This window comes from Primulina tabacum, chromosome 2 (genome assembly GCF_025594145.1).
Source record: "Primulina tabacum isolate GXHZ01 chromosome 2, ASM2559414v2, whole genome shotgun sequence".
Classification (NCBI taxonomy): domain Eukaryota; kingdom Viridiplantae; phylum Streptophyta; class Magnoliopsida; order Lamiales; family Gesneriaceae; genus Primulina; species Primulina tabacum.
Window position 1 is genome coordinate 24,134,185 of NC_134551.1, and position 72,089 is coordinate 24,206,273.

Below are 72,089 nucleotides of genomic sequence, written 5' to 3' on the forward strand. Positions count from 1 at the left end.
TGGATCAATTAATTATTGTGAAGTGTGATATTATGCATGAAGGATGATCAAAAGCCCAAGCCCAATTTGCTAGGTGTATGCTAAGATATTTGTGTTGAATGATTGTAATAATTATCAAATTTAAAGTGGGCTTGGTTTATGGCCCGTTCCCACCCCATGAGATGTATCCCTATTTGTCATGGATATTTATTTGTAAATATTAGAATAGTGGAAGATCAAGATTAGAAGATGGTGGCCTTGATGATTATGAAGATCGAAGACATGTAAATATTGGAAGCTTATGTAATAGTTACATTTGCATCCCTTGCATTTCCCTAGGATTGTACCTAGGCCCGTGCTTAGCTCACACGGGCCATTAGTTTTGGGGCGATTGATCATCCTTGTTTTGTTTACTGTTTATAATATATGCATGATATGTTATAAATAATGAGTATGTGCGTTATTATTATGATAATAACAAAGTTGCATGAATCCGGCAAACATACGATCAAACATGGCGAGCTTTTAAATAAAATTAATGATGAGACCTTTCAAAATAAAAAACCTCATTTTGAATAAGATTCAAAATTAATATCAAGCCCAAAAAGGGGAATTATAAAGTTGTTTATAATTTCCATGTCTTCCATCGACAATGGGTGCATGATGAACGCTACCCGTGGTCGGGGCTCGGCTCTATTATTGGGGGAGCCCTGGGTGCCGGAAATCTGTGACATCTATTGACATGGTGATGTGAACTACGTGGAACTCCCATGATTTCGGCTCATATTATTGAGGAAACTCATGGAGACCGTCCATTAAGGTTCAACATCGATGGGTAAGGCTTGACACGTAAAGATGAACGACGTCATATTATTGGGTCCTAATCAAACGTGAGACAAAATTTTACGTAGAGGGTTGCATGGAGATGCAATTGGAAATTACATTTTGGAATTGTGATTGGCTGATATTATTCAGGATCATAATTCGCTAATTGGACCTTACGTACCTACTGAGGAAAGGAGTTTCCCGTTTTCACTAGAGGGTAGTGAAAGATGTCAAAACAGTGGGAGTAAAAAAATTTATGAAGTAAAAATCGATACTTCATATCTTACTAAATATTTTAAAATAGTCATTAACATTTATCTGTTTTACTTTTGAATACTTTTTGACAACGTCTTCGATTCGCAATTCGCTATCTATAATACTCGACATACATGTATTAACCGGACCTAATTACCTCAATTGGCTAAGAAATCTGAAAATCGTCTTGAATTCGGAAAGGATAGCGTATACACTTACTGAGTCGCCCCCTGTTGAGGCTCCAACTGACTGCACTCCGGAGGAATTTCAGACTTATAAGGAATGATGTGACCATGACTTAAAAGCCAAGTGTTATATGCAGGCTTCTATGAAAGATGAGAAGTCGGTTCTTTATGTGGGCTCTTCATCTGGTACGAAGACTGGTCCACCTGGGAAGGGAAAGAAGCGTTCTTTCCAACTTCCCAAGAAGAACGTGCCATTGAAGAGGCAAGCTCCGAATCCCGTTGTGGCAGCCACACCAGTAAAGGCTGACAAGACTGCTAATATTTGTCATCACTGCAAAAGGCCTGGACATTGGAGGCGTAACTGCAGAGAATATCTTGCCCAGAAGAGTTCTGGAAATGGTATGTTCTATATTGAAGTAAACATTTCAATTAACTCTACATCTTGGGTATTGGATACCGGATGTGGCTCACATCGCTTTAATGATTTACAGAGGATGGGAAAAAGTAGGAGACTTAAGGAAGGTGAGACCTTCTTGAGGTTGGGCAATGAAGCAAGAGTTGCTGCCAAGGCCGTAGGAGATTTTTACTTATTGTTGAACAATGATTTTAAGAGATGTTTTGTTTGTACCTGATTTGGTGAAAACATTGTTTCCATTTCTATGCTTGATAAAGATGGATATTCTTGTTTATTTAGCAAAGGTGTTTGCAACATTTACAAGAATGAATGTTTAAATGGTACTGGAGAATTTGAAAACGATCTCTATAACTTAAAATTGAAAGATATTCCACTAAACAATGTCCAAGAAATAACAACAAAAAACAAGCGAAAGCAAGATACTCTAAATTCGGTACAATTGTGACATGCTCGATTAGGACATATTTCCCTAAAAAGGATGAACAAGCTAGTGGGAGTAGGCATGTTTGATATGTCTGATATTAATGCTCTCACGACTTGTGAATCCTGTCTAAAAGGAAAGATGACCAAAATTCCCTTTAAGGGCCATGTGGAGCGAGCCAAAGGGTTATTGGATTTGATCCATACCGATGTGTGCGTTCCGCTTAGCATCACCACTAAGCATGGAAATGCCTACTTCATCACCTTTACCGATGACTTTTCGAGGTATGGGTTTGTGTATTTGATGAAATACAAGTCTGAAGCCTTTGAAAGGTTAAAAGAATTCAGAAGTGAAGTAGAGAAACAGTTGGGACGAAGCATCAAGACACTTTGATCGGATCGAGGTGGTGAGTACTTGAGTGCCGAGTTCCAAGAGTATCTTAGGGAGAATGGGATTCTCTCGCAGTGGACTCCGCCCGCTACACCACAGTTGAATGGTGTTTCGGAGCGTCGTAACCGGACTTTGATGGACATGGTTCGATCTATGATGGGGTTCACGGAGTTGCCGCCATCCTTTTGGGGATATGCGCTTGAGACAGCGGCACTGTTGTTGAACAATGTCCATTCAAAGGCAGTTGACAAGACACCATATGAGATATGGATGGGTAAGCCTCCCAAGTATTCTTATCTTAGAATATGGGGGTGCCCTGCTTATGTGAAGCAGGTAGTGGGAGATAAATTGGATAGTCGATCCATTTTATGTTACTTTGTGGGATATCCAAGGAATTCAGTTGGATATTATTTCTATCATCCCCAAGAAACAAAGGTGTTTGTTTCTAGGAATGCAACCTTTTTGGAAAAGGAATTTCTATTGGATAGAAAAGGGGAGATGATAGAACTCGAAGAGGTTCGAGAGACACCCACAATTATAGAACCCACACCCGAAGAGCCAAGAGAGGAGATACAAGCTCCTAGAAGATCCAAGAGAGTCTCGAGACCACCTATGAGGTATGGTCTACTACTTGAAGAGGGCCATGATGAGCCTAACCATGGATGTGATCCAAGGACCTTCAAGGAAGCGTTATCTGATGCCGATTCATCCAAGTGGCTTGAAGCAATTGAATCTGAGATGAATTCCATGCATTCGAACCAAGTGTGGAATCTCGTGGATCCACCTGAGGGAATTGTTCCCATAGGGTGTAAATGGATTTATAAGAGGAAACTTGGGGCGGATGGGTTTGAAGCATATGGGTAGTTGGCTCTAGTGCAAGTGGGAGATTGTTAGAGTAGGTGCCCGTCGAGCCAAGTGTTGGCCGAGGGTTCATGTTTAAACTCTATGTATAAACAATCTTTATTTTAATAATATTTGAAATTATTTTTTTGGCACTTTTTTATCTGTATACCCATGCTAATTGCATAGATAAAGTCCTTGAATATACAAATAGTAGAAAGAATATGAGATGCTCATATGATGAGTATCATGAAACTCATATTTGGAATATTGTATATTCTAAACATTTCCTAGTCGATTCAGCCGCCGCTAAGAAGGATATAGGCCGCTCGAGTTTCAGACTAGTATCTGCAATGTGAGTACCATGTTTCATTGGTAGGGGACATTGTGATGTCCGAACATGCAGATAGGTGCTCCTTGTAGAGTGCACTGAACAACCCTCCATAAAGGACTTTCCAAGTGGTTCTCACTTATCGAGTGGAAACGTCCTAGTTTATGGTTGTACACCATTAGTCCTTATGATCCGGGACAACATTGAGACTCTATATGCTAGCATTGAACTTTGACTTGTTTACCGACTCTCATGGGGTCATCAGGTGGCAAGGTTGGGTGTTTTGTCGAAACATATAGGAGTCGATGAATTGTAGTCGGGGATTCACCGCTTACCTTCGGGTATGGATATCCTATGTGATCACATGTATATGTAGTATGAAATCTCTTATCAGAGTATGGTGGTAATTATGAAATGGGTTTCATAGATTACACCATCGATGTAACTACGACATGACACATAGAATCGATTCATTGACAAGTCTCGATATACCAATGGTTGTCGAATCGGTCGGGATATATGAGTTGAAGGGACCGTGCTGTACGCTAACCATAATTGAATGGTTCTTGCAGGCACTATCATCTGATACCTAGGGAATCATGTAAGCGATGCTGCTAGGCGTTTAACATGATTGGTTGGGTACTAACAGACTTGAGTTCTGACGTTCTTATTATCAAGGAGTTGAGAAGTAAGAATAGAGCAATTGGGGTATGCTCGTATAAGGACATGTTTAGTCCGAATCACATGGAGATGTGAACCCACGGCTAGTTGTATCATTGAACCATTGAGGGTCACACAAGTGCTATCTTTTTAGATCTCGTTGAGAAGTAAAATAGTTCAATGTGTTGAACGGCTTATAAAGGAGTTTATAAGCGTAGAGGAAAAATAGAAGTATGACTTCTATAAGGAGAATGTAACTTTTAATTTGAGGAAGTGTTCCTAAATTAAAAGTTGGCCAAATAAACAATGTATTTGAAAATTGTGATTTTCATAAACATTATTATGGACTTAATAAAATTAATTCAAGTGTTGAATTAATTAAACACTAGTGGACCTAGTAGAGTCCAAATAATTAAATTAATTCAAGTGTTAAATTAATTAAATAACATTGGGCCTTGTAGAGCCCAATTAGAAATAATTATTAAACTAGTGGACTTGAGTAATATCAAGTAAAGTTTAAATGGACTCAAATGTGTTTGAGACATTTAAATAAAAGTCCATGGGCCTTGTAATTGTTACAAGCCCAAATAGAATTGCATGCATGGGAGATGAAAGGTTAAGAGACAACTTTTTCAATGTCCAAGGCATGACATGCTTTTAGGACACCACAACCTTTTTGCAAAACCAAGAAAAGTCTCCCCTTCTCTCCTTGGACATGGCTTGGACGAAATTTGAGCTCATTTTCTCCATCATTTTTGCTTCTTCACTTGTTGATGAAAGCACACACTTCTCAAAGAAAAATGCTCTAATTTTTCTAGTGCAAAATTAAAGAGGATCTACCTTGTTAGTGGTAGACCTAATTTGAAAAAAGGAGTCCAAAAGAAAGGTTAAGCTTGTAGATTGTCATCCTTGAAGAGCTTAGTTGTTTATCAACTAAGTTGGAGCCATTACATCAATCTCAAGAGATTGATAGGTAAAAATCTCTAATACCCTATGTATGACATTTCGTGTTTTGTATTTGCTACACACTATAGTTGAGGTGTTCGGTTTTCTTTCAAAATTAAATTTTGAAACTTCCGTTCCGCAACCGGCACCTTAATCGATCCCCTTTCAATAAAAACATAAACATACTCATATTCATATTCGTGTTCATATTCATATGCATATCCATATTCGTATCCGTATTCATATTCGAATTCATGTTCATGTTCATGTTCGTGTTTGTTGAATTCAGATCGTGATTGTGACTCGTATTCTTGATCGCATTGGGGATGGATCCATCTAAAGAAAACCACAGTACTGGGCGGCGGGGACACCAGCGACACTCTCACCCGTCAACTGGCCTATGGCCAACGTATTAACATATTCGTATTCGTATCACGTATTCGTATTCGTATCCGTATCCAAAGAAACACGATCGTTGGGCTCCCACTGGACCATAACCCTCACGATATTTCCAACATGTAGTAGTCACAATCCCTTCACGTCCTTCAACATGTTATCATCACTTAATAAAAACATGCATAATATCATTTTTATTTTGAAACCAAGCATGCAACATATCTTTTAATTGTCCAATTTAATCCTTGATAATCCACGACATTTAAAAATCATATTTCAACATGTAAAAATTCATAAAAATCTTACATAAACATATTAGCATATAAAACAGCAAATAGGGCACTGCCATGACGTTTACTAATTCCTAGGTGTAAAAAGACTGTTTTACCCCTAGACGTAAAATTTCATGTTTTTGACTTTTTCTTAATTCCATTGACTCTAACATGTCCCGAATAATTATTTAAGCTTACGTGAATTTTCTCATATTTTTATTTAGCATAATTCGATGACTTTTAATTTAATCTTTAAATATAACGTATTAATGCGTTTTAATCCCGAATTAAACCAAGCCTTAATATAAAATTCCCAAATTAAAAACTTAGACTTCTAATAATTATTTGAGCTTAAATATAATTTTCCATAATTTTATTAGGCATAAATCTAGGCGTTTCAATTAATTCGTTAATTAACGTTCCGCGCGGCGAAAAAATCCCTGATAAATCCAAAACTCATAATTTTGATCCCAAACATTAAACATAGCATTTTTATTATTTATTCTACCCTTCCAAGTCATGAGCCACACCCGTGGAACCATGGATTCAATTTTAGTTCTTAAAATCTCGTTTTTGACCCTTAACCGATCAACCCGAGCCATCTCCCGATTTACTCGAGCCACGCCCAAGCCACCTTGAGCCAAACCCTAGCCAACCCATATAGGCACCCTCCTGACCAAGCCCAACTCAAGGAACCAGCCCCTATCTCGCTCAAACCCACCTGAAATGTGATCCAAATTCTGCATGTTTTGTGTGTGAGTCTCCTAGGATATTTAGGACTCCTAGCCCAACTAGGACACTCCCAGCCCCTAACCACTTGACCACCCTTGACTCTTACTGTCCCTAGACCAGCCCCAGACCCGAGCCACCCCCAGCCCGAGCCCCTGAGCCACGCACGGGACACTGAAAATACACAGCAGCTTGTACGCCTATGGCCTCCCTCACGCTCTCCTGCTTCTACTCGGCCCTGCCTGAACCAAACCATACCAGACCTTGAACCAGCCCCTTGTGCCCCTTATTAGGACCCTAAGGACCTAACCTAGCTCAGCCCCAAAGCCCTTGGACGAACCACAGCCCCTGCACCAATTGTTGTACCCTGCGCTACCTTCACAGCTTGTTCTCGGGTGGAGTCCTTGTTGGCAAAGACTCCTCCCAGCCCCTGGTTTTCGAGTCCTAGCATGGCTAGGACTCTTCCCTTGACTCAACCACGCCCCTAGCAAAGCCCAACCAAGGCCCTACACTCAGCATGACCCCCGATGGTTTCCAACTTTGTGTTTCTTGTATTGTGCAGTGTTATTGTTGCTTCTAATGACTCTAAAACTTGTGTAAAACCTGTTCCATAACATCCTAATACATGGCAGCCCCTTCTTAATATAATAAACATGTTTTTGAATCAATTAACAAGCTTTCAAATTCATGATGAAGCACAAAAACGAAAATAAGAAAAGTGCATCTTTTTTTTCCATGCAATACATATTTAAACCAATACTATGGTGTGATGGATGAGTAGAAAGGAGAATATGGCATGCCATTACGTTTTAAACGCACGATTTTTCGTTGACGATTGCGAAGAACGGGGCAATAACCTTGGCTTGAATTCTCCTTAAGCTTTCTTGATTATTTCTTCTTCAAATTGTGGTGTTATGTGCCGTGTATTTGAGTGTATTTGTGTGCAAAAATTCTGAAATTTGAGGCGTGTGTTTTGTGTTGTAAATTGGGGAGGGTTTAATATATTATATACTAATTAATTTACTAATCAAGGCTTAGGCCCAACAAGCCTACCAATTAGGTCCATTAGTCTTAATTAGAATTTAATTAAAATATTAAAATAGTTTTGGTAAAATAAATTTGTGAATTTATTAGCCGGGTTGTCAAAAAAGTCTGTATTTTGTTGAAAATCTAACACTGATAAAAAAATTACGTCCCGGCGTACAAAATCACCTCAAAACCCCTTATTTTCAAAAATAAAAAAAATCATCACACATTTAAAATAATTAAAAACAATTAACCAATAAAAAATTTTATATTTTTCAGACATCGGTCTCCGTTCCTCGATCGCAACTCGAATAACCTTTAAAAATATATTTTAATGCAACCATGTAGAAAAATATATTTTAAACATGTAAATATGCACAACATAATTAATTTATGCAATTAAAATATTTAATTAAAATACACAAAGAATTTTAATAATTGCATGCATGTGGTTCGCGTGGACTCTTAAATTTCCGGGACGTTACAATCTTCCCCCCTTAAATTGAATTTCGTCCTCGAAATTCGTTTATCCTAAATATTCCAATGTTTAGATTTTGTACTAGTATCCCAAAATTCCACGCTTCCGCTGCACTACTCTGATAAAACTTAAATTCTTGAATGTCCTTACGTCTCCTTGATCCCAATTAATTTTACCTTCTAAATCCTTATTTTCAAATCGCAACTTAAAAAGACCCAAATGACTTAGTGATATTAATATTATAACCTCGAATTTCAATTTTTCTTACAATTCCCAATATTAAAATATGGATGACCATATCTATCGCATATTATTTTTCTTATTTTATACCCAAAATATTTATCAACTTATCATATTTCAACCTTAAAATCCCAAACACATCCGCTAACGCTTAGAAATCATATAATTTTTTATTTCATATCGTATTACGTATAAAAATTCTAAGGCATATAAATCATATATCATCATAGATCTATTAAACATATGACGTAAACATATAATTCATATAATTATACAGGTAACATCACAAAATCATATAAAGCATTTAAACTTACAAGTTGAGGCTTGACGACTGATCTTTCCGGCGCTGATGGTGACACAACCCTTTACAGGACCTTTGCTCTGATACCAACTGAAACGTCTGCTTATTCGTTTTCTTAAAAAGTGCTAGAATTTTTTTTTTTTAAACCTCACTTAGCATCGGCCGAACCATAAAATATTTTTGACATCATTTTAAAAATAAACATCCAACTGCCATTTAAAAATCCAAAGGAAAATATTTTAAAGCATAAAATCGTCAAACATTTTACCAACCTAAAAACATTATTTGAAAAGTATAGCTCATACTATAACCTCTCAAAAATCTCTCATAACATAATAAAAGTCATAAAAATATCTTTAACATAACTTAAAATCATAAATCATGAACTAGTGCGGAAAAGAAGCGTTTGTCCTCGGGTTATGTGCACCTCCAGTCCAGTCAGATCAACCATCAAGACCTCCCTAAACATTATTATCATAATCACCTGCATCAATCACACCTAGTGAGTCTAAAGACTCATCACGTCATATCCTTGATAACAAGTAATACGTAATACAGTTAACATATAACAGTGAAAAATACTTGTACTTAAAGTATCATTTTCATGAAGATGCATAAACTTAAAACATAACATTTTCATAAACATTTTCATGATGCATAAAAACATTTTCATAAAAACATAAACATACTCATATTCATATTCGTATCCATATTCATATGCATATCCATATTCGTATCCGTATTCATATTCCTATTCATGTTCATGTTCGTGTTTGTTGAATTCAGATCGTGATTGTGACTCGTATTCTTGATCGTATTGGGGGATGGATCCATCTAAAGAAAACCACAGTACAGAGAGGCGGGGACACCAGCGACACTCTCACCCGTCAACTGGGCCTTGGCCAACGTATTAACATATTCGTATTCGTATTCGTATCCGTATCCAAGTAAACACGATCGTCGGGCTCCCACTGGGACCATAACCCTCACGATATTTCCAACATGTAGTAGTCACAATCCCTTCACGTCCTTCAACATGTTATCATCACTAAATAAAAACATGCATAATATCATTTTATTTTGAAACCAAGCATGCAACATATCTTTTAATTGTCCAATTTAATCCTTGATAATCCACGACATTTAAAAATCATATTTCAACATATAAAAATTTATAAACATGTTACATAAACATATTAGCATATAATACAGCAAATAGGGCACTGCCATGACGTTTACTAATTCCTAGGTGTAAAAAGACTGTTTTACCCCTAGACGTAAAATTTCATGTTTTTGACTTTTTCTTAGTTCCATTGACTCTAACATGTCCCAAATAATTATTTAAGCTTACATGAATTTTCTCATATTTTTATTTAGCTTAATTCGATGACTGTTAAATTAATCTTTAAATATAACGTATTAATGAGTTTTAATCCCGAATTAAACCAAGCCTTAATATAAAATTCCCAAATTAAAAACTTAGACTTCTAATAATTATTTGAGCTTAAATATAATTTTTCATAATTTTATTAGGCATAAATCTAGGCGTTTCAATTAATTCGTTAATTAACGTTTCGTGCGGCGAAAAAATCCCGGATAAATCCAAAACTCTTTATTTTGATCCCAAACTTTAAACATAGCATTTTTATTATTTATTCTTCCCTTCCAAGTCATAAGCCACACCCATGGATCCATGGATTCAATTTTAGTTCTTAAAATCTCGTTTTTGACCCTTAACCGATCAACCCAAGCCATCTCCAGATTTACTCGAGCCACGCCCGAGCCGCCTAGAGCCAAACCCTAGCCAACCCATATAGGCACCCTCCTGACAAAGCCCAACCCAAGGAACCAGCACTTAGCTCGCTCAAACCCACCTGAAACGTGACCCAAATTCTGCATGTTTTGTGTGTGAGTCTCCTAGGATATTTAGGACTCCTAGCCCAACTAGGACACTCCCAGCCCCTAACCACTTGACCACCCTTGACCCTTACTGTCCCTAGACCAGTCCCAGACCCGAGCCACCCCCAGCCCGAGCCCTAAGCCACGCACGGGACACTAAAAATACACAGCAGCTTGCACGCCTATGGCCTCCCTCACGCTCTCCTGCTTCTACTCGGCCCTGCTGGAACCAAACCATACCAGACCTTGAACCAGCCCCTTGTGCCCCTTCTTAGAACCCTAAGGACCTAACCTAGCCCAGCCCCATAGCCCTTGGACGAACCACAGCCCCTGCACCAATTGCTGTACCCTGCGCTACCTTCACAGCTTGTTCTCGGGTGGAGTCCTTGTTGGCAAGGACTCCTCCCAGCCCCTGGTTTTCGTGTCCTAGAAAGGATAATATGGCGTGCCTTTGCACAAAAACGAAAATAAGAAAAGTGCATCTTGTTTTTCCATGCAATACATATTTAAACCAATACTATGGTGTGATGGATGAGTAGAAAGGAGAATATGGCGTGCCTTTGCGTTTTAAACGCACGATTTTTCGTTGACGATTGCGAAGAACGGGGCAATAACCTTGGCTTGAATTCTCCTTAAGCTTTCTTGATTATTTCTTCTTCAAATTGTGGTGTTGTGTGCCGTGTATTTGAGTGTATTGGTGTGCAAAAATTCTGAAATTTGAGGCGTGAGTTTTGTGTTGTAAATTGGGGAGGGTTTAATATATTATATACTAATTAATTTACTAATCAAGGCTTGGGCCAAACAAGCCTACCAATTAGGCCCATTAGTCTTAATTAGAATTTAATTAAAATATTAAAATATTTTTGGTAAAATAAGTTTGTGAATTTATTAGCCGGGTTGTCACGCCCCGAAACTCGGGATTGACACCGACGTTGTTTAACAATCACACAATCGAAACAACAAGCCTTTCGTAGCACAGTATAAACCGAACCAGTTTATATATCATAATTTCCACGAAATAAACATTGTCTTTACAATAACGAAATAGTAAATAATGCGGAAGCGTCTTACAATTATTAAATCATAAATTCGAACATAACTACTACTGGTCTCATGAATCACCATCCCCAGAACTGTTCGGACTCCTCTTCCTCAACCTGTTCTTCGGACTTATCTGGGAAGGGTTGTAAGGGGGGTGATTATTTTGGAAATACTCAGTAAATGGGGGACTTTGAACACAACATAACCAATTTAATAACATTTTCAAAACATATCATAAACGTACATCATGCTTTTCATAAACGTAACGTAAATTTCATAACATAATAACACTGCGATTTTTCACCTTTAACGGTTTACTGACGTCAGTCCCTAAGTTTTAATCCTCTAAGGGGGTGAGGCCATAAAACAGTTCTATCCCACTGTTAAGGGCCATATGTTGGAATTCCACCCATTTGCAGGGAATCCTCATAGTGTCAAACATAAACGTAATAACTTTCGTAAAAATGTATAGACAAAACGACGGTACTCGACCGTATTTTTAAACCACAAAACCGAAATTTTCATGTGCATAAAACAAAATATAAAACAGCCCACTTACAGTGTTTGGATGTACTTAAAAAAACGTGGAGTGAACGGCTTGGTTTGGATCACTTCGCGCTCCTCGTCGGGGTAGCGCTCCGGCTCGATTTCTTTGACGATTTTCGGGACGATTTTTTGTGCAGTATTTTGGCTAGGGAGAGTTGCTGAATTTTCGAGTTTTTCAGCTCTAGGATTTCGAAATTATGTGTGTTGAATGAGTGGGGTTGATGCACTATTTATAGGGGATGAGATTGGAGCTAAATTTGGCACTAAAATCATACAAAAATTCATGTCAAATCTCCTAATATTGACTCCAAATATCATTGTCATTGCTGATGATTTCTCTTCTTAATTCGTGAGATATAAATCCTTGATTTATATGAATATCCGAGATTTTCTTTATCTTGTTTCCTTGCATCTTGTATGATATACTAATTTGTAATATTTCCTACCCCAAATTTCGAAATTTGCTTGGAAATAAAGATTTCAACATGGCCATCTTATTCTAATACAATAAAAAAAATCTTATGCTAATAAAATTTCCTTCCAAATTTTAATTACATTATTGCAAGATTTTCGGTTCTCACATCCCTCCCTCCTTATGAGAAGTTTCGTCCTCGAAACTGGAGTTGGCCTGGTCTCCAAATAGGTAGGGATATTCCTTTCCCTTACAATCTACTACCGCATTGTTTCTTGCTAACCAATCCATTCCTAAGATGATATCGAAATCGACCATGATCAACTGTATCAGGTCGGCTCTAAAAATCTAATTACCAATACTGATTTTTCAATCTCTGTAAATTTCGTCAGTTTCAATGGCTCTACTAGTAGGCATGGCTAGTTGGAAAGGTTCGGTTAGCTTAACGGGCCTACGTTTTAGCTTCTTAGCAAATCTCTTAGATATACAAGAATGTGTAGCGCCACAGTCAAATAACACATAAGCAGGCACTTGCTGAAAAATATGGTACCTGACACAACATCGCTTGCATCATCTGCCTCCTCCTACGTCATGGCAAACACCCTGGCATTCGGTTTGTTTTCCCGTGGTTTATTGGTATTCGCCCCTGAGCTTGACCCGTCTCCTTTACCTGGTCCAGTTGTTTTGTTGCTGGCGGCTGGACAATCTGTCATACGGTGTCCTGGTTTTCCGCATCCAAAGCAGACGCCGCTGGCTCTACGACATTCTCCCAGGTGTCGTAAGTGGCAAGTTGGGCAAGGCTTAATGGCTTGGTAGTTGGTGGCGGGTGAAGGCCCCTTAGATGGTCCACCAGACTGGTTAGGCCTTTTGAAAGTCTGACTATTCATAGGCCTTTTGTTCCTAATCTCCTTCTCTCTGCGCTGGATATCAGTTTCAGCTCGGATGGCTGCGCCCATCAAGTCTGAGAAGTTCGCAGGTTGGTAGACTGCCAAAGCCAACTGTATTCAAACCCTTTTTGAAGCGGTGTAATTTCAGAACTTCGTCCGCCATGATTGCCGGAGCATAAGATCCTAAGGCGTTGAACTGAGAGGTGTATTCTACAACTGACATGTCGGGAGCTTGACTGAAATTCTCAAACTCACTTAGTTTCTGCATTCTGAACTCGGCGGGATAATACTGTTTCAGGAAAGCTTCCTTAAAACGTTGCCACGTGATTGGTCCTGCAGCTGTCACGGCTGGCGAGATTGCTTCCCACCACTTGCCTGCTCGATCTTCCAGGAAAGGCACTATCACGTCCACTTTCAGTGCATCCGTGACTTCCAACAGTCGCAACTGAGTCTCCACGCTTTTTAGCCAGCTTTGGCTAATTTCGGGGTCGGCATCTCCACTGAAGGTTGGACACCTGTTTTTGCTGGAGGGATTCATAATGGAACTTGACTCCATGCTGTGGTGGAGGTGGTGGTGGTTGATTGGCATTCAGGGTTCACTAACCCTTGCAGTGTTGTCGCCACAATAGTGGCTATGGCCATAAGATCAGCTTGGCTTAAGTTGACTGCCGGCGGGGGTCCATTTCCTTGCTCGTTCTCCTGTCCACCTTCACGGTTGATATTAGCATAATGCGGGTTGCGGTTCTGTCTTGGGGGTCTGCCGGCCATTTCCTACAGATTGCAAGTTCTAAGAATTTGTTGTACGAGTAAAGTTCATACAATAGGTTGTGCTGAAATAAATTTAAATCAATGAACCAAATAGAACAAATTTTTATTGATTTCTAAAAGAAAGAACATGACCAATCTAAAGGAAATAAAAGTCGTACTGAATAAAATAGCAACAACGGAAAAAGAAAGGTAAAATAAAACTCCTAGAACAAAATCACTAAGACAGAATAAAATATCAGGATAGAGTAAGATACTGAAAATTAAAATTTTTTGAAAATTTCGAAAAATGGAAAGTTTTGAGATAGGCATATGGATTCGAAGAGTATGTCGAGAGGATTTCAGATCAGTTGACGGAACCGAATTCGGAGTTTCCTACGAAAAATCGAAAGACACATGCTGGCGGGTTGAATCGTTGACTCGGCCGAGTTGACTCGCCGGGTTGACTCGCCGGAGTATGGTCGGAGCAAGGTGTGCGTCGGCGAAGGGCTCAGCATCACGGAACCGGTGGTGGCAGGGCCAGAATCGGTCGGAAAACTACCTAATTGGCCGGAACTCGCTCAAACTCGGTTAACTCACTTGAAATTGGACGTTTTCGATTAGTTGATCCGATTTCAAAATTGATTGTTGGGAAACGTTACCCATTGATAGTAAAATATTTGGGTAAAAGGAATTGAAAATCGGAGTAGGATTGATAGGGTAATTGGACGAAATAAGATTCGGCGTTAGGGTTCGTACGCCAAATCCGTAGATCCGAAATTCCGGTTGCACCCGAGCACGAAATCTGAAATTGTTTGAGGGCTTTTGTTCGTCTCGTCTAGGCGGTCCTAGATCTGGTCTCCGATCAAAGAAATACTACCAGAAGCGGCCTGAATCGGCGAAAAATGCGGCGGATCGCGCTAAGGGCCTATTTGGCCGGAATTCCAGAATTTTTTTTTTTTTTTTTTGAAAATCGATTTTTTTCCCACTCGGATTATGAACCTGGCGGCTCTGATACAACTTAAATGTCACGCCCCGAAACTCGGGATTGACATCGGCGTTGTTTAACAATCACACAATCGAAACAACAAGCCTTTCGTAGCAAAGTATAAACCGAACCAGTTTATATATCATAATTTCCACGAAATAAACATTGTCTTTACAATAACGAAATCCAACGAAATAGTAAATAATGCGGAAGCGTCTTACAATTATTAAATCATAAATTCGAACATAACTACTACTGGTCTCGTGAATCACCATCCCCAGAACTGTTCGGACTCCACTTCCTCAACCTGTTCTTCTTATCTGGGAAGGGTTGTAAGGGGGTGAATATTTTGGGAATACTCAGTAAATGGGGGACTTTGAACAAAACATAACCAATTTAATAACATTTTCAAAACATATCATAAACGTACATCATGCTTTTCATAAACGTAACGTAAATTTCATAACATAATAACACTGCGATTTTCACCTTTAACGGTTTACTGACGTCAGTCCCTAAGTTTTAATCCTCTAAGGGGGCGAGGCCATAAAACAGTTCTATCCCACTGTTAAGGGCCATATGTTGGAATTCCACCCATTTGCAGGGAATCCTCATAGTGTCAAACATAAACGTAATAGCTTTCGTAAAAACGTATAGACAAAACGACGGTACTCGACTGTATTTTTAAACCACAAAACCGAAATTTTCATGTGCATAAAACAAAATTTAAAACAGCCCACTTACAGTGTTTGGATGTACTTAAAAAACGTGGAGTGAACGGCTTGGTTTGGATCACTTCGCGCTCCTCGTCCGGGTAGCGCTCCGGCTCGATTTCTTTGACGATTTTCGGGACGATTTTTTGTGCAGTATTATGGCTAGGGAGAGTTGCTGAATTTTCGAGTTTTTCAGCTCTAGGATTTCGAAATTATGTGTGTTGAATGAGTGGGGTTGATGCACTATTTATAGGGCATGAGGGTAGAGCTAAATTTGGCACTAAAATCATACTAAAAATTCATGTCAAATCTCCTAATATTGACTCCAAATATCCTTGCCATTGCTGATGATTTCTCTTCCTAATTCAGTGAGATATAAATCCTTGATTATATGAATATCCGAGATTTTCTTTATCTTGTTTCCTTGCATCTTGTATGATATACTAATTTGTAATATTTCCTACCCCAAAATTCGAAATTTGCTTGGCAATAAAGATTTCAACATGGCCATCTTATTCTAATACAATAAAAAGAATCCTATGCTAATAAAATTTCCTTCCAAATTTTAATTACATTATTGCAAGATTTTCGGTTCTCACACGGGTTGTCAAAAAAGTCCGTATTTTGTTGAAAATCAAACACCGATAAAAATTACGTCCCGGCGTATAAAATCACTTCAAAACCCCTTATTTTCAAAAATAAGAAAAAGCATCCCACATTTAAAATAATTAAAAACAATTAACCAATAAAAACATTTTCTATTTTTCAGTCATCGGTCTCCGTTCCTCGATCGCAACTCGAATAACCTTTAAAAATACATTTTAATGCAACCATGTAGAAAAATATATTTTAAACATGTAAATATGCAAAACATAATTAATTTATGTAATTAAAATATTTAATAAAATACACAAAGAATTTTAATAATTGCATGCATGTGGTTCGCGTGGACTCTTAAATTTCTGGGGCGTTACAATACCTGCCCAAATCATAGTCAAATCTCGACTTTTAATACATATATCTTTTCAAGAATATCATGCATTAATTTATTTTGTTTTATGCGCAAGTTACTAAAATTATGGTATAATGAATATTTTCATATCAATACCATATTTTATAAAAACTTAATGGGCTATATTTTAACTCAATTAAAATATTATTTAATTATTAAAACTAATTTAAACTTTAATAAACTAGCATGATGGACTTATACTCTTACAAGACCATGATCCATACTCCTATTACATTAATCTCATCATAATCCGATCGATGATCAAATATCATCGATGTGAAAATTTCAACATGTTCGTTATTATGATGCACATTTTAATTTTGAGATCACCAACGTCTAAATAAGACAGGTACACTCCCTTTGACTGTTTTAGTAGTCATGCTCTTAAAATTTCTGTAGCCTTTTATAAACTTTATTTATAAGCTTATCGATTGATAATATCAAACATATTTCTTGTAAATTCAACTCATTGAATTTATTATCTCAACGTATTCGAGTAAACCAGTGCTTGTGTGATCCTTAATGGCTCAGGGATACATCTAGCCGTAGGTTCACAACTCTTTGTGATTTAGGACAATTTCCTTTATTCGGAGTTACCCTAATTTTCCCACATTCAATGCACCAACATTGGATCATGATAATGTCAAAAACCATTTTCTGATTAAACCTGAATCATGGTAAGAGCGTCTAGTAGGATCGCCCCATGATTCCCTGGGTATAACTGATAGTGCCTGCAAAAGCCAGTCGATTATGATTAACGTACAGTACGGTCCTTTCATCTCATATATCCTGATAGAATCTGCAACCATTGGTTCATTGATGGGTTGCATATTAATTCGATAGTTATGTGATATAATAATGAAATATTCATAGTGTTATCACATGCACAAGTAGTGAACTCTTTCCCTAATGTAAATCTCACACTCTGACCAGAGATTTCATGCACTATTATTTCGTTATATTACATAGGATATCCACACCCGTAGGTGAGCGGTGAATTCTAGTGAACTCTTTCCCTAATTGCATCCAACATCGCTACCTTGTGACCCCCACATAGTCGGTAAACGAGTCAAAACATAATCCTAGTATGTAAAGCCTTAGTGTTGTCCCGAGTCGTAAACATTAATCATCTACAATCACAACCACATACTTTTTTCTCTCGATAAATGATAACCACTAAGCAAGTCTAAGGGAGGGTTGTTAAGTACAATCATCATATGATTACCCATCTGCATGATTGAACATCTCTATGCCCTTATCATGAAACACGGTACACAACATCACATTTTAAAGCTCAGGTGCGTTCTTCTGTTCATACGCCTTCAGCATTTAAACTTCCGGCTAATGTGGAACTTGTTGGTACTGTCTTGCATAATGGGATCGAAATACCATTTGGTTTCCCTAAGGTGCGTCAATTACCTCTGTTACCGGCCGATTCTTCCCCTTTGGTCACCGGTCCTGTGCTCCCATTGTCGTCGCAGGTCAGTAGTGGTGTTCCGGTTGTCATCTTACAGTCTTTGTCCGGTGGTGGTCAACCAGAGGTCCACCCTTCGGGTTTTTCTACCCCTGCTATTACTGCCACTGTTTCGGCCTCCCCAGTCCCTCCTTCGACTACTTTTCGAGATATTATTGCAACAGAGCTTTGCAGAGTTTGGTGACTTGCTGTGTGGGCCTGCTGAGCCGACTCTTGTTGATGGCATCCCGGGTATTCTTTTCCCGGATCAGGTTATTTCTTCCCTGTCACTGCCTTTTAAATTTGCGTTGATTGGCCGTGTTATAGGGAACCGGGGTGTTACATCCAATAGTGTTATCATTTCTGCTTTTTCCCATTATGGTTTCATGGGCTCGTTTACTGTGAAATTTCTTCCTTGGGGCTTTTTGGTTATTAATTTCTCTGTTGAGGGAGATTATCTGAAATTATGGTCTCAGAAGTTGGTCTCTATTGGGATAGTTTCGATTCGTTTTTTCAAATGAACACCGGAGTTTAAGTTTGAGGCTGAGTCTTCGATTACTCCGGTTTGGGTTCGTATTCCTGATTTACCTCTGCATTTATATGATAAGCAGTGTCTTTTTCAGATAGGTAAGCTTTTAGGGAACCCTGTTATGGTGGATGAGATTACAGCGGATGGTTCTCGTGGTTCTTTTGCCTGCATTTGCGTTGAGATTGATGTTTTGCAACCTCGTCCGGATCAGATCTGGGTGGGATGGGGCAGTCACAGACAGATTTTAGGGGTAGTTTATGAAAAAGTCCCCTACTTTTGCACGGAGTGTCAGGTGTTAGGTCATTCTGTGCAGCGCTGCTCTCGTTCTGGTTACAGGTGTGAAGGGGCCTAAAACTCCTTTCTTGAAAATTTGCGGAAAATTAAAAATTTTCTTTTTAAAAGAACTTAAATGGCCTCATTCATAAAATCACTGGTGAATCAAGTTCAATATTTCAAAATATTGCAGCGGAAGAAAATTAAAGTTTTGCCAACAACAACGATTTAAAAATATCCAACGACTGATAAAATTGTTTGCGGAAAAAAAATAACAACTGTTGCTCTGAGGTCCTCGGGTGCCACTACTGCCGACCCAAGCTGGCTCACTGGTCCCCGCCCTCGGCCCTGGCCTCATCAGTACCTACAACAATCAAGTCTAGTGAGCCTAAAGACTCAGCATGCATATATCACAGGTAACGAGTAAAAATCTGAATTAAAATATGCATGAGTTAACATATCCTGTCCTGAGGCATACTGAAAATAATCTGTACTGAGCAATTATAATACGTGCATAACTGAACTGGAAATTACTGTAAAAATATTTGCTCCTTGGAGCCTGTACTGAAATATCTGATAAAATTTTCTGTTGAGATTATGTTTTACGCCTGTGGCCACTGCACTAAGCTGAACTGATCGGTAACTGGCTACCGGGGAGGCTGAAACTGAACTGAGCTGGCCGGTCACTGGCGACCGGGTGGTACCATACTGAACTGATCGGTCACTGGCGACCGTATAAAATAACACTCCCACATAGTGAATGAACCACAAGCCATATCGCATAAATCTCAAAAAATAATCATTTTCTATTTAATGCACGTAAAATAATTAACTGGCGTTATGAAAATTCCTGTAATTTTACCAACTATATTGGATTGGATCGTTCCCAGGCTCGCTGCAACCTAACTGTGCCATGAAAAATATGCAATAGCTTAAACTTGACCAACTACGCAATTTACGTTCAAAAGATGCGACTATGACGCCTAATGACTTCGCATTTAATCATGACTCCGAGCCAACCTGAACCGACACTGAACCGACGTATAGTCATGATTAAAATACGCTGAAAAATCATAAAATAATGTTCCTAAAATGATAGGGTCGAAATCTAGGTGGAATGGAGGCCAAAACACGAAACGCTCTTTCGAGAGTCAATTTGGCACATTGCACCGTAAATTCTCGTACGACCTCAAAAATGATCCAAATGACGAACGGTCAAAAACATGACCTTCCTAACTCAATGAGGCACTGTCCAGTCCAAGTCCATGGGCTAAAAGCCAACCAAGAACTCGAACGAGCCTCTGAACCAACACAGCAACTTGCTGTAATTTCCAGCAGCTGCGCAACTACAAGACTTGCGTTGGTTTCGAGACTATAGGCCATTAGGGGCGTGAACCACCAACCAGAGACTCTTACCAACATCCCAAGGAATGATTTGAACCATGGCTAAGGGCCCTAGGCCAGCCACAATCCGCATCACACCATAACTCAACCGAAGGGTCCAACCGAGAGCAACGTGCATGCGTGTGTAGTGTTTATGCTATGATCGATGTCTCGTGTCGTTCCAATGGCCATTTGATTGACCATGGCACGATCTAGACATCTAGGAGCATGATATGAACCGTGGCTAAGGGCCATAGGCCAACCAAGATCCACACCAAGCAAACACAAACCGAAACCAAAAGCTGTCCAACCGAAGTAGCCGAAGGGGTATAGGGGCTGTTTTGACGTTTTTATTAAAAACCGATGAACCATGGACCAAGCCACCAAAAGGGCAACTTAGTCACGTCTTAGAAATGCTAGGGGAGTGATCCAACCATGGCTATAGGCCCTTGGGGCAGCCAAGATCAGATCCTTCCTCCATGACAAGAAACTGAATTTTTCGAACAACATTTCTGCACCTATGGGGAGGTTGCTGTCATTCTGAATTTCCAGCAAGCATGGGGCTGGTTTGAATGGACCAACATGGTCCTAATGCATCCTACTACATGTATACAAGCTGCCTTGGGAGCCTGGAGTCGATCCAATACCTGAAACTCACAAACCAAAAGAAACCGTGAAGCTTGCCAAGGAATTCGAAAATTCTGCATGTGTGGTTTCAAAATGTTTTGACATGGATCTCGATTTTTTCTTGAATAAACATGATCATGTACTGAAAAATAAATGATAATATGACTTGATTGAGGTTTGAAAGAAATCTAGACATGCCTGGTTTCGTTTCGAAAGAAAACGAACGAAACAACGACGACGCGGCAAGGAGGAGGTGGAGCGCTTCTCTTTTCTACCTTACCTTGCTCTCGATTTTTCTCTCTTCTTTTTGGCTAGGCACCTCACGATTTTTCTACTGAAAATGAGTGTGAATTCACTCTGAATTTTCGAAAAGGAGAGGGGGGGAAAAATGGTTATGAGGGGTGAGGAGAAGGGTGCACAATATAAGGAAGAATCAAGACCAAGTCCACTCCCCTTTGAATTTTAAATTTTGAATTGATATCAAATGAGTTGGTGGATGCTTCTAGGAGGTAGTGGCCGAAATTTTGCTTATTTTCTAGTCTAGGATATGTCCATTAATTAATTAAATTGTGCTCCCAAAAATCCTAGAATTATCCTACTAATTACATGCAAAGAATTGGTCAAAGTTGATGAGTTGGAAAATGAATCTTTTAGCACTAAGGGTGGCCGAAAAAATGCATGATAAAATAAAGGGAAATGTTGATTATCTAGTCAACTAATAATCCTTGAAAGCCTTACTAATCCTTTAAATAATTTAGTGAGCTAACCCCTTAATTAAATAACTTAAATGAGTTCATTTCTTAATCACCTCAAATAATTAAATTAAATCCTCAAACATCCCTTACTAGCTTAAATGAACTTGGTTGCTAGCTAAATTAACTTATGGAAATATTTCTCGAATCTTAAATTCTATCTCAAAACTCCAACTCCGGTCCGGCCTCACTGAAATAACTGAAATGCTAAAGATCAAACTACTGAACTGAAATAATAAAATAATTAACTTCAAACAAATGCATTTAAAATAATCATGCAATGAAGTCAATTAAATTTAAAAATCTAGAATTATGCATGGCTTATACGTCTACTGATTTACGGGTTCTACAACAGGCCTTTTGGTGGACATTCCAGGGCTCAGGGGAAGCGGCCTCAGACTTTTTCGGCTACTGATCCAGGGTCTTCGGGTCAGCCTCAGGGTGTTCCACATGGCTCGGTTCCTCCCAGTGGTCCTTGTTCTGGGAGTGCTGAGCCAGGATGGAAATAAGCAGCGACGTAGGCGTCGCCCGATTTTTAGTCAGGTTACTCCCCAGGATCCTCCTTCGAGTAATCCTTTTGAGGTTCTGCTCTCTATTCCAGGAGATTCCTTTCAGGGTGGAGATTCCGGTGGCTGATCCCCGTCATGCCCTCCGTCTTGTTCTTCTCCTACTTTTGAGGCTATAGTAGAGGATGTCATTATTGAGCCTGAGGTTGTGGTGGCTCCGATGCCTACTCCTCTGGCCATCTCTATGGTGGTTTCACCTACTCTTTCTGATGATACTCCTGGCGCTAGTGCTGAGATGGGCTCTCCTCTAGTTGATGTGGTTCCAGTTGCTCTAGATCCGATGATTGTTTCCACCGTTCCGATGCAGATGGTTGATCCTACAACATCTCTTTACATTCCTCCTTTAGAGATCGATCTTGGGCCTGGTTCTCGAGTGGCTGATTTGGCTCTTCCTCCTACTGCCTGTCAGTCTTTGCCACTACCAAGTCGCACGCGCTCTCAAAAGCGTAGGTTTTACATGAAACAGAAGAGTTAAGAGGGTTTACTTTATGGGCGACCACCTGATTCCGGTTGAATCTGATGGGTGATTACTGTAGGGTTCTCCTTGCCCCTCGCTGTGTTTTTATATTTTGGTGCGGATGTTCCACTTCCTTATCAGTGTTAGGTGGCGGGCGTTCACTGCAGAGTTCTCTTTGCCGAGCCTTTTGTCTTATTTTGCTTGATGTATTCTGGGGCAACCTCTAATTTGTTGGCTTTTTGTTCTGTTGTATTTCGAGTTGCCCTGTTGTAGTATGTCGTTATTTATGTTTTGATGTTGTCATTTTATAACCTTTTGTGGAGGTCTTGGCACAATCTTCCTCCCATTAGGTTTTATTTATACTGTTCTTTTGTTGTATATAAATAAATTTAACCAAAAAAAAAACAATACGAATATGAAATATTTAGAAGTGTTGTAATATAAATTTTTTCTTATTCATTTCTAAAAAAAAAATTGATGTTTTCATAGGTCTCTATCTTTGCTTAATGCTCTTATTCTATGAATGAACTGGAAGTAGAAACTAAGAATCCAAGATGGGGTCAAACCATCAATGTCAATAATCACACAACAATTAACTAAATGATTCCGAACCCATTGACAACTCGAATTATCGCACAACAAACTTGAGAAACAAACCCACAGAATTTACTTCACCATAAATTCAAGATCAAGATAATATTCATTCCCCATACAACCACCGAACAGCAAAATCACATTTTAACACAGAAAACGATATAAACCCAACACAAAAAGTCGAATAAAACGGACAAGAGTTCTGTAGTCAGATGAAAATAGAGTAGTACGTTAGCTTATGTGTACAAAACCAACAGAAACCCTAACAAAAAACTACAACTAAAAAATACAAAATCACAATTAAAACGAAAACACCTTCTAGCGTTACCAAAAACTAAACTTATCATCATTCTAAAAAACCAGGTTGTGGTCTCAAAAGACTTTTTATGTTGGAAAAAAAAAATCTATCTAATCTTCATCAGCAGAGGGCTTCGATGATCCACCAGTCTTCTTCGGAAGCAAAAGGTTGTGAATGTTGGGCATCACTCCACCATTGGCAATAGTCACATCCCCAAGGAGTTTGCTCAGCTCTTCATCATTCCTCACAGCCAGCTGAATGTGCCTCGGCACAATTCTTGTCTTCTTGTTATCCCTTGCGGCGTTTCCAGCCAATTCCAGCACCTGATATTCGACGTATAGGTCAGTATCCGTTAATTTCAATATCGGAACTGAGAGTACTTACCATACAAAAATGGTGGTAATTTAATAAAAAAAAACAGACATTCGAGAACAAATTAATATCAAAACATTTGAAATTTTACTCAAAAAGTAGGTAAAAAAAACTATAATGCATTCGAAATTCAAAATCGAGATCTAGCCATAAAATAACTATATCTATATACATAGGCCATCAGTGAGAAAGCCTGTCTTCCGAGTTTACCTCCGCAGCGAGGTATTCAAGGACCGCGGCGAGGTACACCGGAGCCCCAGCTCCGACACGTTCGGCGTACTTTCCGGCCTTGAGGAAACGGGCGATACGACCGACTGGAAACTGGAGCCCCGCTTTGCTGCTTCTCGACTGGGATTTCTTCGCAGACCCGGATCCGAGTGTCTTACCCCGACCAACCATTTCTAAATTCCAATTCCAAAATATTTAAGTAAAAAGGAAAAATTGGTTCTAAGCAAACCGGAGAACCACCTTGAGCGAGGATAGGCATTGGCAATTGAGGGATTATATAGTGGTGGGGACAATGAATTTCTGCACGCGGATCTTAGATTTCAGCCGTTGATTAGAGGATGAATGGACGGCAAGATTGAAAATATATGATCGCCTACTAACCTTCTTTTGTTTGTGTGCTCTCCATAAAAATTAAAATATAAATTTTTGTTTCTTGTTTTTCGTGTTAGCATGAATGGAAGGAGTGAGAAATGTGTGACGTCTATTATTAAAATTGAGTAGATTTTTTGCTAGATGATTTCGCGAATATTTATATGTGAGATCGGTCATTCTTAGATATATTTATAATAAAAAATAATATTTTTAGTATAAAAAATAATTTTTTCATAGATGATACAAATAATAGATCTGACTCACAAAATACGACCCGTGAGATCTTGTCACATAAATTTTTGGCATTAAAATATTATTAGAAAAAAAAAGTTGTAACTTAATTTCGAAAAATACATTTAAATGCACTCATACATGCAATAACTGCCGACAATCACATATTTTAAAAAGTACTCAACCACTGGATAAAAATATTGCAGTTTAAAATTTAAATTGATAACATGCAAAGTCCTGTCAGGTCATCAACATATAAAAGATAAAAATGTATAAAAATAGCCATGTTTTACTCCTAACTTATAAACGTATAATGCAGAGAAGTATGGTCCTCGGGATAGCATGCGCACATCTAGTTCCGCCTACTCAGTCTTCGACGCCTCCTGTAACGTCCGAAAAATCAACCTACGTAAACCGCATGCATGAAAAATTACATGAATTACTTAACTGTTTATTTAATTGATTTTAAATGTTTACTTGATGTTTATTAAACAATTAAAGGTATGATTGTATGATTAAATGATTATATAACATGATTTCATGAAATTGAAGGATTTTACCCGAATATTCGATAATAAGCAGGGAAAAAAAGATCGTAGACGACCAAGACAAAAAAATTTATTTTTCATTAAATGTTTGCAAGACTTCATAATATGATTAAAAATGATTTAATTTTTCTAAAAATGGTAGAGTTCGAATTATTTTACTTGTCGAGCTCGATTTTTCCCATGAGGCTGGTTTTTGGCAAACAATGAGTTTTTAAAAGATCAAAATTATTATTTTTGAAAACTAAATTTTATAAAATTTTATGTTTTAGTTAATTAAGAGTTATTGGATCCAATTTAATTAAATTAAGTAGGCTCAGTTGCTCCTATACTTGGAGGTCCAAAACCAAAGCCCATTAGCATGTAAAATTATATCTATAAATATGTTACCTAGGCTTTTGAGAGCACCATATCAGCCGAAAAACACACACTTGCACACACTAATTTTCGAAAATAAGAGAAGGAGGAAAAGCTAGGATTCTTTCTCGTCCGGTCGTCCAATTTCGCACCATCGCCAACGATTGAATATTTGAGCTTATTAAACGCAAATGCACATTTTCTAAAATATTTTACGAATCATTCAAATCATAATATGCATGTTTCAATTGTTTTTGCATGAAAAATATTTATGTTCGATGGTTTAAATGTTTTGTCAAATATTTTCAAAATTTTTGAACGTCTTACGTATATATGAACGTAGTATGATTTTCAACGAGTATGCTGCCAATGCAAGTTGAAATAGGGTTAAAAACATGATTAATTTAAAGGGAAAAGAGGGCTGGAACGAGGCATGGCAAGAATAGAGGGACCAAGGGTTTTTCTAGGACAACTCACATGCATGGCTTTAAGGAAGTGGCTCGGTTTGTGCATGGGGAATCACGGCTTGGCCAGGGCTTGGGTTGGGGCCTGGGCTGGACGTGGGCCAGAGTTAGGAGGAGTCCTAGCATGGCTAAGTGTTAGGATCGGTTGATTGTGTAAGGCCCGAGAATCGGATTATCATAATCAGACTTGTTTTGTTGATAATTAAGGGGATTGTAGATTGTATCGGACCGGAAGAGACAGAAAAGTAGATGCAATTTTTGGTGTGAGATGAGCTCGGCGCATATGCGCCACCAGTCCGGCGCATATGCGCGACATTTCCAGAAACATTGGTGCACATGCGCGAGTAGATACGCGCATATGCGTGACACGTCCAGAATCTTTGGCGCATATGCGCGAGATGAAGCGCGCATATGCGCGAGGAGTTAAGATTGACATTGCCGAGACCAGTAGGTCTCGCGCATATGCGCGGGTGATGTCGCGCATATGCGCGAGACCTACTGGTCTCGGCAATGTCAATCTTAAGCATATGCGCGAGACGTGTAATCTAAAGAATGAGCCATGTGTTCTTGGCCATGCAATATATATGTTGTCTCTTTCATTCCTCCAGACTGCAGCAAGAAAACCGAGAGAGAGATTTCAGAGCAAAGGCATGGTACCTTCCATTCTATAATTGAGCTTGTGCAACATCTAGCAATCCAAACTTCAATCCAAACATAGATTTGTGCTCCTTACATCAAGGTCTACAAGAGGATGTAAGTATTGTTCACTTTCAACATGTTTTGATATATATGTGTTGGGAGAATGATGAATTGAGCTCCATAATATGTTCTTGAGATTTTAAGCAACGTATATTCGCAACCGGATCGAAGAACGGACATTGTATGCTATTGTTACTGTTTCCAACATGTTTAGTGTTAAGTTATGCAGATTTTGAGTACTATCATGTGTTTATGATGAGGATTATGAGTTATGGTTACTGATTATTGAAGTTTGAGTTGACCGGTATCGAGAAACTACGCCGTTATGCCGTCGAAATGTACCGAGATTGAATATTGCTCCGTTTGTGTATCCTTTTGAGTTAGAGTTGATATGGTGCATTGTATACATGTCATTTCAGATTTGGTTTGACAGATTCGATATCAAGAATACGAGACTTCGACTTCTACGAACGACAAGAAGGTATAATTCATGTTTGTTTGGGGAAGACACAACTCAAATGAGATTCAATTTGAGTTTCCCAACAAAATCACATACTTGTTCTATTTGTACTTTATATTGATTTACATATATGTACTGAGATAGGAGTGTCATTGGTAGATACGCCAATTTTCTAAACGTTCGGTGATATCGATGCTTCGGATCAGATTCACTCCGATTGTAGATTTCGATACAGACCAGACCGAAGTTTAGGAATAAGATGTAACGCCACCACGATTGGGAGAGTAGGTGGGAGACCTATTACATCTTATTCACACCGGGATCCCTAGACTTAGATACGAGTCAAGTTAAAGAGTAAGAGTCAGATTGTTTTATCTGTATTCACTAATGTGTCATAACTACTGATTATGTGTTATGATTTGTATGAAACTGCATGACATGCATGTACACATGTTTTATACTGGGATTTATTCTCACCGGAGTTTCCGACTGTTGTTGTGTCTGTATGTGTGCATAACAACAGGTAGGGCAGGATCTGGGTCGCAGCAGAGATGAGAATGGATATAGCGTGGTGATCACGGGCATAGCAGATGTACTAGTAGTTGTACTTTTGTCATGTACTGTATTTGAATACTGGTTTGTTGAATATGTACTGGACAAGACATGTATATTATGTTTGTAGAAATAAAATAAATGAAGACCTTGTGCATGTTTATATACATTTGAATTAATGTTAAAAGCAAAAATTTGACCCACATTTTCTAGCAAAGATCCAACTAATCCCCCAAAAAGAATCGAGTTAGAGCCCGGGTCCCCACAATAGGTGGTATCAGAGCAGTAAGTTCTGTAGACAGAGATAGAATAGAATGAGCGGGGTAGATCGAGTCTTCTTCCTTGCTTTTGATGTGCTAGCATGATTTATTGCTTTCCCTATTACATGTTGTATTGTTATCTGAATTGATTTACAGCATGTGCTTGTAAAGACAGAATCAGAACCGATTCAGGATCAGAGGTATATGATCAGAGGAGGGCTGAGACAGATTGTATATATTGTGTACTAATTTTTTGATAATCAGATATACCGCCTAGAAGAATACCACAACCAGCTGCAGGTCAAGTGCCAGAACAGGGTAGTACGTCAGGTACTCAGATGGATGTGACAGCTACACCTATGGAGACGTTATTAAAGAGATTTCAGTCATTCCATCCACCTACCTTGAAGGGCACGGAGACTGCAGTGGATTGTGAGAGCTGGCTAGACGATATAGAGATGTTGTTTGAATCTCTTGCCTATACAGATGAACAGAGAGTGAAGTTGATTGGGCATCAGTTGCAGGAAGTGGCAAAGAGTTGGTGGCTTACAACGAAACGAGCCTTGGAGCATAGAGGTGTCGATATTACTTGGAAGGTATTCAAGGATGAATTTTATCAACGTTTCTTTCCAGTCTCCTATCGAAAAGACAAAGGAGCCGAATTTGCCAACTTGAGACAAGGGCAGTGGAACATAGAAGAGTATGTTGCCAAGTTTTATTCTTTGCTTCGATTTGCGCCACACGTGGCAGGAAATGATGAAGCGGCCGCCGATCAATTCATCAATGGTTTAAACCCTGATATTTTTACTTTGGTGAACACGGGACGACCCAATACCTTTTCTGATGCACTGAACAGAGCAAAAAGAGTAGAAGCTGGCTTGATCAGGCAGCGAGGAGCTTCCTATAGTGCTCAGAGTCAGAGACCGCCACAGCCCGCCGCACAGTTTCCACCACCTCCTCCTCGATTTGATAGTGGAAGCAGTAGTAGTGGCAAGAAAGATTCGTTGAAAGCTAAAGGCAAGCACTTCAAGAGAGCAGGGAGTAGTTCCTCGAGCTCCAGCGGGTCACGACAGAGAGGTCCTGGACAGAGTACGGATTTTTCAGCTGTGTATTGTAGTTCTTGCGGAGGCCGACATGCAACAGAGCAGTGTCAGGGAGTGATGGGCAGATGCAACATATGTAGGCAACAGGGACATTTTGCCAAAGTCTGTCCACAGAGAGGTGCACAGAAATTCCAAGGTGCAGGGTCATCTGCATCAGTGACTCAGCCTGAGAGGAAAGCTTCGTCTGTCCATTCCTTCCAGCCCACTCATACGCAGTCCCAGCCTAGAGCCAGAGGTGGCCAGACAGTGAGCCAACCTCCCAGACAACAGGCTCAGGTGTTTGCATTAACGGAGGAGCAAGCCCAAGATGCGCCAGACGATGTGATTGCAGGTAACTGTTTTCTTTGCGGTTATCCTGCATATGTGTTGATAGACACAGGTGCATCACATACATTCATATCAGAACGTTTTGCATTGACACATGCATTTCCTGTCGAGTCATTGTCTACTGTAGTGTCTATTTTTTCTCCATTGGGAAGTGGTTTGATATCTGTGACTTCAGTTAGACAGTGTATACTACAGTTTGAGGGACATGAGATTGATTTAGACTGTGTTGTACTTGGCTTATCTGATTTTGATTGTATTGTCGGGATTGACATGTTAACCAAGTACAGAGCCACCGTAGACTGTTTTCATAAGATTGTCAGATTCAGACCTGAAATGACAGAAGAATGGAAATTCTACGGTAAAGGTTCCAGATCTCGGATTCCCTTAGTGTCTGCTCTGACTATGAGTAGATTGCTGCAGAAAGGAGCAGAGGGGTTCCTTATTTATTCTATAGACCTACAGAAATCGAGCCCGGCATTGGCAGATTAGTACGGGAGTTTGCAGATGTATTTCCAGATGATATCCCAGGGTTACCCCCAGCCCGAGAAGTAGATTTCAGTATTGATCTTATTCCAGGTACCGTTCCTATATCTCGAGCTCCGTATAGGATGGCGCCGATAGAGTTGAAAGAATTGAAAGCACAGTTAGAAGATCTTCTAGCCAAGGGATATATCAGACCAGTGTATCTCCTTGGAATGCTCCAGTGCTATTCGTGCGCAAGAAAGATGGTTCCATGAGATTATGCATCGATTACCGGCAACTGAATAAAGCAACGGTGAAGAATAAATATCCATTGCCGCGTATTGATGACTTATTTGATCAGTTGCAGGGATCATCTGCCTATTCCAAGATTGATTTGCAATCGGGATATCACCAATTGAGAGTTAGAGATGTTGACATACCGAATACAGCATTCCGAACCAGGTATGGACATTATGAGTTTGTTGTCATGCCTTTCGGTTTAACGAATGCTCCAGCGGTGTTTATGGGATTGATGAACCGTGTCTTTCAGAGGTATTTGGATGAGTTTGTGATTGTTTTTATTGATGATATCTTGATTTATTCTAAGAATCTGAATGAACATGCCAATCATTTGAGAATTGTGTTGCAAACGTTGAGAAATGAAAGATTAATTGCTAAACTGTCAAAGTGTGAGTTTTGGCTGAGACAGGATGTCTTCTTGGGTCATATCATATCTGGAGACGTTATTTCTGTGGATCCGAGTAAAGTTGAAGCTGTGATCAGTTGGCCGAGACCGACTTCTGTGCCTGAGATACGCAGTTTCATGGGTCTGGCAGGGTACTATCGACGATTCATCAAAGATTTCTCCAGCATTGCAAAGCCGATTACCCAGTTGACACAGAAGAATGCTCCGTTTGTATGGTCTAAGGAGTGTGAGTCTAGCTTTCTAGAGTTGAAGAAGACGCTGACCAGTGCACCTGTCTTGATAATTCCTTCAGGTACTGGCGATTTTGTTGTATATTGTGATGCATCTCACAGAGGGCTAGATGTGTTCTTATGCAGCGAGGTCATGTGATTGCGTATGCCTCAAGACAACTGAAGCCACACGAGATTCGATACCCAATTAATGATCTTGAATTGGCTGCTATTGTTTTTGCATTGAAGATTTGGCGTCATTATCTTTATGGCGAGAAATTTGAGATCTACTCTTATCACAAGAGCCTAAAATATTTGTTTTCTCAGTCAGAATTGAACATGAGACAGCGTAGATGGCTCGTTGTTGAAAGATTTTGATTGCAAGATCAAATACTATCCAGGGAAGTCAAATGCAGCAGCGGATGCCTTGAGTCGAAAGGTATGTGCTCTATCCTTATCGATGATAGGTGTTTTGAATTTAGTTGAAGATTGTTGTTTGTCTGGTTTAGTATTTGACACAGATAGTAGACCATTGAGACTTGCTACGATTCAAGTTGAGCCAGATTTGATTATGAGGATTAATGAAGCTCAAAGAACTGATCAGAATGTGCAGAAATCGATTGATATGGTCAGATCAGGACATCAGTCTGAGTATCAGGTACATGATTTTGTTCTGTATGTGAATAACCGTATTGTAGTGCCAGATGTTCCAGAATTGAAACAACAGATTATGTCAGAAGCGCACTGTAGTCGTTTTAGTATTCATCCTGGTGGCAGGAAAATGTACAATGATTTGAAGACACAATTCTGGTGGAAACAGATGAAGTCAGATATTGCAGAATTTGTGTCTAAGTGCTTGAATTGCCAACAGGTAAAGGCCGAGAGAAAGAAGCCCGGAGGTTTACTTCAGAGTTTATCTATTCCTGAGTGGAAATGGGATCACATTTTCATGGATTTCGTGACGAAGTTACCTCGATCATCCCGGGGTTGTGATGCGATTTGGGTCATTATTGACAGATTAACCAAATCAGCTTGTTTTATTCCATACAGAATGACATATCGACACGATCAGATGGCCGAGTTGTATGTCAGAGAAGTAGTCAGATTGCATGGTGTGCCGAAGTCTATCGTATCAGATCGTGATCCACGATTCACTACACACTTTTGGCACAGTTTGCAGCAGGCTTTAGGTACGACATTGCACCTGAGTACTGCCTATCATCCCCAGACAGATGGACAGTCAGAGCGAACTATCCAGACTTTAGAGAACATGTTGAGAGCTGTAGTGCTAGATTTCGGCACTAGTTGGCAAGATTCACTGCCACTTTGTGAATTCTCGTACAACAACAGCTATCAGACGAGCATTGGGATGGCTCCGTTTGAAGCCTTGTATGGAAAGAAGTGCAGATCTCCGTTGTACTGGGATGATATATCTGAGGTACCAGAACTTGGGCCTGATATGATTCGTGAAATGACTGAGAAGGTAAGGATAATCCAGAATAGAATGAAGACGACACAGGATAGACAAGCCAAGTATGCCAATATCAGACGTAGACCGTTAGTATTTGAACAAGGAGACAATGTTTTTGAAGATTTCTCCTTTCAAAGGCATTGTCAGATTTGGCAAGTGTGGAAAGTTGTCTCCTAGATACATCGGTCCTTACGAGATTCTTGAGAAGATTGGCGATCGAGCATATCGACTGGCTCTTCCTCCTTCTTTATCTGGGATACATGACGTTTTTCATGTATCGATGTTGCGTAGATATATGCCAGATATTTCTCATATCATTCAGCCTAACGAAGCCGAGCTTGATCAGACTTTGAGTTATATTGAGCAACCGATACAGATTCTTGATCGGAAAGAGAAGCAGCTCAGGACAAAGACTATTCCACTTGTGAAAGTCCAGTGGAGTCGCCATGGCATCGAGGAAGCGACTTGGGAGACAGAAGCAGATATTAGACAGAGATATCCCGAGCTATTTCTATGACGTGAGTATTTATTCAGTTTTGATTATATTGCATCTTGCCTATACTTCGATTGATTGAAGTCGATTTCGAGGACGAAATCATTTCTTAGAGGGGGAGAAATGTAAGGCTCGAGAATTGGATTATCATAATCAGACTTGTTTTGTTGATAATTAAGGGGATTGTAGACGCATTGTATCGGACCGGAAGAGACGGAAAAGTAGATGCAATTTTTGGTGTGAGATGAGCTCGGCGCATATGCGCCACCAGTCCGGCACATATGCGCGACATTTCCAGAAACATTGGCGCACATGCGCGAGTAGAAACGCGCATATGCGCGACACGTCCAGAATCTTTGGCGCATATGCGCGAGATGAAGAGCACATATGCGCGAGGAGTTAAGATTGACATTGCCGAGACCAGTAGGTCTCGCGCATATGCGCGGGTGATGTCGCGCATATGCGCGAGACGTGTAATCTAAAGAATGAGCCATGTGTTCTTTGCCATGCAATATATATGTTGTCTCTTTCATTCCTCCAGATTGCAGCAAGAAAACCGAGAGAGAGATTTCAGAGCAAAGGCATGGTACCTTCCATTCTATAATTGAGCTTGTGCAACATCTAGCAATCCAAACTTCAATCCAAACATAGATTTGTGCTCCTTACATCAAGGGCTACAAGAGGATGTAAGTATTGTTCACTTTCAACATGTTTTGATAAATATGTGTTGGGAGAATGATGAATTGAGCTCCATAATATGTTCTTGAGATTTTAAGCAACGTATATTCGCAACCGGATCGAAGAACGGACATTGTATGCTATTGTTACTGTTTCCAGCATGTTTAGTGTTAAGTTATGTAGATTTTGAGTACTATCATGTGTTTATGATGATGATTATGAGTTATGGTTATTGATTATTGAAGTTTGAGTTGACCGGTATCGAGAAACTACGCCGTTATGCCGTCGAAATGTACCGAGATTGAATATTGCTCCGTATGTGTATCCTTTTGAGTTAGAAGTTGATATGGTGCATTGTATATATGTCATTTCAGATTTGGTTTGACAGATTCGATATCAAGAATACGAGACTTCGACTTCTACGAACGACAAGAAGGTATAATTCATGTTTGTTTGGGGAAGACACAACTCAAATGAGATTCAATTTGAGTTTCCCAACAAAATCACATACTTGTTCTATTTGTACTTTATATTGATTTACATATATGTACTGAGATAGGAGTGTCATTGGTAGATACGCCAATTTTCTAGACGTTCGATGATATCGATGCTTCGGATCAGATTCACTCCGATTGTAGATTTCGATACATACCAGACCGAAGTTTAGGAATAAGATGTAACGCCACCACGATTGGGAGAGTAGGTGGGAGACCTGTTACATCTTATTCACACCGGGATCCCTAGACTTAGATACGAGTCAAGTTAAAGAGTAAGAGTCAGATTGTTTTATCTGTATTCACTAATGTGTCATAATTACTGATTATGTGTTATGATTTGTATGAAACTGCATGACATGCATGTACACATGTTTTATACTGGGATTTATTCTCACCGGAGTTTCCGGCTGTTGTTGTGTCTGTATGTGTGCATAACAACAGGTAGGGCAGGATCTGGGTCGCAGCAGAGATGAGAATGGATATAGCGTGGTGATCACAGGCATAGCAGATGTACTAGTAGTTGTACTTTTTTCATGTACTGTATTTGAATACTGGTTTGTTGAATATGTACTGGACAAGACATGTATATTATGTTTGTAGAAATAAAATAAATGAAGACCTTGTGCATGTTTATATACATTTGAATTAATGTTAAAAGCAAAAATTTGACCCACATTTTCTAGCAAAGATCCAACTAATCCCAAAAAGAATCGAGTTAGAGCCCGGGGTCCCCACAGATTGGTTGAGACGTGTTTAGAAGGGGGGGTTGAATAAACACTCACGATTTTAGAATATTTTCGAATGAAGTGTCAATTTTGTGACAAACTGAAATTAGGAATCTTGTCAGTCAATAACAATCAGTTTAACTCATAACAGTTGCGGAAATAAATTGACTGAATGATAGAATAAATAACTGAAATAATAAGTGTAATGCCCAAGAATTTTGTTATTGTAATCTGAAATGATTTATTGATAATTGAGGTGATTATAAACGGAAAGGATCGGACCGGAAAAGACCAGGGAAGACCGGAGAAGATTTGAATTATGTGCGAGGACTGAGCCTCGCGTATATGCGCGACCCAGCAGGATGCATATGCACGAGGCAGGCAGAGAACCTCGCGCATATGCGCGAGTATGGCAGAGAACCTCGCGCATATGCGCCGGGAGAGGACCCGCATATGCGCGAGTGTGGAGGGAAAAAATGCCGAGACCAGTAGGCCTCGCGCATATGCGCCGATGAAGGTCGCGCATATGCGCGAGACGTGCAGCAAGAAGATGAAGCCACCCGTACATTCTCATGCAAGATATATATAAAACTTTGATTCATTCCTTCAGAATCAGCAAGGAAAAACGTAGAAAGCTTCAGAGAAACTGTCGTGGAAATCCTTACGCATTTGCACTTCTTAGAATTGTGATTACACAAGATCCGTCCGGTAGAATTTCAATCCGACTTCAGTACCGTGTTTATATTGACGAGAGCTTCAACTGGACGTAAGTTTTCTTATGTTCTGATATGATTTGAAATTATGATATGGAAGAAATCTTGATATGACTGATATACGGTGTTCTTGAGATATTAGACATCGTATAATTGAAATCAGATCGAAGAACGGATACCATATGAAATTGTTATGATTTTCAGAATTGATTTGATTGAGATTATACATATTTGATATCCGAATTGTGTTGTTATCGATTTTGGGATGTTGGAATTGATATCTGATTGATATTGTATTGCTGGTGTGAGGCCCGGGACCGAAGAGGGCGGGGGGGTGATCGCCGATGCCATCAGTTGCACGGACAATGAGCGGCTCCTGACAGGCTTCTAGGTGGAGGGAACATGAATGAACCGACCCACACGGGAATGAGAGGGATTCCGAGACTGTTCAATGTAATGGACTGTACAGTTGAAGAGGGCTTAAAAGATTTGATTTGTACTACTCATATCACGAAGGTGCATCTTCTTTTTGGTAGCTCATCATATAAGAACTCCAAAGTTAAGCGTGCTTGACTTGGTGGGGCAATTTTGGGATGGGTGACCTCCTGGGAAGTTTCCCAGGGTGCGTGTGAGTGAGGACATAAGCACGCTGGAAAGACTCGTCTTGATACAGTGAGGACAGTCGTCGAATCTGGGGCGTTACAGTTTGTATCAGAGCCGACCTCTCTTAGTACGGTGTGGTTCGGGGACAAACCAAGCGGAAGCTGGTGGGCATGTGAGGCCCGGGGCCGAAGAGGGCGGGGGGTGATCGCCGGTGCCATCAGTTGCACGGACAATGAGCGGCTCCTGGCAGGCTTCTATGTGGAGGGAACATGAATGAACCGACCCACACGGGAATGAGAGGGATTCCGAGACTGTTCAATGTAATGGACTGTACAGTTGAAGAGGGCTTAAAAGATTTGATTTGTACTACTCATATCACGAAAGTGCATCTTCTTTTTGGTAGCTCATCATATAAGAACTCCAAAGTTAAGCGTGCTTGACTTGGGGCAATTTTTGGATGGGTGACCTCCTGGGAAGTTTCACAGGGTGCGTGTGAGTGAGGACATAAGCACGCTGGAAAGACTCGTCTTGATACAGTGAGGACAGTCGTTGAATCTGGGGCGTTACAGCTGGGTATATTGAGGTTGTGCCGTTATACCGTTGAAACAGAATTATATTGAATTCTGATTATATCTAGTATTGATTGAGATTGTATATTGATATTGTGCCTATTGGGAATGTCATTTCAGATTTTTGATATTGGCAGATTCGAATTCGAGACTTCGACTTCGTCAATCCAACAAAAGAAAGGTAATAAATCAATGTTGAACCGGGAAGATATGACTCGAGTTTGATTTGACTTGAGTTTCCCAAAAACCATATACTTTACTTTATTGCATTGATATTTGCAATTCATGAGATTGATATGCTTAGTCTATTGATTTATAGCAAAGCATGTGTCGAGTCATGGGCGGATATGCCTAGTCATTGGCGGAGGTGCCTAGTCTTTTGCAGATAGGCCATCAACAACATCTGCATCAATCAATTATAGTGAGTCTAAAGACTCAACATGCATATACGTGGATAACAAATAATACGTAATAAAAATCATGTGATTTTAACATATCTGATTACATGGTAACTTGAACATGAATAAATAAATATGTATGACTTGGCTTCTATATATGAAAATAATTTCCTGATAACAAACTGTAGTCTCAACATAAATATGACGAGAACATAACTGGCATGAAACTGTGTGAGACTGAAATATACTGTTCATAATATTGAGATCTACTTTTCGAATCATGGCACACATGAATCGTTTGATCAAACTATACCATAGTACTAGGCCTGCAAGGATCATTCAAGTTCTGGGTCTGAATGTCCAATCATAACATATATAACTGAATCTGTTGGATAGTTCGCCAGATACGTGTACTCTGGGTTCCTAACCCGTATTTTGGAGTGTTCACCGATCACGATACCCGGATTCCAAACCCGTAAAATAAGTGGCCACAAGACAATTCAATATCTCAAAAATATACTTTTAAGACACGTAATACCTGATATCATACTTACAAACTTTGTAGACTTCGTTGGATTGTTCTCGGGTTCGCTGCAGTTGAACTTGACATACAACTCAAAACTAGTCCCAAATCGTATACGTGTAACTCCCAAAATTCATTCGTCGACTTAGGATCTATTGATTGACTCGATACTCGAATCAACCTTAAACAACATGTTAACTTACTGCCCAAAAACCCAAACCATGACCAAAACACTTTCGAAAAACCAAAAATAAAATAAGAAAACTTACAACTCTAGCCAATCCAAAGAAATGACACTTTACAGCTTACCGGAACAATAAAATTTCTAAACACCAACCGACTCGAATCAACCTCGAACAAAAACTTAGAATCGACCCTAAGACACTTATTAAGACCATGACAGTGCTCAAAACCACTCAGGAAATGATCTCAAACCCGAACACACACCAAAAACTTGAACAAAGATATTCTCGCACAATTAAGACAGCTTGACCGGTTTTACGAGAAAAATCATAACTCTTTCGTTTCTTATCGAAAAATTACGAATTTTATATCGAATCGAAGATAACACAATAAACTACAGTTTTTGTGTTGAAAGCATTTTCAGAAAATGGACGGATAGATACCAGAATTTAAAAATACGAAAGATCAGATTTCAAGAGCTTGCTGTCAAAAATATTCTTTGGACAGATTGTGCGGTTTTGCAAGAAAAATCATATCTCCCTCATTTCTTATTCAAAAATTATGAATTTTATATTGAATCGAAGATAACATGACGAACTACAACTTTTATGTTGAAAAGTTTTTCAGAAAATAAAACGATTGATACCAGTTTTCGAAACAATGAAAGTAAAATACACACCCATAATTTTACTGCACAATGAACTCATGCTATCAACTCTTACCACCCAAGTGCTACAAATCCTCAACCAACATACCAATATGGTTCTAAAACATATATGAACATGATCATAAGCAGCCATGTTAGCCCAGAACCATCCAACGTCGCCTACAACATGAAAACGTGAGAAACAAGTGTATAATCTTGACATGAACATAAATATTGAACATACTTGCATGAAAATGTTTCTCACAAACATGAATGCTTGAAAATCCATACTATTACTTGATTGATGAGAAAAGAAACGTAATATACATGCCTTTGGTCTTGAAACGTAGAGAATCTCGCAAATCTCGATGATCCGGACACGAGGAAGAAATTTGGAGCTTCTTGCTATTCTCAAATGGTAGAACCTATGGAAATGGAGCTCAAGAACACTTGAGGAGATAAGGGTATTAATGAGGGGAAAATGGAGGAGAATTGATGGGCATGTGAAGTTTCTTCCGGAGAAGACTTGGCCAAAGTCTTGAAATTTGAGGCAAGTGGGGTGGATTTAGGGTATTTTAGGGATAATTTAAATATATTGATTAGGTTTAAGCTAATTAATTAATATATGGTGTAGTCCAAATAAAATTATAGACTACTCAAGGCTTGAAAAATGATACATAAAATATTCCTAAATTTACAAATTTTTCACAACAATTAAGGGAAAATAAAATACTAATTAATTGTCAGAAAATAAAATACTCCATAACTTAAAATATTTTTTGGGCATTGAATTTGTCTCAAAAATAAATATTTCAAATATCCTATCCCCGGTCCGATCTCGTGTATTTGCCTGAAAAACTGGAACTCAAATAATACAATTAAATATATACATGAATAAAATAATATGTAATTACATAAATATATTTATAACAATTAAAATATGGTGCATGCATAATCTAAAATAATATAAATACATCATGTTTGATTTTACGTGTACTATTAAATTTTCGGGGCGTTACAATCTATCCTCTTAAATTGAATTTCGTCCCCGAAATTAGAACTTACCAAATAACTCTGGGTAACGAGCTATCATCTCGACTTCTGACTCCCAGGTAGCTTCTTCATCTGAATGATGCAGCCACTTGACTTTGATCAGACTGATAACTTTGTTCCGTAGTTTCCTTTCCTGTCTGCCTAAGATCTGAATAGGTCTTTCCTCATAAGACAGGTTAGGAGTAAGCTGCAACGGTTCAAAGTTCAAAACATGCGAAGGATTCGCCATGTATTTTCTTAACATAGAAACGTGAAACACATTGTGCACTCCAGCAAGATTCGCGGTAGAGCTACACGATAAGCTAGTGTCCCCACCCGGTTGAGTATCTCGAATAACCCTATGAATCTCGGGCTCAACTTGTTTTTCTTTCCAAATCTCATAACACCTTTCATAGGTGCTATCTTTACAAACACATGATCTCTTACAGCAAATTCAATATCTCTACGCCTTCTGTTAGCATAACTCTTCTGTCTACTGTGAGCAGTCTTCATCCTGTCTCGGATTTGTACTACCATGTCTGCAGTCTGCTGAACAATATCTGGCCCAATCTTTGACCTCTCGCCAACTTCATCCCAATGAATTGGTGATCTGCATTTTCTTCCACACAAAGCTTCATACGGAGCCATACCTATCGATGATTGGAAACTGTTGTTGTAGGTGAACTTCACTAGAGGCAGCTTTGATTCCCAACTCCCATGGAAATTGATCACACAACCACGCAATAAGTCCTCCAAAATTTGAATCACCCTCTCTGATTGTCCATCTGTCTGAGGGTGGAAAGCTGTACTGAAGAGTAGCTTGGTTCCCATGGCTGTATGCAAACTCTTCCAAAAATATGATGTAAACCTTGGGTCTCTGTCAGACACAATCGAAACTGGGATCCCATGAAGTCTGACTATCTCTCGGATATATAACTCTGCATATTGTGTCATGGTAAAAGTCATCTTAATCGGTAGAAAACGAGCAGACTTCGTAAGTCGATCGACTATCACCCAAATGGCATTCGATCCCCTCATTGATCTAGGCAATCCCACTATAAAATCCATGGTAATGTTCTCCCACTTTCACTCAGGAATGGGAACTGGCTTGAGAGGTCCTGCTGGTCTTTGATGCTCTGCTTTAACCTGTTGACAAGTTAGACATTCAGATACAAATCTTCGACTGTCTCTTTTCATACCTGGCCACCAATAGAGCAATTTCATATCCTTATACATCTTTGTACGCCCTGGATGAATGGAGTACGGAGACATATGTGCCTCAAACAAAATATCACTCCTGATCAAATCAACATTAGGCACCCACATTCTACCTCTGTATCTAATAATCCCATCAACCATTGTATAGATCATTCTGCCCTTGGATTCATCTCTCACTTTCCATTTTTGCAACTGATCATCAGAAGACTGAATGATCAGTGTGGATAATCTAGGAATTGTGTCACTAGAACAAACCTCCAGGTTCAACCTCTGCATCTCCAAATAAAGAGGTCTCTGTACTGTCAAATGTGCTACGACTACTATTTTTCGGCTCAAAGCATCTGCAACTACATTAGCTTTCCCCGGATGGTAGCTAATGTCACAATCGTAGTTTTTTACCAACTCTAGCCACCGTCTCTGACGCATATTCAATTCCTTTTGAGTGAAGAAATACTTGAGGCTCTTGTGATCTGTAAATATCTTAAATTTCTCACCATACAAGTAATGCCTCCAAATTTTTAAAGCAAAGACAACGGCGGCTAACTCAAGAGTACGGTAGTTTTTCTCATGTACTTTCAATTGTCCAGAAGCATATGCAATTACCCTGTCATGCTGCATCAGAACTGCACCCAACCCGAGCTTGGAAGCATCGGTATACAACACAAAATTTCCTTGCCCTGATGGCATGAGTAACACTGGTGCTGTAATAAGAGCTTGCTTCAAAGTATTGAAGCTCTTCTGACATTCGGTGCTCCACAAAAACTTGGCATTTTTCTTAGTCAAGTAAGTAAGAGGTACTGCAATCGAAGAAAAACCCTGAATGAACTTCCTGTAATAACCTGCCAAGCCAAGAAAACAACGAATCTCTGACGCGTTCTTAGGCACAACCCATTGTTTCACTGCTTCTAATTTAGACGGGTCAACTTCAATGCCACTACTTGAGATAATATGACCCAAAAATGCCACTCTGTCCAACCAGAATTCGCACTTGCTAAACTTTGCATAAAATTTATGGCTTTGAAAAGTTTGCAACACTGTACGCAAATGCTGATTATGTTCCTCACGGATTTTTGAATAGATAATAATGTCATCAATGAATACTATGACAAACTTATCTAAATACGGATGAAACACGCGATTCATGAGATCCATGAAGATCGCTGGAGCATTAGTCACTCCAAATGGCATTACTAAGAACTCGTAATGCCCATACCGAGTCCTAAAAGCTGTCTTGAAGATATCAGAATCCTTTACCCTCAACTGATGATATCCAGAACGAAGATCTATCTTGGAAAACACTGATGCTCCCTGAAGTTGATCAAAAAGATCTTCAATCCTTGGTAATGGATACTTGTTCTTCACCGTCACTTTGTTCAACTCTCGGTAATCAATACACAACCTTAAACTCCCATCTTTCTTCTTTACAAAAAAAACTGGTGCTCCCCATGGTGAGAAACTAGGGCGAATGAAATCTTTGCTCAACAACTCTTGTATTTGTTGCTTGAGTAACATTTCCTTGGGAGCTATTTGATACAGTGGCTTGGAAATTGGCACAGTACCTGGAAACAGATCAATAGAAAATTCCATCTCTCTCTTCGGTGGAATACCAGCAATGTCATCTGGAAACACGTCAGTAAAATCCCTGACCACTGGAACATCTGATAAAGACTGGCTGGGTACTTCAGGAGTTGAAATAATACTGGCCAAGAAAGCTTGAAACCCCTTGAAAATGAGTTTCCTCGCTTTAATACATGAAATAATTCGAGGTAGATTCCTGAACCTATCAGGCTCAAACACAAACGGTTCCCTGTCTATAGGTCTTACCAAGACTGTTCTCCGCCGAAAATCAATTGAACTCTGTTCCTTGTCAACCAATCCATCCCTAAAATTACATCGAATTTTGGCATTGGTAGCAAAATCAAATCAGCATAAACTAGATGACCTTGCATTTCAAGATCTATGTCTTTGACCATACTATTAGCCGATATTTCTTCTCCGGATGGAATTAACACAGAGTAATTCACTTCAATTCTAGTGGAATTAACATTCAGCTGACTTGCAAACACATCTGATATAAAAGAGTGAGTAGCTCCAGAATCTATCAGAATCTTCGAGGCTACCCCAGATATAAATATCTTTTCTGTAATAATAGTAGCATTGCACTAGATATATTTAATATCCTAAAATTCCCATAAATTGAAATTTTCATCCAGATAATTACCCAATTAATCAGCATACTAATATAACTAAAAATTCAATCAAGCAAGAAAATCCCAATACTGATAAATTACTTAAATAAACTGTTACCTGTGAGAAGGGTAGTGTCTAGGTTTGCCTCCTCGGCAACCATAGTAAACACCCTGCCCTGAATCGGCTGACCTCTCCGTGGGCATTCCTTGAACATGTGGTTGGTAGAACCACATCTGTAACATTTTCCTGATCCCCATCGGCACTCTCCAGTATGCCTGCGCTTGCAATTCGGACATTGAGGAATATCATAGGGCTGCTGGTTATTTGTCCTTTGCTGCTGTGGTCCTGGACCCTTAGATGTCCCCAAAAATTGCCTTTTGTTTTGTTGCTGGCCTCGAGGAACCTGAAATGTCTTCCTGTGCTGCTGTTGCGACTGCGTCGCCTGGAAGGGTCGTTTCCCATGTCGATCATTCTCAATGTCCCTCAAATCCTGCTGTGAGGACCCGGACGCTAATCATATTCTTAATCATCATTGGGAAAATTTAATCAATTAAAGTAAATAGGGTCTAAATTTTTTTTCTTTTTTTTAAATGCGGAATGTAATGGAATTCAATCTAATATACATATCAGTATAAAGTTACAAGTCTTGTACAACAAGCATCAAACTAAGGTTTAACGACTACAAATCAAGTGTTCAAACCCTATCTCAATCAAGTCCGTAGTCTCCACTCTAATCACGATCTCTCTTCATCTCCTCGACCCTGAACCTGTCCCACCTGTTGCCATGTACACATACAAACACGACAATAGCCGGATAACTCCGGTGAGATATATATCCCAGTATAAATCAACGAAACATGCAATCATATAATCAATATAAAAGCATACACAAATATCAGGAATATGTATCAATATCTGAAAACATAATCAATATAAGACTGTCAATCAGACTCGTGACTCCACGTCTCAGACTAGACTCAATCCTAGTCTAGGGATCCCGGTTTCCAGACGTTGGCATTCCTATATCGAACATCAGTAATAGAAGAAATTCCAATTCTATCCACTTCGATATAACCAAACATCCGGTGTCTTGACCTATCCGTCACAGACTTTGGCACTATCGCCAATTCACTATCTTGTGACAAGGTGCAATGTGTCAGTGACGATTCCATCACTATCGGCACTTATGTCACAAGATCACTCGTCTAATATTCGTCTAATACATGCTTCTATAAATCAATAGAACAAGCATATCAATTCAAATCAATGTACATAATAATAATAAGTATGTGATTTAGGGAAACTCAAGTATATCCTACTCGAGTCGATCTCCCAATACCACATTGACTTATACCTCTCTTATATTGCAGTTCTGACGGCGTCCTTGTCTAGAATTCAAAGTCTGTCAACCCTCAATCTGGCAATGACAATATCAATAATACCATATCAATATACTGCTCAAATCAATACCAATCTGATCAATCTGGATTCAACCCAAAATCAATGGCATAACGGCATAATCTCGATATTCTCGTCAATACAATCTCAACCGATATTAATTACAATCTATAACCAATATCCAATACAATCGATAGTCAATCAACAATCCAAATCTGTCCAATATCAATCGATATATTCTGAAAAATCATAACAATTCCATAATCAATCTGTTCCTCAATCTGACTTCGATTCTACGATGTCTAACATGCCAAGAACATCATATATGAGTCATATTTGATTCTAACAATATCATAATTTCAAGACCTATCAAAACTTAATAAAGCTTACGTCCAGTTGTAGCCTGCGTCGATAGGAACACAGTACTGAAGTCGGATTGAAATTCTGACGAACAAATCTTTCACAAAAAGGCGTAAGGATTTTCAACACATTCACCGAAACTTTTCTCTATTCTTTTCTGATGGTTTCTGAGGAATTAAACTTGATACATATATATATATCATGCATGTACGGGGCAAGTGGCTTCATGTTTGTCTAACACGTCTCGCGCATATGCGCGACATCAACCGGCGCATATGCGTGAGACCTACTGGTCTTCGCGTTTCACTTCTCAGCAGCTCGCGCATATGCGCGCCTCATCTCCGCGCATATGCGCGAGGTTCTCTGGAATTGTTCATTACTTCTCGCACAGCTCGCGCATATGCGCGAGGCCCTCTGCCCATCCCGCGCATATGCGCGCATACTGATCGCGCATATGCGCGAGGTGTACTGTCCTCGCACATTCTATATCTCACGTTACTTCGAATCGTGTCTCGGTTGGCCATTCATAATCATATCAAATAATAATAAATCATTTCGCAGATTAACAGATAAAAATCTCGGGCATTACACCTGCTCTGCAGATAGAGCTCGGGACACAACAACTTCATAGGTAGTGGGGCCAGCAACCCTAACATCTTTGTGCAAGATAGGTCACAGACCATCTAGGAAATTCCGCATCTTGGCATTTGCATCATTAGCGATCAGGGGCACAAAATTACACCCCCGCTCAAATCTTCGAACAAATTCAGCAACTGTAAGGTCTCCCTATCTCAGAACCATGAACTTCCTTGTTAACCTGGAATGTACATCTTCCGTGAAGTATTTGGAGAAAAGTATTTCCTTGAATCCTTCCCAATTCAGAGTAGCCAAATCCAAGGCTACAGATGCGCTCTCCCACCAAAGACGGGCATCACCAGAAAATAAGAAAGTTGCACATCGGACTTTATCAGCATCCTCCATCATCATAAAAGCAAATATCACTTCGATGGATTTAATCCATCCCTCAGCAATCATGGGATCGGTCGTCCCAGAAAATTCTTTTGGTTTCATCCTCCTGAACCTCTCATAGACAGCCTCGGGCCTAGCTTGCCTGGCTGCAACATCATTCCCCGCAAACTGTGCAAAGAACCTATTCATCCCAAGCTAACATCTCAGTATTCGCATCTGGAGGTGGAGGTGGTGGTGGATCTCTTCCCTTAGGAATTTCACGATCCCCATTGCGTCTAGGAGGCATACTGTTCCACAATTATTCAACACGTAAATATCATGCATGAAAGAATTTAAATAGCATGCTAGTATTGGTTAAAACATGAGCGTGCATGAAATAAATGTCGTAAACTTACAGACTTGAGGCGTGATTTCCTGAGTTTCTCGTGACTGGCAGTAGACAAAACCCTAAGAAAGAACCTCGCTCTGATACCAACTATAACAACCCATACTTTTATATATATATATATATTTGGGGAAGAAATAAAAAATTTCTTATTAATACAAACTCGAGTCGCTACTACAAATAAAATACAATCATGCAACATAAATAAGTATTTTTTTACAATACACAACCCGATTTAATAATATCAGAATATTGCAAATTCAAGTTTATAAAATATATAAATAAATACAACACTTGTGGCCCTTGGGTTTTCAACAGCCACAGTCCGAGACCACTCACTGATCATCGTCCCTAGCCCCTCATCAACAACATCTGCATCAATCAATTATATTGAGTCTAAAGACTCAACATGCATATACGTGGATAACAAATAATACGTAATAAAAATCATGTGATTTTAACATATCTGATACATGGTAACTTGAACATGAATAAATAAATATGTATGATTTGGCTTCTATATATGAAAATAATTTCCTGATAACAAACTGTAGTCTCAACATAAATATGACATAATATGACGAGAACATAACTGGCATGAAACTGTGTGAGACTGAAATATACTGTTCATAATATTGAGATATACTTTTCGAATCATGGCACACATGAATCGTTTGATCAAACTATACCATAGTACTAGGCCTGCAAGGATCATTCAAGTTCTGGGTCTGAATGTCCAATCATAACATATATAACTGAATCTGTTGGATAGTTCGCCAGATACGTGTACTCTGGGTTCCTAACCCGTATTGTGGAGTGTTCACCGGTCACGAAACCCGGATTCCAAACCCGTAAAATAAGTGGCCACAAGACAATTCAATATCTCAAAAATATACTTTTAAGACACGTAATACCTGATATCATACTTACAAACTTTGTAGACTTCGTTGGATTGTTCTCGGGTTCGCTGCAGTTGAACTTGACATACAACTCAAAACTAGTCCCAAATCGTATACGTGTAACTCCCAAAATTCATTCGTCGACTTAGGATCTATTGATTGACTCGATACTCGAATCAACCTTAAACAACATGTTAACTTACTGCCCAAAAACCCAAACCATGACCAAAACACTTTCGAAAAACCAAAAATAAAATAAGAAAGCTTACAACTCTAGCCAATCCAAAGAAATGACACTTTACAGCTTACAGAAACAATAAAATTTCTAAACACCAACCGACTCGAATCAACCTCGAACAAAAACTTAGAATTGACCCTAAGACACTTATTAAGACCATGACAGTGCTCAAAACCACTCAGGAAATGATCTCAAACCCGAACACACACCAAAAACTTGAACAAAGATATTCTCGCACAATTAAGACAGCTTGAGCGGTTTTACGTGAAAAATCATAACTCTTTCGTTTCTTATCGAAAAATTAAGAATTTTATATCGAATCGAAGATAACACAATAAATTACAGTTTTTGTGTTGAAAGCATTTTCAGAAAATGGACGGATAGATACCAGAATTTAAAAATACGAAAGATCAGATTTCAAGAGCTTGCTGTCAAAAATATTATTTGGATAGATTGTGCGGTTTTGCAAGAAAAATCATATCTCCCTCATTTCTTATTCAAAAATTATGAATTTTATATTGAATCGAAGATAACATGACGAACTACAACTTTTATGTTGAAAAGTTTTTCAGAAAATAAAACGATTGATACCAGTTTTCGAAACAATGAAAGTAAAATACACACCCAGAATTTTACTGCACAATGAACTCATGCTATCAACTCTTACCACCCAAGTGCTACAAATCCTCAACCAACATACCAATATGGTTCTAAAACATATATGAACATGATCATAAGCAGCCATGTTAGCCCAGAACCATCCAACGTCGCCTACAACATGAAAACGTGAGAAACAAGTGTATAATCTTGATATGAACATAAATCTTGAACATACTTGCATGAAAATGTTTCTCACAAACATTAATGCTTGAAAATCCATACTATTACTTGATTGATGAGAAAAGAAACGTAATATACATGCCTTTGGTCTTGAAACGTAGAGAATCTCGCAAATCTCGACGATCCGGACACGAGGAAGAAATTTGGAGCTTCTTGCTATTCTCAAATGGTAGAACCTATGGAAATGGAGCTCAAGAACACTTGAGGAGAGAAGGGTATTAATGAGGGGAAATGGAGGAGAATTGATGGGCATGTGAAGTTTCTTCCGGAGAAGAATTGGCCAAAGTCTTGAAATTTGAGGCAAGTGGGGTGGATTTAGGGTATTTTAGGGATAATTTAAATATATTGATTAGGTTTAAACTAATTAATAAATATATGGTGTAGTCCAAATAAAATTTTAGACTACTCGAGGCTTGAAAAATGATATATAAAATATTCCTAAATTTACAAATTTTGCACAACAATTAAGGGAAAAAAAAATACTAATTGTCAGAAAATAAAATACTCCATAACTTAAAATAATTTTTGGGCTATTGAATTTGGCTCAAAAATAAATATCTCAAAAATCTTATCTCCGGTCCGATCTCGTGTATTTTCCTGAAAAACTGGAACTCAAATAATACAATTAAATATATACATGAATAAAATAATATGTAATTACATAAATATATTTATAACAATTAAAATATGGTGCATGCATAATTTAAAATAATATAAATACATCATGTTTGATTTTACGTGTACTATTAAATTTTCGGGGCGTTACACGGTTGGTCAAGCCCCAAGGAAAGCATGAGACCCTTTAGAGTTGCCGGAGGGACCAATCACGATAGGACGACTGAAGTGGTTCAAAGAAGCATTGCATGAGCTTATGAGCAAAGAAGAAGGATGTACAAGCGAGGTACAGAGTGCTGAAGGGTTCGTGATGCACGTTAGTAAGTTTGGGAGTCATGTGAACATTATTCAAGCATCCATGCTGTGGGGACCCGGACGCTAATCATCTTCTTAATCGTCATTGGGATAATTGGATCAATGTAATTAATCTGGGTCTAATTTTTTTTTTAATATAGTGCGGAACATAATAGAATCAATCTAATATACATATCTGTATAAAAGTATAAGTCTTGTACAAAATACATTCATCTAAATCTAAGGTTCAACAACTAATTATCAAGTGTTCAAACCCTATTTACATCGAAGTCCGTAGTCTCCACTCTAACCACGATCTCTCCTCATCTCCCTGAACCTGATCCTGTCCCACCTGTTGCCATGCACACATTACAAACACGACAACAGCCGGATAACTCCGGTGAGATATATATATCCCAGTATAAACAATGTAAACATGCATTCATATAAAATCATATATAAAAGCATAACACATAACATGTATCAAATTTGCAAAATATGTATCAATAAAATCTCTGAATCACACTCTGTGACTAACAGACTTTGACTCGACTCATCCTAATCTAGGGATCCCGATCTGAATAAGAACGCAACGTTCTCCCATCTACTTTACCCCAGCTAGATGGTGGTACGTTCTTAATCCCAGACTTTGGCGGTCTATACCGAAGATCTGCAATAGGAGTCGGTCTTCTCCTCAGTCTATCGATATATATCCAAAAGTCCAGTGACTTGGCGGTTCTCCCATGGTGGTTCTACCAAAGACTAGGCTGATCTGCCCAACTCTAACTCATGCTTTGCTATAATCAATAGAATAAGCATATCAATATCAAGCATTGCAAATATCAAATGCAATAATCATACAGTATGTGATTTTGGGAAACTCAAGTCAAATCTAACTCGAGTTGTGCAATCCCGCATCAACATTTATTTATACCTTTCTTTCTGTCAATCTGACTCTGTCGAAGTCCCGAACTCAAATCTGTCAATACTCAATCTGACAATGAAAATAACGAGGAATATAATATCAATATCCCTATCAATCGATACTGGATATAATCAGAACTAAATCGAATTCTGTTTCAACGGATATCAATTCCCACAACTCATACTCAATAACGATAAAAATCTGATATCAAATCTCTGTCAAATCAACTCTGAAAATCATAACAATTCTATACAGTATCCGTTCTTCAATACAGTTTCGATTATACGATGTCTAACATATCAGAAACACCATATATGAATCATATCTGATTCCTTCAACATCATATTTTCAAATCATATTAGAACATAAGAAAACTTAAGTCCAGTTGAAGCCTGCGTCGATAGGAACTCAATATTGAAGGATTCAAAATCAGACAGACGGATCGAAATATAAAGGCGTAAGGATTTTTATCAATCTTTCTCGTTCCTTTCCTTTGTTCTTCTGAAGAAAATGAAGGTTATAAGTATATATATATCCACCTTGCATGTCTATGAAACGTGGCTCATTTTTCTTCAATTCTGGTTGGCGCTCGGGCGGTTATAAATTCCCACCCGGGCGCTTGCTCGGCGCTCGGGCGATTAATCTTTATCGCTCGGGCGCGGAAGTTTCTGTCGAGATACTCAACTGATCATCTCCTGGCGCTCGGGCGATAATATTCTACCGCTCGGGTACCAAACATTCTATCCAAGAAGTAAACTCATGGTGCATTGGCGCTCGGGCGGTTCTTTTCTACCACTCGGGCGTCAGATGTTCGGTCCAACATCTTGGCGCCAGATGTTCGGTCCAATATCTTTGCTTATACTGTAACGATGCCCTGCTTCTTCATTTGAGTTCCTATAACCTAAATTTTGTCAATTAATCAACATCTGATTACAGTAATTAAATCTCGGGTATTACATTTCTCACCCCCTTAGATATGATTTCGTCCCCGAAATCACAGGCAATCAATCATATCAATAAGAAGGTATATAACAGAAACTGAATAGAAAACTCACATCAGTTAAATAATGCTGGGAATTCCTGTCTCATATCTGATATAGTCTCCCAAGTAGCTTCTTCAGTGCCATGGCGAGTCCATTGAACTTTCACAAGAGGAATAGTCTTCGTTCTAAGTTGCTTTTCCTTACGATCGATAATCTGGATCGGTTTTTCAACATAACTTAGACTTTCATCTAGTTCTGTCTCGTCCGGCTGAATAATGTGAGAATCATCAGGGAGATATTTCCGCAATGAAGGCGGTAATGCGAGTCGATAGGCACGATCTCCTATCTTTTCGAGAATCTCATATGGACCAACGTATCGTGGAGACAACTTTCCCTTTCTGCCGAATCTGACAACTCCTCTGAAAGGTGAAATCTTCAAAAATACTCTGTCTCCTGCCTCAAATACCAACGGTCTACGTCGAATGTTGGCATATTTGGCTTGTCTGTCTTGAGCTGCCTTCATTCTTTTCTGAATTACTTTCACTTTCTCTGTCATATTTCTAATCATATCAGGTCCAATCTCAGGAATCTCAGAGATATCATCACAATACAAAGGGGATTGACACTTCTTTCCGTACAACGCTTCAAATGGTGCCATCTCAATACTCGTCTGATAGCTGTTGTTGTACGAAAACTCACAAAGTGGCAATGCATCTTTCCAATTAGTGCTAAAATCAAGCACTACGGCTCTCAGCATATCCTCCAGTATCTGGATAGTCCGCTCTGATTGTCCATCGGTCTGTGGATGATATGCTGTACTCAGATGTAACTTCGTACCTAGAGCCTGCAGCAAACTCTGCCAGAAGTGCGAAGTAAACCGAGGATCACGGTCTGAAACAATCGACTTGGGCACTCCGTGCAATCTGACCACCTCTCTGACATAAATATCGGCCATCTGGTCATATCTGTATGTCATTTTGTATGGAATAAAGCATGCAGATTTGGTCAATCGATCAATCACAACCCAAATCGCATCGCAACCTCTGGAGGAATGTGGTAACTGCGTCACAAAATCCATGAAATGTGATCCCATTTCCATTCAGGAATGGACAAACTCTGTAACAATCCTCCTGGTTTATTTCTTTCTGCTTTCACCCGTTGACAATTCAGACACTTGGCTACAAAGTTAGTAACATCAGATTTCATCTGTTTCAACCAATATTGTGTCTTCAAATCATTATACATTTTCCTGCCACCAGGATGAATGCTAAAACGACTGTTGTGCGCTTCTGCTAGTATTCGCTGTCTCAAATCTGAAACATTTGGCACAACAATACGGTTATTCACATACAAAACACCATCACAAACCTGATACTCCGATTGATGTCCAGCTCTGACCATAGCAATCGAATTCTGTACATTCTGATAAACTTTCTGTGCATCTTTGATTCTCAATATCAATTCTGGTTCAGCTCGAATTGCACACAATCTCAGAGGCTGACGACCTGTTTCAAAAGCTAATCCAGACAAGCAGCAATCTTCTATCAAATTCGAAACACCAATCGTCGATAAGGATAAAGAACATACCTTTCGACTTAGTGCATCTGCTGCTGCATTGGATTTCCCCGGATAGTACTTGATTTCACAATCAAAGTCTTTCAATAAGTCAAGCCATCTTCGCTGCCTCATATTCAATTAGGACTGTGAAAACAGATACTTCAGGCTCTTGTGATCAGAATAAATTTCAAACTTTTCACCGTATAGATAATGTCGCCATATCTTCAACACAAAGACGATGGCTGCCAATTCAAGATCATGAATTGGGTAGCGAGTCTCGTGTGGTTTCAGCTGTCTCGAGGCATACGCAATAACATGCCCTCGCTGCATCAGAATACAACCCAATCCTCGGTGAGATGCATCACAATAAACCACAAAGTCACCAGTACCTGATGGAATCGTCAAGATCGGAGCACTGGTCAATCTTTTCTTCAATTCAAGAAAACTGGTATCACAGTCTTCAGACCATACAAATGGAGCATTTTTCTGAGTCAACTGCGTAATCAGTTTGGCAATACTTGAAAAATCTTTAATAAATCGTCGGTAATATCCTGCCAGACCCATAAAATTGCGAATCTTGGGCACTGATGTCGGTCTCGGCCAAGAAATCACTGCCTCAACTTTACTGGGATCAACTGATATACCATCTCCGGATATAATATGCCCCAGAAATACAACATGTCTCAACCAGAACTCACATTTCGACAGTTTGGCATACAATTTCTCAGCCCTCAAAATTTTCAACACAGTTCTCAGATGATCAGCATGCTCAATCATATTCTTCGAATATATCAAAATTTCATCAATGAATATAATAACAAAATCGTCAAGATACCTCTGAAAAACACGGTTCATTAATCCCATAAATACAGCCGGTGTATTCATCAACCCAAACGGCATGACAATAAACTCATAATGTCCATACCTGGTTCTGAATGCAGTCTTCGAGATATCAGAATCCCTGACTCTCAGCTGATGGTATCCAGATCTCAGATCGATCTTGGAATATACAGATGAACTCTGCAACTGATCAAACAAATCATCAATGCGAGGCAAGGGATATTTATTTTTTACCGTTGCTTTGTTCAGTTGCCGGTAATCGATACAGAGTCTCATAGAACCGTCTTTCTTCCTCACAAATAGTACTGGAGCACCCCAAGGAGAAACACTCGGTCTAATGTATCCCTTGGCCAGTAGATCTTCCAACTGCTCTTTCAATTCTTTCAATTCAATTGGTGCCATTCTATACGGGGCTCTAGAAATCGGAACTGTACCAGGCATCAATTAAATGCTGAAGTCGATCTCTCGAATCGGAGACAAACCTGGAATCTCGTCTGAGAAGACGTCAGCAAACTCACATACCACTGGCAAATCCGCCAATAATGGACTCGATTTCAGTAAATCAACTGAATAGACAAGGAATCCTTCTGCTCCTTTCTGTAACAATCGAGTCATAGACAATACGGATATCAAAGGAATTCTAGATCGAGAACCCTTACCGTAAAATTTCCACTTGTCAGTCATATCTGGTCTGAATCTCACAATCTTGTGGAAACAATCAACAGTAGCTCTGTACTTGGTCAGCATATCAATACCGATAATACAGTCAAAATCAGACAATCCAAGTATGATGCAATCTAACTCAATCTCATGCCCGTCATACTGTAGTATACAATGTTTCACAGAATTTACTGATATCAAACCTGTCCCCAACGGAGAAGAGACAGACACTACAGCAGATAAAGACTCTACAGGCAATGCATGACTCAATGCAAATTTCTCAGAAATAAATGTATGAGAAGCACCGGTATCAATCAATACATAAGCAGGGTAACCAAAAATAAAACAGTTACCTGCAACAACATCATCTGGTGCCTCCTGAGCCAGCTCCTCTGTCAAAGCGAATACTCTGGCCTGCTGTCTAGGAGGCTGGCTCACTGTCTGGCTACCTCCGGGCCTCTGCTGTGACTGAGCTGGGGCTGACTGAAATGAATGAACAGTAGCGGATCGTCTATCAGTCTGCGCCGCTGATCCAGATGATTCGGCTCCCTGGGATCTTTGGGAACCTCTCTGTGGACACACCCTAGCAAAGTGTCCCTGTTGTTTGCAGATGTTGCAATTACCAGTCACTCCCTGGCATTGCTCGGTCGGATGTCTCCCTCCGCAAGTTCTGCAATACACTCCAGTATAGCTCTGGTTCTGTCGAGAACCACCCGAGCTAGATGAACTGCTCCTTGATTTCTTGAACTGCTTTCCTCGGGCTTTCAAGAAATCTTTCTTTCCACTACTGCTACTGCCACCCTCAAATCTGGGAGGTGGTTGCTGTGGTCTTGGTGCTGGAGGAACATAGGAAGCTCCTTTCTGTCTAATCAGACCAGCTTCGGCTCCTTTTGCTCTATTCAGGGCATCAGTGAAATTATTCGGTCGCCCAGTGTTCACCAATGTAAAGATCTCGGGGTTCAAACCATTGATGAACTGATCAGCAATAGCTTCTTAATTCTCGGCCACATGTGGAGAAAATCTCAACATGGTAGAGAACTTGGTCACATACTCTTCAACGTTCAACTGCCCCTGTCTCAGATTGGCAAATTCTGCCCCCTTGTCTTTCCTGTACGACACTGGGAAGAATCTCTGATAAAACTCAGTTCTAAAAACATGTCAGGTAATAGTCGTACCTCGGTGCTCCAATGCCCGCTACGTTGTAATCCACCAGTTCTTGGCAACATCATGAAACTGGTGCCCAATCAGTCGAACTCTACGCTCATCAGTGTAATCTAACGAATCAAACAACATTTCTATGTCATCTAACCAGCTCTCACAATCAACAGAAGTCTCTGTCCCTTTAAGGGTTGGCGGTTTAAATGACTGAAACCTCTTCAACAGTGTTTCCATTGGAGTTGCTGTCACATCCATTGGAGGATTCGAAGTACTACCCTGTTTTGGTACTCTTCGAGGAAGCATATCTGATTATCAAAAGGGTTAGCACCCAAATACAACAAATTTGTTTCAGTCCTCCTCCGGATCATCTTACTGCTGATCAAGAATCGGTGCTGATTCATTCTCAATAACACATGTTTTCAAATCAAGTCAGATAACCAGATAAACATGTATTATAAAGCAGTAACACATGCTAGCAATCACAAGCAAGGAAAGAAAACTCAATCTACCCCGTTCACTAGCTCCTATCTCAGTCTAAAAGATCTATCGCTCTGATACCACCTGTTATGGGGACCCGGACGCTAATCATCTTCTTAATCGTCATTGGGATAATTGGATCAATGTAATTAATCTGGGTCTAAATTTTTTTTTTAATATAGTGCGGAACATAATGGAATCAATCTAATATATATATCAGTATAAAAGTATAAGTCTTGTACAAAATACATTCATCTAAATCAAAGGTTCAACAACTAATTATCAAGTGTTCAAACCCTATTTACATCGAAGTCCGTAGTCTCCACTCTAATCACGATCTCTCCTCATCTCCCTGACCCTGATTCTGTCCCACCTATTGCCATGCACACATACAAACACGACAACAGCCGGATAACTCCGGTGAGATGTATATATCCCAGTATAAACAATGTAAACATGCATTCATATAAAAGCATATATAAAAGCATGAAACACATATCGATAACATGTATCAAATTTGCAAAATATGCATCAATAAAATCTCTGAATCACACTCCGTGACTACCAGACTTTGACTCGACACATCCTAATCTAGGGATCCCGATCTGAATAAGAACGCAACGTTCTCCCATCTACTTTACCCCAGCTAGATGGTGGTACGTTCTTAGTCCCAGACTTTGGCGGTCTATATCGAAGATCTGCAATAGGAGTCGGTTTTCTTCTCAGTCTATCGATATATATCCAAAAGTCCAGTGACTTGGCGGTTCTGCCATGGTGGTTCTACCAAAGATTAGGCTGATCTGCCCAATTCTAACTCATGCTTTGCTATAATCAATAGAATAAGCATATCAATATCAAGCATTGCAAATATCAAATGCAATAATTATACAGTATGTGATTTTCGGAAACTCAAGTCAAATCTAACTCGAGTTGGGCAATCCCGCATCAACATTTATTTATACCTTTCTTTCTGTCAATCTGACTCTGTCGAAGTCCCAAACTCAAATCTATCAATACTGAATCTGACAATGACAATAACGAGGAATATAATATCAATATCCCAATCAATCGATACTGGATATAATCAGAACTAAATCGAATTCTGTTTCAACGGCATAATTGCATAATCTCAGTATACCCAGTAATACAAATAAACAGATATCAATTCCCACAACTCATACTCAATAACGATACAAATCTGATATCACATCTCGATCAAATCAACTCTGAAAATCATAACAATTCTATACAGTATCCGTTCTTCAATCCGGTTTCGATTATACGATGTCTAACATATCAGAAACACCATATATGAATCATATCTGATTCCTTCAACATCATATTTTCAAATCATATCAGAACATAAGAAAACTTACGTCCAGTTGAAGCTTGCGTTGATAGGAACTCAGTATTGAAGTCGGATTCAAAATCAGACAGACGTATCGAAATATAAAGGCGTAAGGATTTTTATCAATCTTTCTCATTCCTTTCCTTTGTTCTTCTGAAGGAAATGAAGGTTATAAGTGTATATATATCCACCTTGCATGTCTATGAAACGTGGCTCATTTTTCTTCAATTTCGGTTGGCGCTCGGGCGGTTATAAATTCTCGCCCAGGCGCTTGCTCGGCTCTCGGGCGGTTAATCTTTACCGCTCAGGCGTGGAAGTTTCTGTCGAGATACTCAACTGATCATCTCCTGGCGCTCGGGCGGTAATATTCTACCGCTCGGGCGCCAAACATTCTGTCCAAGAAGTAAATTCATGGTGCATTGGCGCTCGGGCAGGTTCTTTTCTACCGCTCGGGCGCCAGATGTTCGGTCCAACATCTTGGCTTATACTGTAACGATGCCCTGCTTCTTCATTTGAGTTCCTATAACCTCAATTATGTCAATTAATCAACGTCTGATTACAGTAATTAAATCTCGGGCATTACACACGCAAAGCAAATCACAAAACTGGACAGAAGACCTCACGCACATGCACGAAGACAAGGCACGCATATGCGCGAGCCTCGCGCACATGCGCCAAGACGAGGTGCGCATATGAGCGAGAAAGACTACCACCGAAGTGTTGAACAGAGAACTTCGCGCATATGCGTGGAACTAGGGCGCATATGCGCGCGAGGGAAAATTATGCAACGTACAGGCAGAGACATTCGTGCATATGCGCGAACTCAGGGCGTGCATATGCGCGCGGCGCATATTTTTTTCCTAGTTTAGTGTTTTTATTGTTTTGGCAACTAGATTTGGTATCTTTGATTATGTAAACATATTGGACGAAAATTTTGGGGACAATTCAGATTATTATTGATAGTTTATCAAACTTGAGTTTTCTCTCAAAACTTTTCAATTGCTTTAGCTTTGTTTCAAAATCAAACTTATCAAAGTTTTAACTTTGTGGCGTTTGTCGATCTTGTCTTACGTGGATTGTCAAAGACAAGTACTTTGAAGGTTCGATTGAGTTGCGATTGTTTCTTTTGTGATTTTTTATTACTAAACCACATAGTTTAGGGGTGAAGGTCACGTAATACTTGATTCAAAAAGGTCGGGACAACAACAACGATTACTTGTTCGTTATTGATTGAGGGCGCGATTCTAAATCAATAGGGTTTGCTATTCTTACGTTCGTGGATTAATATCATTTGGTATCATAGCTTTGGCTCATTGAATTCAAGTAAGTTTATCTTGTTCTTAAATTTTCAGATCTGTGTTATTTCTTCGTTCGTTTCCAGATCTGTTTTTGTTCTATCGTTCTTCGTCTTTTCGTGAATCTGTGATTCTAGAAATTTTGTGATTATTTTTCTTGGTGATTTTCGAGTGCACAATCATTGTGCAAGAGAAAAAAAAATAGTACAAAAATTCCGAAAATTCACCATTATTTTTTTGATATTTTTTTCTATTTTCTTTGGAGATTCATATTCAATTTCTCTCACAGTAAAAAAAAAATTCATATATATTCAAATTTCTTGTCTACGCTATCCAAGTGAGTCGATCACATTTGTTCACAAGTTGAACTTGATTATTTGAAATGTACAAATACAAAGCTTGAGCACACTTTCGAGAGAACTATCAAATTCGAGTGAAAACACTTGAGTGCGAGCGTTATTTCTTTGGACTGACTGGTGAGTATTTGTTCTGAGCAAAAAAAATAAGAGAGGAGAGGTGAGTGAATTTTCTTTGGAGTGACCGTGAGAATTTGGGTGAGGAATATTTTTTATTTCTACTAACGTTTCCTTGCAGGTACAAGTCCAAAAGTAAAATGGAGAGGGAGGTAGGAGATAGTTCGAACCAGGGATTATCTAAGACTCAAATGGAGGCGTTGTTTGGGCATTTCAATAGAATGATGAGGACAGAGTTGAAGCCCTTACATGAGAGGTTGGATAAGCTTGAAGTTAGTGCTAGTGGGAGTAAGTATAAGCCTAAAGATGTGGGTAGAGGAGGAGAAGATGAGGAATATGGTGTGGGATGAGACGAGGAGAGCCTAAATGAGAATTGGGGTAGGAACGGACGAGGTAGAGGATTTGAGAGAGGAAAAAAGGAAGCCGAACAAGGTAGATACAGTGATGGGAATAGGGAGAATAGTAATATGGGTAGTATTAAGATGAAAGTTCCATTGTTCCATGGGAAATCTGACCCGGAGGCATACTTAGAATGAGAAAAGATGGTAGAGTTCGTGTTTGAATGTCACCACTACTCCGAACAAAAGAAGGTTAGGTTGGTGGTGGTTGAATTTCTAGACTATGCTCTCATTTGGTGGGATCAACTAGTGACCACTAGGAGGAGATATAATGAGAGACCCATTGAAACTTGGGATGAGATGAAGAGGGTCGCGAGGAAGAGTTTTTTGCCCAATCACTACTATAGGGAGATATTTAAGAGGCTACAAACTTTGAGGTAAGGAGTAAAGAGTGTTGATGACTACTATAAGGATATGGAAGTAGTCATGATTAGGGCAAATATCGAGAAGAATAGTGAGGCGACAAGGGCACATTTCCTTTGTGGTTTGAACGGGGAGATTCAAGATCAAGTGGAGTTTAGGCACTACTTGGACCTAGATGAGATGGTGCAAATGGCCATAAAGGTGGAGCAACAACTCAAGAGGAGAGAAGTTGGCCGCACCAATCAAACTGAGAGTTCGTCATCTACTTGACGACCAAATGTGGCAAAACGTGATGAAAGTAAAGTGGTGACCAAGCCCAAGATTGAGAACAAGCAAGAGACGCCTAAGCAAGGAGTGCAAGGTAAATCTGAAACTCCTCTTAATCGTTCTAGGGATATTAAATGTTTTAGGTGTCAAGGGGTGGGTCATATTGCTAGCCAATGTCCAAATAAGAGGGTGATGATTTTGAATGGTTATGGTGAGTATGAGTCCCAAAGTGAGGGTGATGACGAGGGTGATGATGATGAGATGCCTGCATTAGAGGATCCTGATGAGGGATATGAGGCAGGTTGTAGGTGAAGCACTAGTGACTAGGCGGATCATGAGTACCCAAGTCAAGGAGGAGGAGACTAACCAAAGGGAAAACTTGTTCTATACTAGATATTTTGTGAATAGCAAGGTTTGCAATCTTATCATAGATGGGGGAAGTTGCACCAATGTGTCAGTAGTGAGATGGTAGAAAAATTGGGTTTGCCTACGTTAAAGCACCCTCAACCATATAAATGGTTGAATGATTGTGCGGAGGTGAAGGTGAACAAACAAGTATTGGTTTCTTTTTTGATTGGACAGTATATTGATGAGGTCTTATGTGATGTAGTGCCAATGCATGCTTTTCATATCTTGTTGGGGAGGCTGTGGCAATATGATAGGCGAGTGACACATGATGGGTTCAAGAATAAGTATTCGTATTGAAGAAGGAATCTATTGTATTACTTCCTTTGTCCACAAAGCAAGTGTTGGGGGACCAATTGAAAAAAAAGAAGAGAGATGAGGCCGAATAAAAAGAGTGAACAAAAAAGTGAGATGGCCTTTGAAAGAAAGGATGAGATGGCTAAAAAAAAGAGTGATCAAAAGAGTGAGACGACCATACAAAAGAAAAAAGAGAGGAAAGAAAATGAGGGGAAAGAAAATGAGAGGAAAGAGGCCAAGAAAAAAACATATATGACCCAAAAGATTGAGTTGAAACATTTGTTGCACACACATGAACCACTTGTGTTGATTCTTTACAAGGAGATCCTCCTTAACACAAGTGATATAGCCGGGTCCCTTCCGAGCATTGTTGTTTAACTTTTGCAGGAGTTTGATGATATATTTCCGGGGGAGCTACCGCAAAGACTACCACAATTGAGGAGGATTGAGCATCAAATTGCCTTTGTGGCCGGAAGTGCATTACCAAATCGTCCAGCTTATAGAAGCAATCCGGAGGAGACTAAGAAGCTTCAACGGTAGGTAAGTGAGTTGTTAGATAGGGGTTTTGTGCGTGAGTCCATGTCTCCTTGTGTTGTTCCTGTTTTGTTAGTTCCTAAGAAAGATGGCTCATAGCGTATGTGTGTAGATTGTAGAGCAATCAATAACATAACCATTAAGTATAGGCATTCCATACCTAGACTAGATGATATGTTAGATGAATTGCATTGTGCTTGTGTATTTAGCAAAATTGATTTGAAGAGTGGTTATCATCAAATTAGAATGAGAGAAGGTGATGAGTGGAAAAATGCTTTTAAAACCAAATACGGGTTATATAAGTGGATGGTCATGCCTTTTGGCTTAATTAACGCTCCTAGCACCTTTGTGAGGCTAAAGAACTATGTCTTGCGTGCATACATATGAAAATTTGTTGTGGTTTACTTTGATGATATCCTAGTGTATAGCAAAAACTTGGATGAGCATGTTAATCACTTGAGACTTGTGCTAATCACTCTAAGGGCTGAAAATTTATATACTAACTTAAAGAAATGTGATTTTTTTACAAGCAAACTTGTCTTTCTTTGTTTTGTGGTGAGTTCACAGGGGATTCAAGTGGATGATGACAAGGTAAGTGCTATTCGAGATTGGCCAGCGCCTACTACTGTTGGTCAAGTTCGAAGCTTTCATTGTCTTGCAAGCTTCTATAGGAGGTTTGTAAAGGATTTTAGCACACTGGCAGCACCGATGACGGCGGTAATCAAGAAGAACGTTCCATTTCATTGGGACGAGGAGCAAGAAAAGTACTTTAATACTATTAACCAAATATTTATTTATGCCCCTTTACTTGTTTTACCTGATTTTTCTAATACTTTTGAGATTGAATGTAATGCTTCAGGTATAGGTATTGGTGGAGTGTTGATGCAAGGAGGACGGCCTATGGCCAAGTTTAGTGAGAAGCTTAATGGAGCAGCGTTGAATTACCTTACATATGACAAGGAGCTCTATGCACTTGTGAGGACTCTTGAGACGTGGCAACACTACTTGAAGCCTAGGGAGTTTGTGATTCATACGGATCATGAATCCTTAAAGCATCTTAAGGGGCAACAGAAGTTGAACAAGAGACATGCCAAGTGGTTGGCGTTTGTGGAGACATTCCCCTACATGATCAAATATAAGCAAGGTAAGGAAAACAAAGTGGCCGACCCACTATCACAAAGGTACATACTTTTTCTCTACCTTGGTGTAACGTCCCAGATTCGACGACTGTCCTCACTGTATCAATACGAGTCTTTCCAACGTGCTTATGTTCTCACTCACACGCACCCTAGGAAACTTCCCAGGAGGTCACCCATCCTAAAATTGCCCCAAATCAAACACGCTTAACTTTGGAGTTCTTATATGTTGATCTACCGAAAAGAAGATGCAGCTTCGTGATATGAGTCGTACAAATAAAATCTTTTAAGACTTCTTCAACTGTACAGTCCATTACATTGAACAATCTCGAAATCCCTCTCATCCCCGTGTGGGTCGGTTCATTCATGTTCCCTCCACCTAGAAGCCTGTCAGGAGCCGCTCATTGTCCGTGCAACTGATGGCACCGGCGATCACCCCCGCCCTCTTCGGCCCCGGGCCTCACATGCCCACCAGCTTCCGCTTGGTTCGTCCCCAAACCAAACCGTACTAAGAGAGGTCGGCTCTGATACCACTTGTAACGTCCCAGATTCGACGACTGCCCTCACTGTATCAAGACGAGTCTTTCCAGCATGCTTATGTCCTCACTCACACGCACCCTAGGAAACTTCCCAAGAGGTCACCCATCCCAAAATTGCCCCAAGTCAAGCACGCTTAACTTTGGAGTTCTTATGTGATGAGCTACCGAAAAGAAGATGCAGCTTTGTGATATGAGTAGTACAAATAAAATCTTTTAAGCCTTCTTCAACTGTACAGTCCATAAATTGAACAGTCTCGAAATCCCTCTCATTCCCGTGTGGGTCTGTTCATTCATGTTCTCTCCACCTAGAAGCCTGTCAGGAGCCGCTCATTGTCCGTGCAACTGATGGCACCGACGATCATCCCCCGCCCTCTTCGGCCCCGGGCCATGTCCAAAATTAAGATGATGTAATCCAACTGCATGCGAATCAAGGAAATAATGGAAAATGAGTAATTAAGTGACTTTAATTGCTAATTAATTATGTGACATACATGTTTATATGTTAAAGGAGATTCTTATTGTCATCATGCATAAAATTGTATTTTTAGGAATATTCAAGTGACGATCGAGGAACAGGGACCGAGGGCTGAAAAATGTTTTTATTAAATAATTATTTTTAATTATTTAAAATATGATTGATGCGTTTTAGTATTTTTGAAAATGAGGGGTTTTGAGGCGAATTTATATGCCGGGACGTAAATTTTATCGGTGTTGGTTTTTCAACTAAAATTCGAGCTATTTGGCAACCCGGCTAATAAATTCACAAATTTATTTAAACAAAACTTTGGTTAAATTTTATTTATGTCCTAATTAGGCTAATGGGCCTAATTTAATAGCTTATTAGGCCTAAAGCCTAGTTAGTAATCAAACTAGTATTTAAAGTGTTAAATAATTGAAAAACCCTATTCTAACATAAACAAACAATCGGCCACCCTATTTTACAATCTGAAAATTCTCTCCCCACACCCACCCACACACGACAGCACACACACTAGCAAGATTGGAAGGGAATTTCGAAGGTACTAGCTAGAGCAAGCCAAAGTGTCCCTCCGTTCTTCGTCGTCAACGGATATTCGAGCGTATATAACGCAAAGGCACGCCATACATCTCCTTTTCTCATCCATCATATCATAATATTGTTTAATTATTGTATGCATAAAGAACATGATTTATTTTTTGTATTTTCGGAATATGACATGCACATGGAGGAAAACCTAAGATTTTTGATGCAAACTCATGTTTTTATCATGTAAAGGGGGTGCCATGGTCTTAGGTATGAACTAGTAGTGTTTATGCATGATTTAAGGTCCTAAAACACTCACAACTCTCGGCTAAACAACATGAAACAAGAACAAGCGGAACTTGCTGTCATAAGGTAAAGTGGTGCGGGTTTGGTACCCCATGGCTGGGCAAGGGCTAGCTTCTGTTTAGGGGCAAGCTAGGGTCATGGGGAAGTCTAGGGGAGAGTCCTAGCCATGCTAGGACTCGAGTTAGGGGCTGGGGAAGAGTCCTAGCCATGCTAGGACTCCACCCGAGAACCCTGCACAGATTGGTGCAGGGTTTGCGCAAGGGTCAAGGGATTGAGGGGCTCAACTCGGGGTCATGGGCTGAGGAGGAGTCCTTAAGGTCCTAGGTGAGCGTACATGGGTCTGGTTCCAGGGCTGGGTCACTGCGTATGGTCCTAATCACAAAAAGAAGAGTCCTAGTCACTATGGGAGTTCTCGGCCAGCATGGGTTCGGGGTTGGGGGCTTTGTTTTTGGCTTTGGGATGGGGTTCTTAGCGGTCTAAGGGTCCAGTAGGTTAATTTAGGATGTTGGTCAAGTTCTAGATCGACATGGCTCGGGGATAACTCGTGAAAATCGGAAGTTGGCTTGGGGTCGAAATTTTGGTGTCAATTAGGGCTTTTAAATAAAGAAAAAATTGGAAAATGGCTCACGGGGGTCGAGTCATGGTCCATAAGGGCTAAAACAATATAAAAAGACTAAATTTAGAATTTAGGAATTTTTTATTAAAGTTTGGGATTTTTCGGGATTAAAACACCGTCAAAACAGTTAATTAAAGATAAATGAAAAAGTCTAATATTTAGGCTAAATAAAATTATGAAAAAATTCATGTAAGCTTAAATAATTATTTGGGACATGTTAGAGTCAAGAAATCAAGAAAAAAGTCAAAATCGTAAAATGTCAAGTCCAGGGGTAAAACGATCTTTTTACACCTAAAAAAATTAGGAAACGTCTTGGCAGTGCCCTAAATGCTATTTTTATGATATTATGATTATTTTTTTTAATGTTTATGAAATGTTCATGATTAAGTTATTATTTTTAAATGTCTAAAGGATTTTTATGATTTAAGGAAGACATTTAAAAGACATGTTGCATGCTTGGTTTCAAAAACAAAATGTTATGTTATGCATGATTTTTATAAAGTGATGAGAATGTAAATGATGAAGGAAGTGAAGTGATTCTGACTAATTCGTTAATGTTGGCGACGTCGTGAGGGTTAAGGTCCTAGTGGGAGCCCGACGATCGTGTTTCTATCATTACGAATATGTGGTAACGGTTATGTGGTAACGGTAAGAATGGGAATGTCGTGAGGGAAAAAGGCCCCAGAGGGAGCCCATTTATGGGAAAAGGCCCCAGAGGGAGCCCCGACGATCGTATTTCTATTCGAAAAATGATAGGCCAGGGCCCAGTTGACCGGTGAGAGTGTTGCTGGTGTCTCCCGCCGCCCAGTACTGTGTACATGTAGATGGATACATCGATTTATGATCATGATCAGGAAAGTCACAATTAACGATCTGAATTCAACAAAGGAAAAATAAAAGGAAAAGGAAAAATGTTTATGATCATGAAAAATGTTTTATGTCATGTTGTGGAAAAAGAAAAAAGGTTGAGGTTTGTGAAATGCACGTCATGAAAATGTTTATGCTTAAATTTATGCATCATGAAAATATTTATGAAAATGGTCATGTTTGAAGTTTATGCATCTTCATGAAAACGATATTTTAAGTACAAGTATTTTTCACTGTTATATGTTGACTGTATTACGTATTACTTGTTATCAAGATTATGGTGTCTTGAGTCTTTAGACTCACTAGATGTGATGGATGCAGGTGAGGTTGAGGGAGGCCTTGACGGATGATCCTACTGGGCTGTCGGTGCACACAACCCGAGGACCAGCGCTACTATTTTCCGCATTATGTTTTATGATTATTGATTTAAGATAAAGATTTTTAAGACTATTTATTTATACTTTTGAGGGATTTTTGAGAGGTTTAGTATGGACTTTACTTTTCAAATTATTGCTTTTTAGGTTTGGTAAACAGAAGACGATATCAGTTTAATGACTATTTCACTTGATTTTTAAAATGCTAGTTGGTTGATGATTTATTTTAAGGGGCAAAATATTTTATAAAAATATTTTAGTGAAAGCCGAAAATTTTAAAGAAAAAAAATTTCTAGTATTTTTAAAGCAATAAAAAGGGCAGACGTTTCAGTTGGTATCAGAGCAAAGGTCCTGTAAAGGGTTGTGCCACCATCAGTGCCGAAAAGATCAGTCGTCAAGCCTCAGTCTATAAGTTTACACGCTTTATATGATTTTATGATGCTACCTGAATAAGTACATGAATATTATGTTTACGCCACATGTTTAATAACTTTATGATAATATATGATATTTATGCTTTAGAATTTTTTATACGTGTTACGACATGAGTTAAGAAATTATTTGATTTCAACGCATGTTGGTTTGGTGGTGGAATTAGACGATGTTGATTTTTGGGTTTTAGTATTGACGTTTTACTTTATGGGCTATATTTTTCAAACTTATTGCTTTTTAGGTTTGGTAAAACAGTTGATGATTTTATTTTATGACTATTGCACTTGATTTTTAAAATGCTAGCTGGTTGGTGTTTTATTTTAAGGGGTAAAATATTTTATAAAAAAATATTTTCATGTGGCAAGTATACATGGCCGAAAATTGAGTGTTTTAAAAAAAAAATTCTAATACTTTTTAAGCAATAAAAAGGGCAGACATTTCAGTTGGAGTCTAAAGTTTTGGGGTTTGAGCATGTCAAGGAGTTGTATGTGCTAGATAAGGATTTTAAGAGTGTGTTTGAAACTTGTATGCATGGTCCACATGAAAAATTCTATTTGCATAATAGTTTCTTGTTTAGAGAAGATAGGTTGTGCATCCCTAAATCATTCGTTCGTGAATTACTTGTTAGGGAGGCAAATGGGGGTGGTTTGATGAGACATTTTGGTGTGGCTAAAACTTTGAATGCTTTGCATAAACATTTTTATTGACCACATATGAAGTGTGATGTTGAACGAGTGTGTGATAAGTGCATAACTTGTAGGCAAGCTAAGTCTAGAACACAACCACATGTATTGTATACGCCACTTCCTGTCCCTAGTGAACCTTGGGTTGATATTTCTATGGACTTTGTTTTAGGGTTGCCTAGGACAAAGAAGGGGAGGGATTATATATTTGTTGTTTTGGATAGATTTTCTAAAATGGAACATTTTATAACTTGTCATAAAACTGATGATGCTTCTAACATTGCGGATTTATTGTTTAGAGAAGTCGTTAGGTTGCATGGCACGCCTAGGACTATTGTTTAGATCGCGATGTTAAATTTTTGAGTTACTTTTGGAAGACTTTATGGGCTAAACTTGACACAAAATTGTTGTTTTCTACTACGTGTCATCCTCAAATGGATGGACAAACTGAAGTTGTTAATAGAACTTTATGAACACTTTTGCGTGCTATTCTTGAAAAGAACTTAAATAATTGGGAAGAATGTTTACCATATGTTGAGTTTTCTTATAATCATTGCATGCATTCTACTACCAATTATTCGTCGTTTGAAATTGTGTATGATTTTAATCCTTTGACTCTGTTGGATTTGATGTCTTTACCTGTGAGTGAAAGGTTAAACATGGATGACTAAATAAGGCTGAATTTGTTAGGGATTTACATGAAAAGGCCAAGGCCAACATCGAGAAGAAAAATGAGCAATATGCCAAACAAGCCAACAAGGGGAAGAAGAAAGTGGTATTCGAGAAAGGTGATTCGGTGTGGCTCCACTTGCGGAAGGAAAGGTTCCCCGAGAAGCGACGTTCGAAGCTATTACCTAGGGGTGATGGACTATTTCAAGTTCTAGAAAGGATCAATGACAACGCCTACAAACTCAACCTACCAGGTGAGTACAACATGAGTTCCACTTTTAATGTTAGTGATTTGTCATTGTTTGATGTAGGTAATGAACAAGATTTGAGGACAAATCCTTTTCAAGAAGGGGAGGATGATGCAAACACGGTTGGTCAAGCCCCAAGGAAAGCATGGGACCCTTTAGAGTTGCCGGAGGGACCAATCACGAGGGGACGTCTGAAGAGGTTCAAAGAAGCATTGCATGGGCTTATGAGCAAACAAGAAGGATGTACAAGCGAGGTACAGAGTGCTGAATGGTTCGTGATGCATGGGAGTAAGTTTGGGAGTCATGTGAACATTATTCAAGCATCCACGCAAAGCAATGCACAAAACTGGACAGAAGACCTCGCGCACATGCGCGAAGACAAGGCGTGCATATGCGCGAGCCTCGCGCACATGCGCCAAGACGAGGCGCGCATATGCGCGAGAAACACTGCCACCGAAGTGTTGAACAGAGAACTTCGCGCATATGCGCGGAACTAGGGCGCGCATATGTGCGTGAGGGAAAATTATGAAATGTACAGGCAGAGACAATCGCACATATGCGCGAGCTCACGGCGCGCGGCACATATTTTTTTCCTAGTTTAGTGTTTTTATTATTTTGGCAACTAGATTTGGTATCTTTGATTATGTAAACATATTGGACGAAAATTTTGGGGACAATTCAGATTATTATTTATAGTTTCTCAAACTTGAGTTTTCTCTCAAATCTTTTCAAGGCTTTAGCTTTGTTTCAAAACCAAACTTATCAAAGTTTTAACTTTGTGGCGTTTGTCAATCGTGTCTTACGCGGATTGTCAAAGACAAGTTTTTTGAAGGTTCGATTGAGTCGTGATTGTTTCTTTTGTGATTGTTTATTACTAAATCACAAAGTTTAGGGGTGAAGGTCACGTAATACTTGATTCAAAAAGGTCGGGACGACAACAACGATTCCTTGTTCGTTATTGAATTGAGGGCGCGATTCTAAATGAATCGTGTTTGCTATTCTTACGTTCATGGATTCATATCATAAGCAATCGATGGTAAGCTCTCAACTGAATATCTCAACTGATCAGTTTCTAACTGATCAGTCAGTTGACTTTGTAAGTTCAGTTCAGCTGGTTTCAATTGCCTTTGATAAAATGCGCATTAATCTTAAGTTAGGCAACTGTCAGTTGATTTATGTAGTTCAGTTACTTCAAGCTACTTGATCAGTTAGTCCAATAAATTAAACACTTAGTTTGTCAAACAGCCGAAATTAAGTTTCCAACAATTTTCGCCTTTTTGGTGTTTGACAAAACTTGTAAAGTATAAACTGATCAACTGAACTCAAAAATATTCTTCGAACTCATTGTAGATAAAATAAATCTTCTAATGTACAGATTCGTACAAAGAATAAAATAATAAAGATTTCCTGTCATAGTCTTCAACCAATAACTGAAGTCAGCTGATCTTCATTTCTTCTTCTTTCCTTTGTCTTCTCCTTTCTGATCTTTTAACTCTTCTATCTCTCCTATTTCCCCCCTTTTGTCAAGCACATCAACTTTCTTGGATAAAATTCGAACATCCACTGCAATATCTTTTACAACATTCACCACAATGTTTTGCAGCATATCAATCCTTTTGCTGAATGTACTCTCTAGAAAATCAAAGCGTTTGCCGACTAATGCTTGAGTTTGAAAATGAGATCTAGTTGACAATCTTTCTTTCTTCATTTCTTCCATCTGGAGAAAGAGAGAAGTCAAATTCTGATTGATTAGATTTAGTCTGTTTGAGGAAAACTCATTGTTAGAGTTAAGCTTCAATGAGTGCGCAAACAGAGTTGACTGTATTTCAGAAATAGCTTTCATCATACTGACGAGGTTGGTCTGAACAGTCTGAATTTCTTCAAACAGGGCATCAGTATCTGAAATACCAGGAGACATGGCTCCGGAAGTTTCTGGAATCTGCACGTGTTGCTGTTGAGTAAAGACAACCATAGTGCGGTTAGTTGCTTCTGTTTCTTGCATCACCATTCCTGAAATATTTTCAATTGTATGTTCCTGTTGAGGCTGGGGAGGAGAAGAGACAATTGGAAGAACAAAAGTAGTAGAAGGTTCTTCAGTTTGTTGTTCAGTTGATTCCAAAACTGGTTCTTCAGTCGGTTGAGTAACTGGCTCTTCAGCTGGCACTTCTTCGGTTGTAACTGAGTGCAGCTGAGCCTCTTCAGTTTGTTCAAAAACTGCCTATTCAGTCATAACAACTGACTGAACTGGCTCTTCAGTTTCTCCAAAAATAGCTTTCTCGGCTGATTCTTCAAAAATAACAGCTTGATCGACTGGTTTTTCAACAATAATAGGATCTACTGGTTCTTCAGTAACAATAGGCTAATTTGATGGTTCCTCAGTCAAGACAACATCTTCAACTGATTTGGATGTTTCGAGCTGAATATCAGAAGTAACAGATTTGATGACCACTTCTAGATTGGCCAATGATAATCCAGATTCAGAATAAAGCTTCAGATCAGCAGTTGAAGAGAGAAGTGATGAAGATGATGATGGTTGAGAAACTGATGTGGAAAGGGCAGTTGCTTGTTGATAAGATTCAGCAACTGTGTCCTTGGAAGGCTCTTGAACTGACTGTTCAGCTGGCTCTTCTGATGAAAAATTTTGGGAGGCTGCTGGAATGATTAGTTCTTGATCAATTTCCCAATTTTTGATCTCCATCTGCAACGAGAGAAGATCCGAGTCAAGTTGGTCATGCACAACTTTGTCATTGTATGCACTTGGATTGGTAGGATCATAGTTCAGCCGCAGTTGAGCAATTATCTTCTGTAGCTTCTTTTCTCTCAGTTGATTGAAGAAATAGTTTTTTCGCTCCAGAACTTGAACAATGGTAGATGCCTTGCCTACCTTCATAACAACATTTTCCAAATCAACAAATTTCTTCAGTTTTGACTTCTTCTGAAGCTGCTTGGCAAAGACTTCAGTCCTGAATTTGACACATTCATCATAAGCCTTGAGCTTGTTTTCTGAAAATTCATTGATCTTTTGCCAAATGAGATCAATATGCGTTTGGATTGCTTTGGTTGGCGTGGGATCTTCTTGCATTTTTCCCTTACCTTTTGAGTCAGTCATGGCATGAGGAATGCTCAACCACGAAGTAGTCGCATCAATTTGTTCTCTAATCACTAGCCCCTTTGGTCTAGTAAGAGGTAGAGAGGTGTAGCCAGAGATAGTGATCAATGGAGCCTTAACTCCAGCAAGTTTCTTCTTTTCACCTGATTTGGTGACCTTCTTCTTTGGTAGAATAGCAGACAGAGGTAACTGATCCTCAGTTGAAGATTCAGTTGGAATAGATTTCAGAGGGATAGCCTTGATAGGCTGTTGAGCCCCCGATTGCATCAGTCTTTTAGTTGGGATGGTCCTAAATGCAACAGCGGGTTTTGTCTTCAAGGTTCATGGCTTCTTGATGACCTTGGGAGATGGTGTTTTCTCATAGTCAGTTTCACTGGCAATCAACTTGCGCTTGATTGTCTTCTTCTGAAGAGTCTTCTTTTTCTGAACTGACTTGGGAGCCTCCTATGTCCCAATCTCCTTCTTTACCTTCAAGAACTGCTCAGGAGACATGTCCAGTTTCTGCTTTGGTGGTTGGACATTCTTAGCATTGAAGATTTTCAGTTTTGATGATTTTTCAGAATCATTAGTCACCAGCCCTTTGACTTTCAGCAAATAGCTGAGCTGCACCGCATAACCCTTTGATTGCTTGGACGATTGAAACATATTCCTCAAGATGTTGAAAATTATGTTCTTTCAGTTCAGTCTCCGACTAGCCATGATAGCAGACATAGCTTGAAATTTTTCAAGAGTAAGTGCAACAAAGGATCCAGCCTTTGCTAAAAGCCCTTTGGCTACGATATCAGCCAGCAGTTGAACCTCTGGCTTCAGCTCCTTCTTGGGATCGGAAACTTTGATTTTCCGACCATTTGCAGACAGAAGGGTTTGCATCTCCTCAACATCAGATGCTTTTACTTCAGAGAAATTAACTAGCCCATCAGTAGGCAGTTGAAATAGGTTGCAGAAGAAATCCTCGTCAATGATCAGCAGCTGACCATTTAC

General features: G+C 39.3%; 2 protein-coding genes across 2 annotated transcripts; both read right to left on the minus strand.

The window, feature by feature from the left end:
• Positions 1-23,764: 23,764 nt before the first annotated feature.
• On the minus strand, positions 23,765-24,706 carry LOC142537492 (putative histone H2A.1). Its single transcript, XM_075643002.1, has 2 exons — positions 24,445-24,706; positions 23,765-24,185 (listed from the first exon to the last, which is right to left on the minus strand). Exons 1-2 carry the CDS (start codon positions 24,631-24,633, stop codon positions 23,973-23,975), a joined length of 402 nt encoding a protein of 133 aa, XP_075499117.1. The 5' UTR covers positions 24,634-24,706; the 3' UTR covers positions 23,765-23,972.
• A 16,120-nt stretch (positions 24,707-40,826) lies between these two features.
• LOC142537596 (uncharacterized) lies at positions 40,827-46,064 on the minus strand. The gene is made up of 7 exons (XM_075643101.1): positions 45,705-46,064; positions 43,266-43,641; positions 42,783-43,026; positions 42,518-42,738; positions 41,532-42,073; positions 40,940-41,228; positions 40,827-40,876 (listed from the first exon to the last, which is right to left on the minus strand). Exons 1-7 carry the CDS (start codon positions 46,062-46,064, stop codon positions 40,827-40,829), a joined length of 2,082 nt encoding a protein of 693 aa, XP_075499216.1.
• Positions 46,065-72,089: the final 26,025 nt, after the last annotated feature.

Coding starts and splice junctions, on each gene's coding strand:
- LOC142537492 (XM_075643002.1), bottom strand. CDS start 24,633: ATGGTTGGTCGGGGTAAGACACTCGGATCCGGGTCTGCGAAGAAATCC. Junction 24,186..24,444: donor TTGAATACCTCGCTGCGGAG/GTAAACTCGGAA, acceptor GTCGAATATCAG/GTGCTGGAATTGGCTGGAAA.
- LOC142537596 (XM_075643101.1), bottom strand. CDS start 46,064: ATGAATAGGTTCTTTGCACAGTTTGCGGGGAATGATGTTGCAGCCAGG. Junction 43,027..43,265: donor AGACACTACCCTTCTCACAG/GTAACAGTTTAT, acceptor CTTTTATATCAG/ATGTGTTTGCAAGTCAGCTG. Junction 41,229..41,531: donor ATGCTTCTGGACAATTGAAA/GTACATGAGAAA, acceptor TTGGAGATGCAG/AGGTTGAACCTGGAGGTTTG.